Source organism: Microtus oregoni, unplaced genomic scaffold, assembly GCF_018167655.1.
Source record: "Microtus oregoni isolate MIOR12 unplaced genomic scaffold, Mior012 000012F_ref0000307, whole genome shotgun sequence".
NCBI lineage: Eukaryota > Metazoa > Chordata > Mammalia > Rodentia > Cricetidae > Microtus > Microtus oregoni.
In genome coordinates, this window is record NW_024543071.1 from 21759348 (window position 1) to 21831436 (window position 72089).

Here is a 72089-nt window from a genome sequence, read left to right on the forward strand (position 1 = left end):
TATTACCCTGTCACCTTTAGCAAAGTAAGCAGAATTTGTTTTCTAATTCGTATTGACATAAATCCCCCAAATAAACAAGAAAGAAACAATTACTGGACATAAGCTTGACTAGAAAGCACAGAAGTGTATGTTAAAACCTATGTTGAAAGTTGATAAGTCTTAACTGGGTGAGATGCTAATGGCCTCTCTGTCCTGAGTACTAGCTGAGGACAGAGCCTATGAAATAGAGACATATTTCTAAACTTATTGTTTTTCCCACTGAATTATTGTGGCTTACTGTTCAAATCTTGAGCTAGACATCGAAGTTAGAGATAACCGGTACACAAGAAGCATGGCCTTGGTCCTTCCCCAGTGCTGAGCTGGTCTCACAGGTGTTCTGAGCATTGGGTTCACAATAGGGTAGAACATCAGCACTGGTTTCCAACATGCTACCCACACGATCCATTCCCTAACTGTAGGAAGCACAATACAGAATAATTGTCTTTAGAGGAAAAAATTGGAAGTGTGTGCCAGGCTGTAACATAAAAGACTATTGTTTTAGGCTATCAACTAGAGATGACTGCTTAGACACGTGTTTGAGCTTATAGAAAGTCTTTATTAGCCAATTAGTGACTATACTGGGTGTTTGGGATCCCAGGGTAGCCCCAAAACTTTCTCAAGGAGCGCTTTTAAATCACAAAAGCAATATTCTGGGTTGACATACTTCAGTTAACAAAAGCAGGAAGAAACATAACTACAGAAGCCAAAAAACAAAGTTAATACATATACAGACTTACTCAGAACTGGGCTTTTTGGTGGATTAGGTCTTTGTTTGCATTTTTGGAGGTGCTACTTTCTATGTGCTGAGTTTTATGACCTGAATGGTATTTCCATTATAAATTCAGCTGTGCTATGATCTGGGACCTATTAGAGTTGCTGCTGGTACCATCATATTTACTATGTCTATCACCATGCAACATCACACACTGTCTGACCATAGTTTGGTGACTACTGCAACCCAGAGAACAGACTAACCTATTCTCAAAAAAATATTTTAAATTGGATGATGCTCATCCTTTTTGCTCATATTCTCCCATATCTGCTTTTTATTTCAAACAATCCAACTTTGTGTCTTCATTCACGTTGTTTGGTTTTTATAACCCTTACACTCCTATTATTGCTGTCTCTATATGCTTGGGTGTGTGACAGTCAACTGTGGTGTGAGGAGTGGGAGGACCTCCCGCAACAAACTGTAGTGTGTTACACTTACCAGTGGCAACACCTTTAGAAAAAGCTATCTCTCTTCCAGAAGTTACCAATTACCAATAGCTTCTCAGCTAGGTATGTGGTTTCCTGCCAATTGCCCACACCGTGTTGAGATTTTGACTGGCTTGAACTTGTGCAGGTCTAATTATGTTATTACTTGTAGTTGGGTTTTTTTTTTCACTCTAACCCCATGTTGCACACCAATATGTTGTTGTTGGTGTTGTTGTTGTTTGCTCTTTCCTCTTTATCGTTTTAGGGGGCCCACCACAGTTTCCAAATCATGACACAGAATTATACTTATAAATGCCTAGCCTTACCTTGGCTTAATTTTAAACAGTCTTTCTTAACTTAAATCTGCCATTTACCTTTTGTCTCTGGGCTTTTCCCTCTTCTTACTTACGAATAACTTACTTTCACTCTGTGGCTGCCTGGGGAGCTGGGTGGCTTGGTGACCAACCCCTAGCATCCTCATTCTTGTACTCTCTTGCTCCTCCTTCTCTTCCCATATTTCTCCATCTACTTATTCTCTCTGCCATTCAACTCTTTATTAGAACATCAGGTATTTTAGGCAGGGAAAGAATAATATCTTCATGGAGTTAAACAAATGAAACATAAAAGAATGCAACACATCTTTGCCATATAAAAACAAATATTCCACAGTGTAAACAAATGTAACACATCTCAAATTAATGTCCCAAAATAATTACCTCTCCTCTGAGTTTCTATCCGTGAGTCAGGACAACATTGTTTCACTGTGATAGTCTACTATCCCTGGCTCTTACACTATTTCTGCTCAGTCTTGCTCAATGATCTATGAGTCTTGGCAGGTGTGTGTGTGTGTGTGTGTGTGTGTGTGTGTGTGTGTGTGTGTGTGATATAGGTGTCTAATTTATAAATTAACAACCAGCAGTCACTTACTCTCTCTATTTTTAACAGTTATGGTTCTCTGTATTAACTGAAATCCACTGTTTAAAAAAGTGTTATCTATAATGAGGGTTGAGAGATTCACTAAACTGTGGTATAATGCTTATTTGTTAAGAATTAACTTAATTCTATTTCCCATTAGCAGAGTAATAGTAGTTGTCATCTATTAGGGACAATGAATATTTCACAGGTTCTTGGTAATAATAGCTGTACTGGGAAAAAGGCCTAAAATCCAATCGCAGAGCAGATATTTACATGATGTCTGTACCCCTGTTGAACCACTAGGCATACCTTGCAAGTAGTCTTTATTACAGCTCACAGCATACACAGGTGAAAAAGTCTAGTGATTACCTTCTCCTCTTGTAGCATGGATACCACCGTCAGCAATGGAGATGAAGTTTCTAGATCAATATTACATTGATTTCTCCATGTTTCATAGCTCATATATGTGATGTCTTTAGATCTTCAATGTTAGTCATACCTTACAGGATTCCCATCTTGCTATACTATTTCCAGATTAGCAATAATTTTTTCTCTAGTTCGTGATCCTCTACCTCTTTAAGTATCCCAGTTCATTCTGAAAAATACATGACCTGTGTATAAGACAAAACAGCTTTAGGTCCCCCTCTAGTGGTGATATAGAAACACTCCATTGCAGAGTTTGTCTTGCGACAAACTTAAACACAGTGTCATGTACTGTGAGATAATAATGTTAGACACATAGAGGAAGAACTAATCAAAACCACAATGAGGTATATTAACTCTTTATAGTAATTTTCCCAATTATAGAAAGGACAACGTGTAGTAGGAGGCCGCTTCTTCACTCCCAGCTGTCCAGACCATAAAATAATCACACAGAAACTATATTATTTAAAATCACTGCATGGACAATTAAGTATATTTCTTAAGTGTATTTCTAGCTCGCTCTTAAATGTTTGGTTAACCCACTTCCATTATTTTATGTTATATCACACCTATCGGCAAGGTTTTACTTGGTGGCTTGCATCTTTCCCTCTGGCAGCTACACGGCATCACTCAACAACAGGGTCTGCTCTACTGTGTTGCCAAGGAAAGGTACAGGGCCTGTTACACTGAGTACTGCAGCTGGCTAGGGACAGGGTCAACTGTCCCATTCTTATGACCTCAGGGCCAACTCTTCTACTGGTGCCAGTTATAAAAGGGTTGGAGGAGGGCATCTTTCCCTTGTCCCCATCACCACACTGCAGACTAAGAAATAGTATTAGCTTTCCTCCATTACACACTTAGGGCTAGTTCATACACTCTCCTGTCTACAGGGCCAGCTCTACTCTGCTGTCCAGATGAGACACAGGACCCATTCTCCCATGAGCTGCATCTGGTGGAGTATTGGTTCAGGTCTCCCAATTGCTGCTGGTGGCAAGGGATGAGGGGAGGAGGGCATCTTTTCCTCACCTACGTCACCACATGGCAGATGAGAAGGGTGCAGTCTGCTCTCCCATTCTCACACCCTCATAGCCAACTCTCCCATTCCCCTATCAACAGTTCTATTGTCCTGCTCAGGTGAGGTGTAGGACCCCCTCTCCTGAGTGTTTCAGCTGGTGAGGGGCAGGACCAGGTCTTCCTAGTGGTGCGACCAGTGAGGGATGTGTCCAACTCTGTACAGCCCTACCCTTTCAGCTTTCTGTGGTGTCAGGAGCCGCAGACATCAACACAGACCATGAATACATTAGGGCAATGAACCGAAACAGGGGCCCTGGTAGTAGCCCAGGCCCAGATATCACTGTGGCTCTGGGGTGCAGATAGGCCTCCCTTGAGAGACAGGGAAAGCCATGCCTGGCCTAAATGTGTGTCTCCTTGTTTTACTCAATCCATCATATAAACTGATTTCTTATATCAAAATTTATGGCATCCATGAATATTTATAATTTTTGTAATTTTATGATCATGATGTGTGAAGTCCTTCTGTATATGTGTTGCTTTTATTGGTTAACGAATAAGGAAGCTGTCTTGGGCCTGCAAATGGCCCAAGAGTAAAGACAGTCAGGGAAAACTAAACTCAGTTTTGAAAAAAGAAGGAGGAGTCAGGGAGATGCCATTTAGCCACCAGAGGGGAAAGATGTAAGCTGCCAGCTAAAATCTTGTTGGTAGCCCAAGAACATCGAGGTAAAATATAAAATAATAAATGGGTTAATTTAAATGATAAGAGTGAGTTTGAAAGATGTATAAGTTAATAGGCCACACGGTGTTGTAATTAATACAGTTTTTGTGTGATTAATTTCAGGAATCTGGGCAGCTGAGAACAAACCAGCAGCCTCTTAATACATGATCACTTAAAATAAACTCAAAGGGGCTGGAGAGATGGCTCAGTGGTTAAGAGCATTGCCTGATCTTCCAAAGGTCATGAGTTCAATTCCCAGCAACCACATGGTGGCTCACAACCATCTGCAATGAGGTTTGATGCCCTCTTCTGGCCTGCAGACACAAACACAGACAGAATATTGTATACATAATAAATAAATAAATAAATAAATATTAAAAAATAAATAAATAAAATAAACTCAAAGCTCTTAAGGTGAAACAAAAGTTTGGCTTAAAATTCTGTATTAAGGTTTATGTTGAGGTTAGAGCCAATAAACCTCTCAGGATTCAGAAGGATCACTATAGCAGGTGAAAACTGTCTAAGATATCTGAGGATAAATTTAAAAAATATATTTTATTTTCACTGGTGTGAGAAGTCCTACTGTATATGTGTTGCTTTTATTTGTTAATGAATAAAGATGGCACCTTGGCCTGTGATAGGGCAGAATAGAGCTAGACTGGGGAAAACTAAACTGAATGCTGGGCAAAAGAAGGAGGAGTCAAAGAGAAGTCATGTAGCCTTTGCCAGAGACAGGCATGCTGGAATCTTGCTGGTAAGCCACTGCCCCATGGCAATACACAGATAAATAGAAATGGGTTAATCAAAGATATAAGAGCTAGCTAGCAATACGCTTAAGTGATTGGTCAAGCAGTGATTTAAATAATATAGTTTCTGTGTGGTTATTTTAGATCTGAAAAGCTGGGAACGAATAAGCAGCCTCCTACTACAGCTCATATAAGTCTCTATCATATCTCACTGATTCTTCCTGTTAGTTCCCTAATTCGCTGTTCTTTACTTTTCTCTCACCATTCCTCTTCATTGTTCCACGTTGTTCTACCCATCCCAAGAGGTTTTCAGGATATATACCAACACACACAGTTAATACGCATGCATCTCATAGAATCACAAAAACCAGATGAATCCAGCAAGGAGGTGCCTTATGTCTCAGAAGGGACATGGCTGTGTAGCTCCCCAGCATACACTCAGAGGGTTGAATAAGGATAGGATTTTAAATTTAAATTATTTCAAAATTCTAAAAAGAAGTTTTTGTGCACTAGCTACATTTCTTAACTATAACCCATTAAGATAGAATTTAGTGATTAATTATTGTATAAAACTGCAGCAATGCTTTTACACTTTCTGAGCACTTCTACTTCCATCCCCACTGGCTGGGAACACAGTGTTGGTAGCCATAGTAACCCCCAAGCTTTGGCGGAAGATGAAAGTAATTAATTTGCATTAGCATCTAGCTAGCTGAGTTTAAAGTGAATTTCTTTGGAGACTTTGATTCCAATTCTAGCTGTGTGCCTGCCAGCACACAAGTGAGGAGGAATTTCTTTCTCTGGGGTTGGTTTAGTGACTCAAGCCTTTGTCCTGTATCTCTAGGGGTAAACACATAAGCAGTTAGTTTTCTGGGCTATGATCTTATGTTAAATAAAACCAAGATGAAGAGTAAACACAGAATATTAACAGTTTATTATGTTTGAGCTAAAGGCCAGTAGATTACACCTTCCTGAGCCTGCTGCTAGAGAATTCAAGGCCAACCAGACCCGTTTCTCAGGAAGAGTAGACATACTGTCTCTCGGCTCAGTGCCTTCTACTTGGGGCTCCTTTCTTATCAATGAATACTGTCAATAAGGATAGTTGTGAGGGCCTAACTTTATGTAGATTTGACCATGAAAACTAAGGGTTTGGCTGAGTGAATAGTTGCACACCAGGGATTTAGGGTGTGGGCAAAGGTATACAGTTGCCCATACAGGAAAAGTAAGGTTTAAAGAATGGTTTATACACTGCTGGGGAGCCAGTTTTTTCTGGAGACAGCAAACAAAAAGAGCAAGTACTCTTTATATAAGAAATTTTGCTTTTGCTTTTGTTTTTTTTTTTACTGGCCCTACACAATTTTAGTGCTTAATGACATATCAGATGGCTTTTAGATGAATGCATGGATGGCAGTACACATAGACAGACAAAAAGGCAAACGTGGCAAATTTCTTATTACCTTCTTATACATACAACAGCGAAGAGCAGTAGAATTACCAGCCTCACATTAACAATTTATTAATTATTCTCATATTAAAAATATTATTTTAAAATGTCAAGCTTGTATGTTATTCTAGAAATATTGATACATTTCTTGTGTTCTCTATTTCCAGCTCAAGTTTCCATAATCTTTTCTTCCTATTTTAGCATGCTATGTCCTGAGTTTTTCTAAGAATATTTTTAATTATTCTGCAATAGACTATGAAGGTTGGGGTATATCATGCTATTCCTTTTTGACTAATATACATCATTTAATGAAACACTAAAAAACAGGTTAAATATCCTTACCACCTTTTACTTTTTGTAAGTTCCTTATACAATAAAATCATCTCTCACTAGTTATCTGCTATATCATGTTCATATTTTTACTGAAGCTCAAATCATCTGGAAGAAACAATTTTCTGTTTATTTTCTGTCATGTAGAAATATGAGTTTCTAAAGAGAGATATTTGCCCTTTTTATCAGGGTCTCTACAGTGATGCAATGTGATATGAAGCAAATACTCAAAATCACAAAACAGAGGAAGGTGGCTCTAATACCAGACATTCAGCCAACACATTGTGTATTGGAGATCTGACATACAAGAATGGGTAAAGAGACAGATATTGCCTGCACCACTCTGACTAAGGGGTGAGTAGGTGGCCTCCCAGCTGGGCACCTCAGTCCCTAGGCACTAAGAAATGGGCTCACTGCATCCCCATCCCCCACCCATGACAACACCACTAGCCAGTCATCAGGCAAGGCTCCTCTAGACAGGCTGCTCCACCATACCCACATCAGACCCTGTAATCTACAAGTCCCACTCCATCTGCAAACCTCAGAGGTTTACTGAGACAGACATTGCCTGCACTGATCAAACCAATTGGTGGGCATAACTGGAGGTTTCTCTCCTGCCTTCTAGTTCCCAAATAACCGTTCTAAGGCTTAACATTAATTAGAAACTGTTTGCCCTATTAGCTCAGGGTTCTCATTATGTAGCTCTTACAACTTCATTTTACCATGAAGTTCACGATTTGTTTCCTCACATCATGTTTCTTCAGCAGTTGCTAATGTCTCACTGACTCTCCCTTCTTCCTTTCTGTAGCTGTTAGGATTTCCTACTATATTCTATAGTTTACCCTCCCATAGGCCAAAGCAGCTTCTTTATGAACCAACGGTAATAAAACATATTCACACCATACAGAAGGGGCTCACACATCAGGTGATTGGCTGACCTCCCAGATGGACAACCCAGTCTCTAATACTGAAGGCCCAGAGCACAACTCCTGCCCCTCCTCCAACCATCTCAGTCCCACCAGAAAGTAAGCAAGGAAGGATCCCCGAGAAGGCTTCTCCTCCACCAACTACCATTTGAACCTGCAAACTCCAGGCCCTACTCTGCTTCAAAACCTAACCATCCACTGTGGCATCAGCAGCTTTGGAAGAGATGGAAGAGATGGGTAGACACCAGTGCAAGAATATACAACACAAGAGACAGAAGACAGAATCACAGGCATTGAAGATTCAATAGAGAAAATAGATTCACTGATCAAATAAAACATTAAAGTCAACAAAGTCATAACAAAAATTACCCAGGAATTCTGGGACACTATGAACAAAAAGGCAACCCACTGACTGGGAGAAGATCTTCACCAACCCTGCAACAGACAAAGGTCTGATCTCCAAAATATAAAAAGAACTCAAGAAACTAGACTTTAAAATGCTAATTAACCCAATTAAAAAATGGGGCACTGAACTGAACAGAGAATTCTCAACAGAAGAAGTTCAAATGGCCAAAAGACACTTAAGGTCATGCTCAACCTCCTTAGCAATCAGGGAAATGCAAATCAAAACAACTTTGAGATATCATCTTACACCTGTCAGATTGGCTAAAATCAAAAACACCAATGGTAGCCTCTGCTGGAGAGGTTGTGGAGGAACGGGTTCCCTCATCCATTGCTGGTGGGAATGCAAACTTGTGCAGCCACTTTGGAAAGCAGTGTTTCGGTTTCTCAGGAAATTGGGGATCAACCTACCCATGGACCCAGCAATACCACTCTTGGGAATATACCCAAGAGATGCCCAATCATCTGACAAGGGCATTTGTTCAACTATGTTCATAGCAGTATTGTTTGAATAGCCAGAACCTGGAAACAACCTAGATGTCCTTCAATGGAAGAATGGATGAAGAAAGTGGGGAATATATACACATTAGAGTACTACTCAGTGGTAAAAAACAATGGCTTCTCTAATTTTGCATGCAAATGGATGGAAATAGAAAACACTGTTCTGAGTGAGGTAACCCAGACCCAAAAAGGTGAACATGGGATGTACTCACTCATAATTGGTTTCTAGCCTTAAATAAAGGTCAGTGAGTCTATAATTGGATATCCTAAAGAACCTAAATAAGAAGGTGAACCCAAAGAAAAACCTCTTGGGTAGGGGAAGTAGACAAGATTGCCAGGCAAAAATCGGGATCTTACGGGTGGGGGCGAGGGGGATAAGGGGAGATGGGGAGAGAAAAGTGAGAAGGGTAGGATGGGGAGAACTTGGGGAAACGGGATGATTGGGATAAAGGAAGGTTGGATAGGGGAGCAGGGAAGCACATAACTTAATTAAGGGAGCCATCTTAGGGTTGGGAAGAGACTTGGACATAGAGGGGCTTCCAGGTGCCCAAGGCGAGGTCCCCAGTTAGTTCCTGGGGCAGCTGAAGATAGAGAACCTGAAATGATCCTATCCTATAGCCATACTGATGAATATTTTGCATATCACCATAGAACCTTCATCTGGCGATGGATGGAGATAGAGACAGAGACCCACACTGGAGACTGGACTGATGAAGTAATAAAAGTGGCGGGGCTGCATTCCCAGCACCCCGGCCGCCTGCTCGGCTAGCTTATGCCCCGAAATAACAACACACAAACTGTATTCATTTAATCACTGCTTGGCCCTTTAGCCCTAGCCCTTACTGGCTAATTCTCACATCCCGATCAACCCATCTCTAATAATCTGTGAGAACCGGTCTTACCGGGAAGATTCTAGCCTAGTCCATCCTGGGTCGGAGCTTCATCCCGGGAGCGGGGCATGGCGTCTCTCTCTGAGGCATCTGCTCCCGAGAGAGCAGAGCTGTGGAGTCTCTGAGCTCACTTCCTCTTCCTACCAGCATTTTGTTCTGTTTACTCCTCCCAGCTATCCTCTAACCAATAAAATGGGCCAGGGCAGTGCCTTTATTAGCCAATGACCTTCCTCCATCAGACTGAGCTCCCAAAGTCCCAATGAGGAACAGAAGGAGGGAGAAGACAAGCAAGGAAGTCAGGACCAAGAGGGGTGCACCCACCCACGGAGACAGTGGGGCTGATCTATTGGGAGCTCACCAAGGCCAGCCGGACTGTGACTGAAAAAGCAGGGGATAAAACCGGACTCTCTGAATATGGTTGACAATGAGGGCTGCTGAGAAGCCAAGGACAATGGCACTGGGTTTTGATACTACTTCATGTTCTGGCTGTGTGGGAGCCTAGCCAGTTTGGATGTTCACCTTCCTAGACCAGGATGGGGGGAGGGAGGACTTTGGACTTTCCACAGGGCAAGGAACCCTGACTGCTCTTCAGACTTGAGAGGGAGGGGGAGAGGAGTGGGGAGAAAGGGAGAGGAGTGGGGGGACGGGGAGCTAAAGGGCCAAGCAGTGCTTAAAAGAATACAGTGTCTGTGTAATTATTTTGGGGCATAAGCTAGCCGAGCAGTCGGCCGGGGTGCTGGGAAGGCAGCCCCGCCACCCTTATTACTACATATGGCGCCCACGTGGACAACTGCTTCCACATAAAGCCTGAGACAGCTTGGGAAGTAATTCTAGAACAAAATGAAAGCATTGTGCCTGGTTTCTTGGTAGCAGCAATTTCTCGGGTCTACTCTGCTTGCTAGAGGCAAGCAAGCACCTCATCTAAGAGAGGCTTCCTGACTCAGCTTTAGCTGCAAAACCCTGCAGCTCATTAAGAGGTCCTGCCACGAAACACTTAAACGGTGTTGACGAAAAGCTGAACGCATGCTTTTCAGTTTTCAGCCATAGCAGGAAAAAAGCTGCGCCGTTTAAAAATGCCGGCTTTCTGGGCTGTCCTGCCAGGACAAACTCTGACTCTTTTACGCAGGCGGTTTGTTCGGTTTGCAAGCACAGGCTGCAGAAGCTCGCTTTCTGGCTACAGCCAGTACCTCAGCCATGAGGCTGGAAAGCTAAGGAATGGGCTGGATCCAGCTGGCAAAGCCACGCCTTTAATCCTACTGAGATTGCTTGGTAAATTAAAGACTCGTGTGGTCAGAAAAAGAGAGATATACAGTAAAGAGAGATTCAAAGACAAAGAAAATTTCTGAATGGTTTAAAGTGTGTTAAAAATATATGCAGACTAAAAGTTGAAGTTCTTAAAGTTAAAAACAAAAAAAGGAAGAGAGTTGTTGTGTGTGGTAGCACACGCCTTTAATCCCAGTGCCTAGAAGGCAGAGACAAACAGATCTCTGTGAGTTCAAGGTGTAGTAGTGTACACCTTTAATCCCGAATGCCTGGGAGGCAGAGACAGGCAGATCTCTGAGAGTTCAAAGACAGCCTGGTCTACAGAGTTACTTCAGGTCAAAGATACAGAGAACCTGTCTCAAAAAGCAAAAAGTTAAAAGTAAAAACAAACAAAATAGAGGTTAAAACAAAGCTGTACAAAGATGGAAAATACACAGAGAATCTTGATACTGTATGCTATTATGCTCTCTTTGAATTATTTGAATGCTGAGGAAGGAGCAACAGCTGCTAAAAGATATTTATTTATAAATACTGCTGAACTAATGCAACATAGATATTTTGAATTTGGATCTAAGGATATGATACTTTGGAAAGGAGTTTCTTATTTTGTTTTCACAGAGGATGAGACGCTGTTCATTTCTTCTATTCCGATTTGGTATGATGGACCACGTCCTCCTGAATGGTTCCTGTGCACGCCTTCAAAAAACTGCTTCGCTCAACTGCCAACTGAGATGAAACTAGCACACAGGTTATACCATGAAATACCTAATTAACGACACCCCCATTCAGCAGGAAGCAGTTTGGAGAGAAAAAGCTGCGCCCATGTTCCCAAATATGGTTTATAAACGTTCTTTTACTTTTAAAGGGGGAAATGATATAGGTATGAATAATTTGCATTAGTATAGATTTTGCTTTTAGTATAGATAGAGATTTAAGGTCAATTTTGTTATATGTATAAGTGTTTCTGATTTTGATTAAGGTATTGTGATTGTGTAGTTCATTTAAATATGTACTGTATAATTAAGAAATATAGGTTGTTAATGGATAATCATCGATAATAGTAAAGCTTGTAGTCATGTTAGTTAGATTTTCTAGATATATAGAGATATATTTTAGATAGACATTCTTCATGTCTTTCAAAAATTACAGAATAGAACATTTAATGTTTTAATAACTGAGGACTTTTCATGACAATGAGACACTCTGCTCCTGGCAGCACCAATGTACTTCAAGAGGAAGATGGGCATCAAAGAGGCACCTTATGGAGTTTGATAGCCATTTGGGCAAGAAACTGCTCTTGCCTGGACTATTGCATAAACTGGACACAGAGAACCCGCAGAGAGAGGACTACTGAACTTGCCTAAGGTGAGATGATCTTTAGGGGTTCCTGATTCATGAAAGAGTCTGCGAGACATTCTGCAGGACACAACAGATAGTGACTGAACTGACTTTGAATTTTCCTGCTTTATGGAAATGTCTGCTGGATAGCATGGGCCTGAAGGCTGAAGATGGATGCCCCAACGGTACAGAGGAACTTTGGGTGACTGTTCAAGCAGCGAGATGTCTCTGTCATTTCTAGAGTTTTAAAAGTTGCTTTTTTCTTGTTTGCTTAGGTAGTATTGTATCTTTCTGGAGTCTTTGATGGAGTTAAGAATAGTTAGTTATAGTTTTCCTTAGTTATGATAAAGATTATTGTAACTTTTACTTGATAACTGTTTTGTTATATGTAATTTTGCTATGTTAAAGTTAAAGCCTTTTTTTTTTGTTTAAGCCGAAAAAGGGGGAATGATGGAGGAAGGTCATTGGCTAATAAAGGAACTGTCTTGGCCCATTTTATTGGTTGAAAGATAGGTGGGAGGAGTAGGCAGAACAGAATGCCGGGAAGAGGAGGAAGTGAGGTCAGTCTCCACAGTGCTCCTCTCGGGAGCAGACGCCTGAGAGAAACACCATGCCCCGCTCCCGGGATGAAGCTCCGACCCAGGATGGACATAGGCTAGAATCTTCCTGGTAAGCGCACCTTGGGGTGCCATACACAGATGATTAGAAATGGGCTAAATTAATATGTGAGAATTAGCCTAGAAGAGAATGGGCCAAGCAGTGTTTAAAAGAATACAGTGTCCGTGTAATTATTTCGGGGCATAAGCTAGCCGAGCAGGCTGCCGGGGTGCTGGGGACGCAGCCCCGCCGCTCCTATTACTACAGGAGAGGAGTGGGGGGGGGGGGGAGTTGGAGGCTGGGAGGAGGCAGAAATTGTTTTTTTCTCAATAAAACAAAAAGAAAGTTAAAAAAAAAGAATTATAGGGTCAGAAGAAGGACAAAAACTCCAGCTCAGTCTCACAGAAAATGTATTCAACAAAATCATAGAAGAAAATGTTCCCCAAACTAAAGAAGGAAATGTCTATGATGGTACAAGAAGCTTACAGAACACCAAATAGACTGGATCCAAAAAGAAGTCCCCTCATTACATAATAACCAAAACACTAAATATATTGAATAAAGAAAGAATATTAAGAGACTCAAAGGGAAAATTCCAAATAATGTATAATGGCATGTAGCAATATTTTGTTTATGTTTTAATATACAAAGCTTGCCTGAAGATCAGAGTGCAGAGCTAAGTCACTAGAGGCCAGGGAATAGTGGCATGTATGTTTTATCCAAAGACTTGGGAGACAGAAGCAGAGGGAGCTCTGTAACTTCAAGGCTACACTGTGCTACACAAGACTGAATCTATATGAAAGCGAAAGAGATCACACAAAGGTGATCCCAACCTTTAATCCCAGCACTTGGGAGGTAGAAACAGGAGTCATAAGGCTAGATGGAAAAAGGAATATAAGGTGGAAGCAGACAGGAGCTATGTGCAGTCTGAGGCTTAGTAGAGACTGTTTCAGTCTGAGATTCAGTGGATGCAGTCTGAGGACAGAATTTCCCCATTTGACTGAGCATTGGTAGAGGTAAAAGAACTCTAGTGGCTGGCATCTCTGTTTCACTGTTCTTTCTCATTAACCCCTATTCCTATCTTTGGGATTTTATTATTAAGACCAACTAGAACTGGTGCTACATCTGATGCCCAACTTTTGGGGTACAAAGTCACAAAAAAGCCATTTGCCTGTGGCTTTGCAACCACTGGCAAAGCTGGAGCCACACGTGGTCAAAGGCAGCACCCTACCAGCTAGGTTTTCCTTTCTTCTCTCCCTTCTCAGGCTGCTGCTAAACTAGGAAGCTGCTTTAAAACATAGCCTAGATGACAAAGCAATCATTATCCTCACATCATCATCATCATCATCATCATTGGACCATTTGGAGAGAAAACTGGGAATTCTAAAGAGGAATTACTTAAAAGGGAGTTTTTTAAATAAAAACTGGGGCCCTGCCATCTTTGGGCACATAAGCCCTGCCATCTTTGGGCACATAACAGCACCAAGCTCAGCCTGTCTGGGTACTGGGATCGAATCCGGAGGGCAGCAAGGTGGGCAGGAATACCTTTGTTTCAATAGCCTGCCTGCAGCAAGCAAGGTAGGTGCTTTGTTTAAGAGCTACCCAACCAGCATGGAGATCTGATTTGGGCACGAGGAGAACCATCTCTGGGGTGAGTGAGTTTCTGACCCACGGCAGCAGCCCTGGTCAGGGAACTACTTCCTGCAGGGCCTATACTCCTGCATACTGCCTCTCTCTTCCTATCTCACCCAGCATGCATCCAGAACCCTCCACACTTCTGCCTCCCTGCCGTTTTGGGGCACATAATATCACCCAGCTCAGCCTGTCTGAATGCTGGGATTTAATCCAGAGGGCAGCCAGGCGGGCGGGAATTCCTTTGTTTCAATAGCCTGCCTGCAGCAAGCAAGGTAGTCTCTTTGTTTATGAGCTACCCAACCAGTACAGAGATCTGATCTCGGCACCAGGAGAGCCATCACTGAGGCGCCTAAAGAGCCATCACAGGAGAGTGCCATCACTGGGAAGGTACGTCAGTGGGCAAGGAGACCTGATCCTGTAAAAGAAGATCCTTAGGGGAGCATTCGGAGGAAGAGATGGGTAGGCGCCAATGCAAGAATTAACACAACAATCTGAAAAACAACATGAAACCACCAGAACCCAGCAACCTCACAACAGGAGGACATGAACACCTTAATCAAGAAGAAGTAGAAAAAATGGACTTTATGAAAGTGATTGCCACCCTTAAACAGCATGTAAAAAAATGCCCATATAGTAATGGATTAGAAGTATAACAGAAACTTTGAAGAACTGAATAAACCAGTGAATGACACCCTAGGAAACCAAGGAAAAACAATCAAACAGATAATGGAAACAGTTCAAGACTTGAACACTAATTGGAGACAAGGAAGAAAACACAAAAAGAGGGCTGGCTGGACACGGAAAATATAGGTAAACTCATAGAGACTACAGAAACAAGCATAACAAGCAGAATAAAAGAGATAGAGTAAAGAATCTCAGATTCTGAAGATAACATAGAGAAGATAATCGCACTTATCAAAGATAACAGCAAGTCCAACAAACTCTCATCACAAAACATTCAGAAAATATGGGACACAATAAAAAGACCAAACCTAAGAATAATAGGAGTAGAAGAAGGAGAAGTGCAGGTCAATGGTCCAGAAAATATATTTAATAAAATTATAGAAGAAAACTTTCCCAACATAAAGAAAGATATTCCTTTGAAGGTTCAAGAAGCATACAGAACACTGAATAGACTGGACCAAAAAAAAAACCCATCTCCTCGCCATATAATAATCAGAACACAAAACATACAGAATAAAGAAAGAATATTAAGAGCTGCAAAGGAAAAAGGTCAAGTTACTTATAAAGGTAAACCTATCAGACTTACACCTGACTTCTCTATGGAAGCCATGAAAGCCAGAAGGTCCTGGATAGATGTACTGCAGAAACTGGGAGATCATGGATGCAAGCCCAGACTACTATACCAAGCAAAGCTTTCATTCACTATAAATGGAGAAAACAAAATTTTCCAGGATAAAAACAAATTTAAACAATACCTAGCCACAAATCCAGACTTACAGAAAGTAATAGAAAGAAAATCACAAACCCAGGAGTCCAACAATGACCACAATAACTCAGATATCTAGAGACCCTTCACCAGCACAACTCAAAGAAAGGAAACACACAAACTCTACTACTGAAAAAGTGACCAGAGTTAACAACCACTGGTCATTAATATAACTCAACTCACCTATAAAAAGGCACAGGCTAAGAGATTGGATACGAAAACAGGATCCAACATTCTGCTGTCTACAAGAAACACACCTCAACCACAAAGACAGGCACCTACTCAGAGTAAAGGGATGGGAAAAGGTTTATCAAGCAAAGGGACCTAAGAAACAAGCAGGTGTGGCCATACTAATTTCTAACAAAGTTGATTTCAAACTCAAATCAATCAGAAGAGATGGAGAAGGACATTTTATACTCATAACAGGAACAATTCATCAGGATGAAGTCTCAATACTGAATATCTATGCCCCTAATATAAAAGCACCCACGTACGTAAAAGAAACATTACTAGAACTCAAGCCAGTCACCAAACTGCACACACTAATATTAGGAGACTTCAACACTCCTCTCTCACCAATGGACAGGTCAATCAGACAGAAACCTAACAGAGAAATTAGAGAATTAATGGAGGTAATGAATCAAATGGACTTAACAAACATCTATAAAACATTCCAACCAAATAGGAAAGAATACACCTTCTGCTCTGCAACTCATGGAACCTTCTCGAAAATCGACCACATACTCGGTAACAAAGCAAACTTCCACAGTTACAAAAAAATATTCGTAACCTCCTGTGTCTTATCAGATCACCATGGATTAAAGTTAGAATTCAACAACAATGCTACCCCAGAAAATCTGCAAAGTCACGGAAACTGAACAGTCAACTACTGAACCACACCTGGATCAAGGAAGAAATAAAGAAAGAAATTAAAGTCTTCCTGGAATTCAATGAAAATAAAGAAACAACATACTCAAACTTTGGGACACTATGAAAGCAGTCCTGAGAGGAAAGTTCATAGCACTAAGTGCCCACTAAAGGAAAAAGGAGAAAGCACACATTGAAGACTTAACAGCCCACCTGAAAGCTCTAGAAAAAAAAGAAGCAGACTCACCTAGGAGGACTAGAAGACTGGAAATAATCAAACTGAGGGCAGAAATCAACAAAATAGAAACACAGAAAACAATCCAAAGAATCAATGAAACAAAAAGCTGGTTCCTGGAGAAAATCAACAAAATTGGTTAACATCTATCCAAAGTAATCAAACGACAGAGAGAGAATATGCAAATTAATAAGATCAGAAATGAAAAGGGAACATAACCACAGACACAGAGGAAATTCAGAGAATCATTAGATCTTACTACAAAAGCCTATATGTCACAAAACTGGAAAATGCAAAAGAAATGGTCACTTTTTTAGATAAATACAATATGCCAAAGTTACACCAGGACCAGGTGAACAATCTAAATAGACCTGTTAGTCGCAAAGAATTAGAAACTGTTATCAAAAACCTCCCTACCAAAAAAAGCCCAGGACCAGATGGTTTCAATGCAGAATTCTACCAGAACTTCCAAGAAGACCTGATACCTCTACTCCTTAATGTATTTCACAATATAGAAACAGAAGAGGCATTGCCAAATTCCTTTTAAGAAGCTACAGTTACTCTGATACCAAAACCACACAAAGATTCAACCAAGAAAGAGAATTACAGGCCAATCTCACTCATGAACATCGGAGCAAAAATCCTCAATAAAATAGTGGCAAAACGAATCCAAGAACACATTAGAAAAATTACCCATTATGATCAAGTAGGCTTCATCCCAGAGATGCAGGGCTGGTTCAACATACGAAAATCTATCAATGTAATCCATCATATAAATAAACTGAGAGAAAAAAACCATATGATCATTTCATTAGATGCTGAAAAGGCATTTGACAAAATTCAACATCCCTTTATGATAAAAGTCTTGGAGAGATTAGGGATACAAGGGTCATACCTAAATATAATAAAAGCTATTTACAGCAAGCCGACAGCTAACATCAAATTAAATGGAGAGAAACTCAAAGCCATCCCACTAAAATCAGGAACACGACAAGGCTGTCCACTCTCTCCATACCTCTTCAATATAGTGCTTGAAGTTTTAGCAATAGCAATAAGACAACATAAGGGGATCAAGGGGATTCGAATTGGAAACGAAGAAGTTAAACTTTCATTAATTGCAGATGATATGATAGTGTACATAAGTGACTCCAAAAACTCCACCAAAGAACTCCTATAGCTGATAAACAGCTTTAGTAATGTGGCAGGATACAAGATCAACTCCAAAAAATCAGTCGCCCTCCTATACACAAAGGATATGGAAGCAGAGAGGGAAATCAGAGAAGCATCACCTTTTACGATAGCCACAAACAGCATAAAATATCTTGGGGTAACTCTAACCAAGGAAGTGAAAGATCTATTTGACAAGAACTTTAAGGCATTGAAGAAAGAAATTGAAGAGAATACTAGAAAATGGAAGGATCTCCCTTGCTCTTGGATTGGGAGGATCAACATAGTAAAAATGGCAATTCTACCAAAGGCAATTTATATTCAATGCAATCCCCATCAAGGTCCCATCAAAATTCCTCACAGTTCTTGAGGGGACAATAATCAACTTTATATGGGAAAACAAAAAACTGGATAGCCAAAACAATCTTATACAATAAAGAAACTTCTGGAGGCATTATCATCCCTGATTTCAAACTCTATTACAGAGCTACAGTAATGAAAACAGTGTGGTGTTGGCATAAAAACAGAGAAGTCGACCAATGGAATTGTATAGAAGACCCGGATTTTAACCCACAAACCTATGAACACCTCATTTTTGATAAAGGAGCTAAAAGCATACAATTGAAGAAAGAAAGCATCTTCAACTGTAGTGAGCCGGACAGGATCGCCATTACACGATGGCGCCGACATCCTGTCTTGTTGGTTATAAACAACTCCATATTTGGCTATGGCTTTGAGAGCTGCGCGTCCCCGCTTCCCGCATGCGCAGAGGATGAGGATCCTTGAGCCTATCCCGATGCGGTCTGGTGTCAGCTGTTGGTGGCAGCCAATCACAGGGCTACCCGTGTGCCAATTCCCTATTTAAGCGGCTGCCTTAGTGCACCCCGGTCCCTTCGCTTCCTGCTGCCTCTCCCGTCTGCTCCCTGTTCCTCGTTTTCCCGCCCCTCATTCCATGCTCCCCATCAATCAAGGGCACTCCAGTAAAAGCGTGATCTGAGTGGAATCCTGGTGTGGTGGTCATTCTTCATCGCCGGTTGAGAGGTCCGCCACATTCAACAAATGGTGCTGGCACAAATGGATGTTAACCTGTAGAAGAATGAAAATAGACCCATATCTATCACCATGCACAAAACTCAAGTCCAAATGGATTAAAGACCTCAATATCAATCTGAACACACTGAACCTGATGGAAGAGAAAATGGGAAGTACACTACAACAGATGGGCACAGGAGATTGCTTACTATGTATAACCCCAGCAGCACAGAAATTAAGGGGAACATTGATTAAATGGGACCTCCTGAAACTGAGAAGCTTCTGTAAAGCAAAGGACACTGTCACTAAGACAAAAAGGCAACCTACTGACTGGGAGAAGATCTTCACCAACCCCGCAACAGACAAAGGTCTGATCTCCAAAATATATAAAGAGCTCAAGAAACTAGACTTTAAAATGCTAATTAACTCAATTAAAAAAATAGGGCACTGAACTGAACAGAGAATTCTCAACAGAAGAAGTTCAAATGGCCAAAAGACACTTAAGATCATGCTCTACCTCCTTAGCAATCAGGGAAATGCAAATCAAAACAACGTTGAGATATCATCTTACACCTGTCACAATGGCTAAAATCAAAAACACCAATGATAGCCTTTGCTGGAGAGGCTGTGGAGGAAGGGGTACCCTCATCCATTGCTAGTGGGAATGCAAACTTGTGCAACCACTTTGGAAAGCAGTATTTCGGTTTCTCAGGAAATTGGGGATCAACCTACCCCTGGACCCAGCAATACCACTCTTGGGAATATACACAAGAGATGCCCTATCATATGACAAAAGCATTTGTTCAACTATGTTCATAGCAGCATTATTTGTTATAGCCAGAACCTGGAAACAACTTAGATGCCCTTCAATAGAAGAATGGATGAAGAAAGTGTGGGATATGTACACATTAGAGTACTACTCAGCGGTAAAAAGCAATGGCTTCTCGAAATTTGCATGCAAATGGATGGAAATAGAAAACACTATCCTGAGTGAGATATCCCAGACCCAAAAAGATGAACATGGGATGTACTCACTCATATTTGGTTTCTAGCCATAAATAAAGGACATTGAGCATATAATTTCTGATCCTAGAGAAACTAAATAAGAAGGTGAACCCAAAGAAAAACATATAGTCATCAGCCTGGATATGGGAAGTAGACAAGATTGTAGGGCAAAACCTTGGAACTTGGGGGTGAGGTGGAATGGGGCTAAGGGGAAATGGCGTTAGAAACGTGAGAAGGGGAGAAGGGGGAAGCTTGGGGGAATGGGATGGTTGGGATAAAGAAGGGTGGACACGGGAGCAGAGAAATATATATCCTTTTAAGGGAGCCATCTTAGGGTTGGCAAGAGACTTGACTCTAGATTGGCTCGCAGGTGTCCAGGGAGATGTCCCCAGCTAGTACCTTGAGCAACTGAGGAGAGGGAACCTGAAATGACCTATCCTATAGCCATACTGATAAAAATCTTGCATATCACCTTAGAACCTTCATCTGGCGATGGATCGAGATAGACAGAGATCCAAATTGGAGCACCAGACTGAGCTCTTAAGGTCCAAATGAGGAGCAGAAGGAGGGAGAACATGAGCAAGGAAGTCAGGACCACGAGGGGTCAACCCACCCACTGTGACAGTGGAACTGATCTATTGTGAGCTCACCAAGGCCAGCGGGACTGGGACTGAATAAGCATGGGATGAAACCGGACTTTCTGAACGTGGGGGACAATGAAGGCTGATGAGAAGCCAAGGACATGGCACTAGGTTTCGATCCTAATACAGGAACTGGCTTTGAGGGAGCCTAGCCTGTTTGGATGCTCACCTTCCTGGTACTGGATAGAAGTGGGAGGACCTTGTACTTCCCGCTGGACAGGGAATCTGGACTGCTCTTCATTCTCGAGAGGGAGGGGGAATGGAGTGGGGGGGGGGGGAGAGGGAGAGGGGTAGGGGAGTGGGGGAAGGGGACAATGTGTGTGAGGAAGGGGAGGGAAATGGGAAGCGGGAAGGAGGCAGAAATTTTTTTTACAACAACTAAAAAAAATAAAAAAATAAAATAAAATAAAATTTAAAAAAAATGGGAAACACAATGATGATAAAGAAAATTAGGTCTCTATATAATTATGTAATGAATTATTTAAAATGGAATGATTAAATGAGGGGATAATCAACTTAACCAAGATTAGCATACTGTTAATTATCATTTTGATAATCCTTCTCATTTTGATAGTTCTTGGTTTATCTCTTAAAAAGCTGTTCAGTATGAATGCAATGATATAGGACTTAGAAAAAACTTAATAAAACAGGGCACATAGATATTCAAATCCCAGTGGGAATTTAATGGAGATCCATTTTCAGCATTGCATTATAAGGCTATTCTAACTGTAATTCTTGCTTGATACCTGTTTTGTTGTATGTAATTTTACTACGCTAAAGTTAAAACCTTCCTTTTTATTTAAACAGAAAAAGGGAGGTAATGTGGGAGTCCCCCTGTGTGCTGAGATTACCATTAATGAATAAAGAAACTGCCTTGGCCTGTTGATAGGGCAGAACTTAGGTAGGCAAGGAGGGTTGTACTGAATGCTGGGAGAAAGTAAGGCAAAGTCAGAGAGATGCCATGGAGCTGCCGCCAGAGTCAGACATGCCAAATCTTTGCCACTAAACCACTGCCATGTTGCATTTACAGATTAATAGAAATGGGCTAAATTTTTTTCTTTTCTTTTTTCTTTTTTTTTTTTTTTTTTTTTTGAGACAAGGTTTCTCTGTAGCTTTGGTGCCTGTCCCAGATCTAGCTCTTGTAGACCAGGCTGGCCTCGAACTCACAGAAATCTGCCTACCTCTGCCTCCCGAGTGCGGGGATTAAAGGCATTCACCACCACCACTCAGTGAAATGGGTTAAATTAATATGAGAGTTAGCCAATAAGAAACGAGCTAATTGGTCAGGCAGTGATTTAAATAATATGGTTTCTGTGTGATTAAGTTGGTTCCAGGCCTCTGGGACAAAAAAGCTGACCCTCCTCCTACAAATGGGTTTAATTAAATCCTTATGTTTGACTCCAACAAGCACTGTCTGTACAGCTATGATAAAGGGAATGGCAAGTAGTTACCTCTTAGAAATAAACTTTAAAATCTGATGTCAGATTGAAAGAAAGGAAAATGTTGACAAGAATTTAGTGATAACTAGATATGCATTTTTGTATTTTCCAGTGATCAAATAAGGTCAATGATTTCACAATTATAACATCAAACTGATATCATACAATGTGTGGAAATTAAGAAAATAAACTGATGAGACTTTTCAAGAACTTTGGTGTTGTTTGGGAGAGAAGGATAATACATAGAGCACAGGATTTCCTGTGTAAAAGCATGAATTCATATTTGGTTCTAGGTAATAATCATGAGCTGGAATGACAAGAGTTTATGTTCAGAGTAACACCAATTCAGGGACAGGAATTACAACACTTAATGTGGAATCCTCCCTATGTCTAGTCCTTACTGCATTTCCTCTTGCAACAATATTTTTCGCATTCAGATCCAAACTTGAAGTCATTATTAGTGAGGCTCAGCTAAAGAGCCTTTCTAACACTCACTTTTACTTTCTTTGCAAATATTATGACAAAGAAACAAAAGCATCTTAGGACACTAATTTACTACTTCTTGCCATATAAACAAAAAATGACAATGGATCAGGTTATGCAGACATATACACGGAATCCCAGAACTTGGGAAGTAAGACAGAAAGATTTTAAGTTATATTCAGCTGTACAGTGAGTTTAGAGTTAGCCTGGAATATATGAGATCATATCAAAAAAAGAAATAAATAAAAGAAACTTTAAAAATAGACCAGAATTATAATGATTTTATTTAAAACACAGAGGGCTAGGTGATATTGAAGTGCCACATTTCTCAGTTTTATTATTACAGTAATAATAATATCATTAGATAACAATCAGCAATTCTGAAGTCAGTAAATCATTGAACAGCACAGGGATATGTAGATGTGTTTGTGCAGTGACTGAAAATTGCCCCAAGTAAAAGATGGGCATTTGCTGGACCTTGAGGAGATGAGGCAATGTGAGGTGGAAGGTGAGAGAGGCATGCCTAACAGAAGAAGTCAACTGTGACCAGGAAGAAGGGGCTTCAGAGGGAAATACATTTAGATGGGAATGAAGCAGATCTGGAACTCGGGTGGCAAAGAAACAAATCCATTGTTGACTGGAGTGACATCAAGGTCATTTGGATCAATTGGAGACCTCAGGTTAAAGCTTTGTAAAATGGTGGTCAGGAATAAAAATAACTCCATTCTGGCTAGGCCTTCTCCCACACAAATTCGTTTTCCTAGAAATAAAAATGTAAAAGGAGAATATAATTAACTCCTTGTGTTTGGCTGAAACATGCACTATGTTTGCAACTATAATGAAAGAGAATTTATATCATAGACTGACTGGATGAATGGATAGTAGATTAAATGGAAAAAAGATGGACACATTTTTTCTACTTGTCTAATATTAGGAAATACAGTATTAAAAATACTTGGAAACAAACGTTTCAGAGGGTGGAATAGCAATATTGAGTACTAGACTTCCCATCCACAGTATAAAAACAAAGGAACAGTGATTTAACCGCACATGGAGGTGAGAGGCCATGGTGAGCCCTGGGATTTAACAGAGCACAAAAGTTGTGTTAGTGTACTCCAGAGAATATGGAGAATGCAGCAGAAGAGAGAGAATACCACTGCTTTGGAACCAAACACCAGGATAAAGGAAGAAGTGCCTACTGAAAGAGAAAAATGAAAAAGTGACACAGCACAGACAGAAGGCTCCATCCTATAGAAAAGGAAATAGCTTAAAAAGCAGATAATGAGGATCCTTACTAGCTGAGAAGCTTTAAAGAAAACCTTTATTTATTTCTCAGCAAATATTCAGAGTACTAAAGCCAGCAGCCATCATGAGAATCATCCTAAATTGTAGAGATTAGACTACTCTTGGGGTTGGAAAACCTGACATCATCACAGAGTCCCCATGGGTAGTCCACAGCTATAACTGGGTAAGCAGTGGCCACCAGAGACAGTTGCTTAGAAAAAAATCTTTGATGTGTACTGATTATGAAAAGTTCTTCATTGGCCATATATTTAAATACATGGTTCTCAGTTGACAATGACTTTTTTTGACATTGTAAAAATTTTAGTAGGTAGGGTTGCAGAAGAGAAAGTCAGTCACTGAAGGTGGATCGTGTAGGTTTATAGTCTCCCCCACTTCCAACCTGCTGACTGTTTCATGTTCAACCAAGATGTGAGGATGTGCAGGGTCTCAGCTGCTCTCTCTAGCCACCACCAAGGCACCTACTTCCATGTCTCCTCCTCCACAATAAACTATACTCTATCGAACTTTAACCCAAAATAAACCCTTAAGTTGCTTCTTGCCAAGTATTTGTTCACAAGAACAAGAAAAGTAACGTGTACAAAAAAAAACGGTATCAAGGAGTGAGTTTTCATGAATCTAGCTGCCTTACTCATAGAGGTCTAGTTATTTATTGTCTAGAAAGACTTAAATAGGAGCGCAGTGATATATCTAGACACACAATACAACCACATTGTGATCCAGCTCTGTGGATTTGGATAGGGTGGGTCAACACTCTAACGTACCACTAAAACAGCTCAGAAGATATAATGCTTCATCTCAGAGAAAGTGTGTGGACATCAAGAATAGTAATAGTGCACATAATACTGCACATAATGCAATAGTGGCACACAAATCAATGGCTGTCTAATTGGTCTTAAAGCCTACTCAACAAGAAGGAAATATTGCCTATTACTAGAAAACCTCCCCCAACTTTCCTGGACAAGTGACATCATCAACTTACTTATCTTTATATTCACAGACAAGTGTAGCTCTTATATTCATCAAGGAAACTCTTTGCAACAAAGAAATAACATAGAAAACCACAACTGATCAAAATGTAGAGAACAATCTATCACCGGGTGCCTAGCTCCAGTAGATACATCTACAGCACAACCGTTGCAGCTAAGGCTCAGGGAACATTGAGGAAGAGTGGGGTGGACTGTAAGATTCAAAAGACCAGGAAATGATTTGATTACCTGTTGAGAAAGGAACAAAGTAGTCACTTTTCTTAAACTTGCCATTCTCATCCAAAAAGTGACCAGGATCAAACCTCTCTGGGTTGGGGAATTCTTTGTCATCATGTAGCACAGATGTCAGTGATGCTATGACAGTGGTTCCCTATAAACAAGAGCCATAGACAAATCAAGTTATATAAATGTTACAGAGGTAAGAGTAACAATAGACATGGCATAGATTAGCACTGGTGTCTATCACCACCTTCTGCTCTACTTTACCACTGCTGTGACTGCGACATGCATATGTGGGATGTGGTTTCAAATGTAAGTTTCTACGTATAACACCAGATGTATCTGCTCATCAGAATGTTGCGTGTACATATCTCATAAAATTAACAATGTCTTCTAGAATAACATGGCCAAAAACAAATAAAATATCATTCAGTATTTTCATGACTCACAGTTCATTTACCCTAATTTTAAAATATGAGTAAGGCATTTATTACACTTAGGAGTACTTAAAAAATTAAATTGACAAAATTAGAAATTTTCTGATTTTGTAAGAATTCCAGTCAGGGTCATCAGTTTACTTGAGGATAAATATTGAAACTGAGAAACTAATCAGATGATTCTCTAATCAGGATATTCATAACATGTCAATGGCCACACCATATATTTTATTGATTGCAAAAAGAACAGAACTTCTACAGTGTAGATATCTGAATATCATCTTAAGCAGAAGAAGTGGGCATATGCACATATCACTAAAAACATAGTTAATGTATGCCAACCTGCCTTACAATATATGAGTCCTATAGGCTATTCTTTGTCCATCATTTCTCCCAAAGTTATAACTAAAAACAAAGTACTAGAGAACAATGACACACAAACCAATCCAGAAATTGAGTACATAATTATATAAACTGAAAAATTTAATGGATCCATATATAAATTCTCTAAATGTGACTATATACTTCTTAGCATCCTGATAAAACCCTAGGAGAATAATTTCAAAGACTTACAATCTGAACTTTAAATTTTATTTGAAAGAGTAAACAGTCAAGAGTGGCTTTAAAATGAGAGTAAATTTGAAAGACTTACAGTTCCACAAACCAAGACTTGTTCTACAATTTTATTAGCTCTTAATGGAAATAGCATAAAGCCCATCCAGCTTCCAGATTTAAATTATTTCTATTTCTCTTATCTTCTTGGAGAAGCAAATTGGAATCAATCACACTATAAATTATTAAGAATTCGAGTATAGTCTACTTGTGAATATATCATGTTTGGCTTGATTTATTTAATCTCCCTAAAGGATTTCATAACTTTCTCTTCGACATTGATAATCTTTAATTTCAAGACACAACATCTTGGGCTTATGATTTAATTTCACTCATTCATTTAAGAACAAGAGCATTAAGGGACAGAGTAGACAAAGGAAACTTACCTTAGGAATGAAATAGTTTCTGAACTTAATGTCACAGGTCACTGCATGAGGCAGGTTGTTGGGAAGGAGATCAACAAATCTCTGAACCTCATGCAAAACAGCATCAGTATAGGGCATGTGACTCCGGTCCTCCATGCAGGGGCTTCTGTGTCTACCAATCACATGGTCAATCTCTTTCTGGACTTTGGCTGGTTCAACACAGTGAAAAATAACAGGTAAGAAAGTGGCAAATTGAACACAAGTCAGGGTTGCCTGTAGCAAGATGGATATGCCTGGCAACAGCATGAAAGCATAACATAAGCTAATGTAGTGATGGTTGCTATGATATAAATACTACTATCATATATACTACAATACATAGCCCTTATGTTTCAATTAGCATACTTAAAATCAACATTAATTATTGTTTTCAAATAATACACAGAATAACAGCAAGTCAAGAAAATCAGCTCTTACAGAAGAAAACTATTTAAAAGCATTATTAGTACCAAAACAATGCAGTACATTTAAGAATAAATTATAATGGTTTTGTATGCATGTTTGTATGTAGCTTCCGAAGGTATGTAGTACCATCTTACTTCCCCAATATGGCCACATATGAACAATTTCTCTTGAAGTTTATGTTTATATCTATATGTAATGACTATTTCTTTCTTATCCATCACTGGATAAATTAAATTCTTCTTCATGTGGAAAAAATTTTCATATTCTCTAGATGTATTAAATATAAATATCTTTCTCAATCCAATCCTCATAGGAAAACTTTGGTTGTATCCATTGTTTTTATCTTTGTGACTACATAAAATCTCTGCCCTAGTTAAAAAAAAAAAAACAATGACTATTGTCATTGCTGATGCTATCTAGGACTTAAATCTATTTCTCTTTATCAATTTATATTTTTTTCATTTTTGGAATTATTTTGAAATATTCACGTAGTTGTTTCAAAGTCCTACCAATACATGTCCAGATATGGAGAAGTATCAGACTATCAACCACTTATTTCCCTTTTGTTCTTGGTTCTCTCCTCACACCATCATCATCCATTGGTCCTTTCTGAACTGAATATTTTCTAGGTTTTATGCTAAGGAGCCTCCCTAATCATTTCATTCTTCACATTGAGATTTCTAGAGCTCAATACTTCTATGGCTGGAGGACTTGGGTTTATTCCCAGCATTGATAGGGTTGTTACTAACCATATTAAATCTCAATTCGAGGTATTCAATGCCCTCTTCTGGTCTCTGTGATATCTGTGAGCACCGGGCATGTACATGGTACACAAACATAAATGCAGTCAAAACACTCACATGCAAGCCCAGACTACTATACCAAGCCAAGCTTTCATTCACTATAAATGGGGAAAACAAAATTTTCCAGGATAAAAACAAATTTAAACAATATGTAGCTGATGGAGGAAGGTCATTGGCTAATAAAGGCACTGCCCTGGCCCATTTTATTGGTTAGAGGATAGGTGGGAGGAGTAAACAGAACAAAATGCTGGGAGGAAGAGGAAGTGAGCTCAGAGACTCCACAGCTCTCTCGGGGGCAGACGCCTCAGAGAGAGACGCCATGCCCCGCTCCCGGGATGAAGCTCCGACCCAGGATGGACTAGGCTAGAATCTCCCTGGTAAGCGCACCTTGGGGTGCTACACACAGATGATTATAAATGGGCTAAATTAATATGTGAGAATTAGCCTAGAAGAGAATGGGCCAGGCAGTGTTTAAATGAATACAGTTTGTGTGTTGTTATTTCGGGCATAAGCTAGCCGAGCGGGCGGCTGGGGTGCTGGGGTGCTCGGGAAGAGGCCCCGCCGCCCTTAATACTACATATGGCGCCCACGTGGACAACTGCTTCCACATAAAGCCTGAGACAGCTTGGGAAGTAATTCTTGAACAAAATGAAAGCATTGTGCCTGGTTTCTTGGTAGCAGCAATTTCTCAGTTCTACTCTGCTTGCTAGAGGCAAGCAAGCGCCTCATCTAAGAGAGGCTTCCTGACTCAGCTTTAGCTGCAAAGCCTGCAGCTCATTAAGAGGTCCTGCCACGTAACACTTAAACGGTGTTGACGAAAAGCTGATCACATGCTTTTCGGTTTTCAGCCATAGCAGGAAAAAAGCTGCGCCATTTAAAAATGCCGGCTTTCTGGGCTGTCCTGCCAGGACAAACTCTGACTCTTTTACGCAGGCGGTCCCTGCGGTTTGCAAACACAGGCTGCTGAAGCTCGCTTGCTGGCTACAGCCAGTACCTCAGCCATGAGGCTGGAAAGCTAAGGAATGGACTGGATCTAGCTGGCAAAGCCACGCCTTTAATCCTACCCATATTGCTCAGTAATTTAAAGGCTCGTGTGGTCAGAAAAAGAGAGATATATAGTAAAGAGAGATTCAAAGACAAAGAAAATTTCTAAATGGTTTGAAGTGTGTTAAAAATATATGCAGACTAAAATTTAAAGTTCTTAAAGTAACAAAAAAAAAGGAAGAAAGTTGTGTGTGTGGTAGCACACGCCTTTAATCCCAGTGCCTAGAAGGCAGAGACAAACAGATCTCTGTGAGTTCAAGGTGTAGTAGTGTACACCTTTAATCCCGAATGCCTGGGAGGCAGAGACAGGCGGATCTCTGAGAGTTCAAAGACAGCCTGGTTTACAGAGTTACTTCAGGTCAAAGATACAGAGAACCTTTCTCAAAAAGCAAAGAGTTAAAAGTAAAAATAAACAAAATAGAGGTTAAAACAAAGCTGCACAAAGATGGAAAATACACAGAGAATCTTGATACTGTATGCTATTATGCTTTCTTTGAATTGTTTGAATGCTGAGGAAGAAGCAACAGCTGCTAAAAGATATTTATTAATAAATGCTGCTGAACTAATCCGACATAGATATTTTGATGCCTTAACTTTGAAATTTGGATCTAAGGACATGATGCTTTGGAAAGGAGTTTCTTATTTTGTTTTCACAGAGGATGAGACGCTGTTCATTTCTTCTATTCCGATTTGGTATGATGGACCACGCCCTCCTGAAGGGTTGCAGTGAACATCTTCAGAAAATTGCTTCGCTCAACTGCCAACTGAGATGAAACTAGCACACAGGTTATACCATGAAAGACCTAATTAACGACGCCCCCATTCAGCAGGAAGCAGTTTGGAGAGAAAAAACTGCGCCCATGTTCCCAAATATGGTTTATAAACGTCCTTTTACATTTAAAGGGGGATATGATATAGATATGAATAATTTACATTAGTATAGATTTTGCTTTATTGATAGAAATTTAAGGTCAATTTTGTTATATGTATAAGTGTTTCTGATTTTGATTAAGGTATTGTGATTGTGTAGTTCATTTAAATATGTACTGTATAATTGAGAAATATAGGTTGTTAATGGATAATCATCAATAATAGTAAAGCTTGTAGTCATGTTAGATTTTCTAGATATATAGAGATATATTTTAGATAGACATTCTTCGTGTCTTTCAAAGATTACAGAATAGGACATTTAATGTTTTAATAACTGAGGACTTTTCATGACAATGAGACACTCTGCTCCTGGCAGCACCAATCTACTTCAAGAGGAAGATGGGCATCGAAGAGGCACCTTATGGAGTTTGATAGCCATTTGGGCAAGAAACTGCTCTTGCCTGGACTATTGCATAAACTGGAAACAGAGAACCCGCAGAGAGAGGACTACTGAACTTGCCTAAGGTGAGATGATCTTTCGGGGTTCCTGATTCATGAAAGAGTCTGCAAGACATTCTGCAGGACACAACAGATAGTGACTGAACTGACTTTGAATTTTCCTGCTTTATGGAAATGTCTGCTGGATACCATGGGCCTGAAGGCTGAAGATGGATGCCCCAACGGTACAGAGGAACTTTGGGTGACTGTCCAGGCAGCGAGATGTCTCTGTCATTTCTAGAGTTTTAAAAGTTTCTTAGTTCTTGTTTACTTAGGTAATATTATATCTTTCTGGAGTCTTTGATGGAGTTAAGAATAGTTAGTTATAGTTATAGTTTTCCTTAGTTATGATAAAGATTATTGTAACTTTTACTTGATAACTGTTTTGTTATATGTAATTTTGCTATGTTAAATCCTTTTTTTTTTGTTTAAACCGAAAAAGGGGAAATGATGGAGGAAGGTCATTGGCTAATAAAGGCACTGCCCTGGCCCATTTTATTGGTTAGAGGATAGGTGGGAGGAGTAAACAGAACAAAATGCTGGGAGGAAGAGGAAGTGAGCTCAGAGACTCCACAGCTCTCTCGGGGGCAGACGCCTCAGAGAGAGACACCATGCCCCGCTCCCGGGATGAAGCTCCGACCCAGGATGGACTAGGCTAGAATCTCCCTGGTAAGCGCACCTTGGGGTGCTACACACAGATGATTATAAATGGGCTAAATTAATATGTGAGAATTAGCCTAGAAGAGAATGGGCCAGGCAGTGTTTAAATGAATACAGTTTGTGTGTTGTTATTTCGGGCATAAGCTAGCCGAGCGGGCGGCTGGGGTGCTGGGGTGCTGGGGAAGAGGCCCCGCCGCCCTTAATACTACATGTAGCCACAAATCCAGCCTTACAGAAAGTAATAGAAGGAAAATCACAAACCAAGGAGTCCAACAATGACCACAATAACATAGACATCTAGAGACCCTTCACCAGCACAAATCAAAGAAAGGAAACACACAAAAACGCTACTACTGAAAAAGTGACCACAGTTAACAACCACTGGTCATTAATATCACTTAATGTCAATGGGCTCAACTCACCTATAAAAAGGCACAGGCTAAGAGATTGGATAAGAAAACAGGATCCAACATTCTGCTGTTTACAAGAAACACACCTCAACCACAAAGACAGGCACCTACTCAGAGTAAAGGGATGGGAAAAGGCTTATCAAGCAAATGGACCTAAGAAACAAGCAGGTGTGGCCATACTAATTTCTAACAAAGTTGACTTCAAACTCAAATCAATCAGAAGAGATGGAGAGGGACATTTTATACTCATAACAGGAACAATTCATCAGGATGAAGTCTCAATACTGAATATCTATGCCCCTAATATAAAAGCACCCACGTACATAAAAGAAACATAAATAGAACTCAAGCCAGCCATCACACCGCACACACTAATATTAGGAGACTTCAACACTCCTCTCTCACCAATGGACAGGTCAATCAGACAGAAACCTAACAGAGAAATTAGAGAATTAATGAAGGTAATGAATCAATTGGATTTAACAGACATCTATAAAATATTCCACCCAAATAGGAAAGAATATACCTTCTGCTCTGCAACTCATGGAACCTTCTCGAAAATCGACCACATACTCGGTAACAAAGCAAACTTCCACAGTTACAAAAAAATATTAGTAATCACCTGTGTCTTATCAGATCACCATGGATTAAAGTTAGAATTCAACAACAATGCTACCCCCAGAAAGCCTACAAACTCATGAAAACTGAAAAGTCAACTACTGAACCATACCTGGATTAAGGAAGAAATAAAGAAAGAAATTAAAATCTTCCTGGAATTCAATGAAAATAAAGAAACAACATACTTAAACTTATGGGACACTATGAAAGCAGTCCTGAGAGGAAAGTTCATAGCACTAAATGCCCACTTAAGAAAAGAGAGAAAGCTCACAATGGAGACTTAACAGCCCACCTGAAAGCTCTAGAAAAAAAAGAAGCAGACTCACCTAGGAGGAGTAGAAGACTGGAAATAATCAAACTGAGGGCTGAAATCAACAAAATAGAAACACAGAAAACAATCCAAAGAATCAAAAAAGCTGATTCATGGAGAAAATCAACAAGATTGATGAACCCCTATCCAAACTAATCAAACGGCAGAGAGAGAATATGCAAATTAAGAAGATCAGAAATGAAAAGGGGGACAAAACCACAGACACAGAGGAAATTCAGAGAATCATTAGATCTTACTACAAAAGCCTATGTGTCACAAAACTGGAAAATGCAAAAGAAATGGACACTTTTTTAGATAAATACCATATACCAAACTTAAACCAGGAAAAGGTGAACAATCTAAATACACCTGTTAGTCGCAAAGAATTAGAAGCTGTTATCAAAAACCTCCCTACCAAAAAAAGCCCAGGACCAGATGGTTTCAATGCGGAATTCTACCAGAACTTCCAAAAAGACCTGATACCTCTACTCCTTAATGTACATCACAATATAGAAACAGAAGAGTCATTGCCAAAATCCTTTTAAGAAGCTACAGTCACTCTGATACCAAAACCACACAAAGATTCAACCAAGAAAGAAAATTACAGGCCAATCTCACTCATGAACATCAACGCAAAAATCCTCAATAAAATACTGGCAAAACGAATCCAAGATCACATCAGAAAAATTACCCATTATGATCAAGTAGGCTTCATCCCAGAGATGCAGGGCTGGTTCAACATACGAAAATCTATCAATGTAATCCATCATATAAATAAACTGAGAGAAAAAAACCATATGATCATTTCATTAGGTGCTGAAAAAGTATTTGACAAAATTCAACATCCCTTTATGATAAAAGTCTTGGAGAGATTAGGGATACAAGGGTCATAGCTAAATATAATAAAAGCTGTTTACAGCAAGCCGACAGCTAACATCAAATTAAACGGAGAGAAACTCAAAGCCATCCCACTAAAATCAGGAACACGACAAGGCTGTCCACTCTCTCCATACCTCTTCAATATAGTGCTTGAAGTTCTAGCAATAGCAATAAGACAACATAAGGGGATCAAGGAGATTTGAATTGGAAAGGAAGAAGTTAAACTTTCATTATTTGCAGATGATATGATAGTGTACATTAGCGACCCCAAAAACTCCACCAAGAACTCCTACAGCTGATAAACACCTTTAGTAATGTGGCAGGATACAAGATCAACTCCAAAAAATCAGTCGCCCTCTTATACACAAAGGATATGGAAGCAGAGAGGGAAATCAGAGAAGCTTCACCTTTCACGATAGCCACAAACAGCATAAAATATCTTGGGGTAACTCTAACCAAGGAAGTGAAAGATCTATTTGACAAGAACTTTAAGGCATTGAAGAAAGAAATTGAAGAGGATACCAGGAAATGGAAGGACCTCCCCTGCTCTTGGATTGGGAGGATCAACATAGTAAAAATGGCAATTCTACCAAAGGCAATTTATAGATTCAATGCAATCCCCATCAAGGTCCACAAAAATTCTTCACAGATCTTGAGAGGACAATAATCAACTTTATATGGAAAAACAAAAAACCCAGGATAGCCAAGACAATCCGATACAATAAAGATCATCTAGAGGCATTACCATCCCTGACTTCAAACTCCATTACAGAGCTACAGTCATGAAAACAGCTTGATATTGGCATAAAAACAGAGAAGTCGACCAATGGAATTGTATAGAAGACCCGGATTTTAACCCACAAAACTATGAACACCTCATTTTTGATAAAGGAGCTAAAAGTTTCCAATGGAAGAGAGAAAACATCTTCAACAAATGGTGCTGGCACAACTGGATGTCAACCTGTAGAACAATGAAAATAGACCCATATCTATCACCATGCACAAAACTCAAGTCCAAACGGATTAAAGACCTCAATATCAGTCTGAACACACTGAACAGGATAGAAGAGAAAGTGGGAAGTACCCTACAACAAAATGGCACAGAGATCGCTTCCTTGTATAACTCCAGCAGCACAGACATTAAGGGAAACATTGAATAAATGGGACTTACTAAAACTGAGAAGCTTCTGTAAAGCAAAGGACACTGTCACTAAGACAAAAAGGCAACCTACTGACTGGGAGGAGATCTTCACCAACCCCGCAACAGACAAAGGTCTGATCTCCAAAATTTATAGAGAACTCAGGAAACTAGACTTTAAAATGCTAATTAACCCAATTAAAAAATGGGGCACTGAACTGAACAGAGATTCTCAACAGAAGAAGTTCAAATGGCCAAAAGACACTTAAGGTCATGCTCAACCTCCTTAGGGATCAGGGAAAATACAAATCAAAACAACTTTGAGATATCATCTTACACCTGTCAGAATGGCTAAAATCAAAAACACCAATGATAGCCTTTGCTGGAGGGGTTGTGAAGGAAGGGGTACCCTCATCCATTGCTGGTGGGAATGCAATCTTGTGCAACCACCTTGGAAAGCAGTGTGGCGCTTTCTCAGGATTCGGGATCAACCTACCCCTGGACCCAGCAATACCACTCTTGGGAATATACCCAAGAGATGCCCTATCTTATGAAAAAAGCATTTGTTCAACTATGTTCATAGCAGTATTATTTGTAATAGCCAGAACCTGGAAACAACCTAGATGCCCTTCAATGGAAGATTGGATGTAGAAAGTGTGGAATATATACACATTAGAGTACTACGCTTCGGAAAAAAAAAAAAAAACAATGACTTCTCGAATTTTGCATGCAAATGGATGGAAATAGAAAACACTATCCTGAGTGAGGTAACTCAGACCCAAAAAGATGAACATGGGATGTACTCACTCATAAGTGGTTTCTAGCCATAAATGAAGGGCACGGAGTCTATAATTGGTGATCCTAAAGAAGCTAAATAAGAAGGTGAACCCAAAGAAAAACATATAGTTATCCTCCTGGCTATGGGAAGTAGACAAAATTGCCTGGGAAAAAAATTGGGATCTTGTGGTTGGGGTGGATAGGGGTAAGTGGAGATGGGGAGAGAAAAGTGAGAAGGGGAAGATGGGGGGAACTTGGGGAAACAGGATGATTGGGATATAGGAAGGTTGGATAGGGGAGCAGGAAAGCACAAATCTTAGTTAAGGGAGCCACCTTAGGGTTGGCAAGAGACTTGAACCTAGAGTGGCTCTCAGGGACCCAAGGCAATGTCCCCAGTTAGTTTCTTGGGTAGCTGATATAGGGAACCTGAAATGACCCTATCCTATAGCAATACTGACGAATATCTTGCATATCACCATAGAACCTTCATCTGGTGATGGATGGAGATAGAGACAGAGACCCACACTGGAGCACTGGACTGAGCTCCCAAGGTCCCAATGAGGAGCAGGAGGGAGAACATGAGCAAAGAAGTCAGGACCACCAGGGGTGCACCCACCCACGGAGACAGTGGGACTGATCTATTGGGAGCTCACCAAGGTCAGCTGGACTGTGACTGAAAAATCATGGGATAAAACCAGACTCTCTGAACATGGCGAACAATGAGGGCTGCTGAGAAGCCAAGGACAATGGCACGGGGTTTTGATCCTACTTCATGTTCTGGCTTTGTGGGAGCCTAGTCAGTTTGGATGTTCACCTTCCTAGAAATGGATGGAGAGGGGAGGACCTTGGACTTTCCACAGTGCAAGGAACCCTGACTGCTCTTTGGACTGGAGAGGGAAGGGAAAAGGAGTGGGGGAGGGGGAGAAGGGTGGGAGGAAGGGGGAGGGAAATGGGAGGCTGGGAGGAGGCGGAAACTTTTTTTTTCTCTTTTTCTCAATAAAAAATTTAAAAAAAAAAACAGAGTGCACACTCGCGCGCGTGTGCTCACACACACACACACATACTTAACTATGAAAAGGTTGTGTTACGAACCAAAGAATCATCATAAGAAATCTATTTCTTCCCTTTTATGCTATTCTGAAAAAAACAGGGTACAGGTGGAGGAAATTTTAAAGGGGACATCTCATGCAATTGCCATGAGCCAAAGAAACTTTGTTAGACAAATAAATAGTAGGAGCTTATTTCTTATGAGTGGGTATGCATGTATGTGTGCATATGTATATGTGTATGTTCATGTTTAAGAGTTTGCAGCTGTGGGTGTGTGTGCATTTTCATGTGTGTGCAGATGTGCATGAATGTGAAGTCCATAGTAAAATCAGCCACAGGAATATTGTTTGCCTTCTTTGAGACAGTCATTTTGGTCTGCAGTGCACCAGTTAGGCCAGGCTAGCTGACTAGCAAGTCCACAGGGTTCTTCATGTTTCTGCCTCCCCAGAGTGGGATTTTAAACCTGTGCTGCCACAATTGGCATCCATTCTGTCTGATGAAACTGTAGTACGCATGCTTGTGATCAACTGCACAGATAAAGCATCTCTCTCTCTCTCTCTCTCTCTCTCTCTCTCTCTCTCTCTCTGACTCTTGATAGAAGTTATTCAGAGACATTCTCAGAAAGAAAAATTCCAAGGCCAGAAACCATCAAGTGTTTTCATTTCTGCTTCAAGACCAGCACAATCACTTATACAGATTTGAAACGAAAAAGAAACTGTTTAAAAAAAAAAAAAAAGACGAGAGAGATGAGATGTTACATGAACAAAAGGGATCAAGAGCGTGGCTGGGAAATCCACAGACAACTGACCCAAAGTCAGTTAGGTCCTCTGCATGTGGGAGACACTTGTGTAGCCTGAACGGTTTGTGGGACCCCTGGCAGCGGGACCAGGATCTATCCATCTATCCAGATGGTGGGATATCTTGCTTAGCCTTGATGCAGTGGGGAGGGTCTTGGTCCTGTCTCACCTGACTATGCCAGGCCATACCCTTTCTGAGGAGTGGATGAGGAGTGATTTGGGGGGAGTTGTGGGAGGAGAGGGAGGAGGAAGAGGAGGAGGAACTGTGGTTGATATGTAAAATGAACAAATTTTTTTTTAAAAATGTATAAAGTTGAAAAAAAGAATGATATCTCAATCGTAGATATAGCTGGATTTGGATTTGATTGAAAACAAATAAAGGCATTTTTCAAAACAAAAAAACATTCACATACATAGAATGTTTTTTTAATTTAAGATACAATTATAGGTCTTTAATCCATAATAAATAAATAAATTTAAAAAAAGAAATTAAAAAAGATACAATTATAGGATAGTCCCCCAATAATCTGTGCTATGCTGTATATTTTTATGAAAACTTACTTCTAGAATAATAAATGAAATCCCTTTAGAAATTCTGGCAAAATGGCAAAGCCTTTTTAATGGACCTAAACTTTTAGAATAATTTCCAGGATTATGTCTCATTAAAAATCTAGAATTGGTATATCTTCTTCTGTGAGGAGAGTTTCTATTCCAACAAAAGAATTGTCAGAATAAGTAAAAAAAATGTCCTCAGGCTCTGGAACAATATTTTATTAGTCTTTCTTCCTGCCTTCCAACCTCACTTTTATGAAATATGAGCTCTGCTAAGAGCTGAGACACCTTACTTCAGTCCTCTTGATAGATGTAGCAGATTGCAATGGCACACACAGTTAATTTCTGAGGCTTCCCTGAGAAAAACAAAACACAGGACTCCATGTGTTTCTTCCAGTTCCTTTCTGAATTTCTTGCTTCCCACCTGTGTCCTTACCTGTGACTTCTGGGTGCTTGAGCAGGAGCAGCAGAGAGTACCTCAGTGTTGTACTTGTTGTCTCAGTCCCAGCAGAAAACAGGTCAGCTGCTGAGAAGAACAAGTTTTCGTGGGTAAACTCTGTCTTTGGGTTGTTCTTTTCCTAGGAATGATTTTACAGTGTTAGCCAGCAAAATTTTGTCAATGTACAGAGTGAATAAAATGACTTGCATATGCTGAGTTTAACATGACAGACCTTACAGCGTGCCATAGAAGAAGAAACTGGCATGTGTTCAAGAAATATGTAAACCCACTGACCCATCTTTACCTCCTACACCCAGTGTCTTGTCTGGAAAATTTTTTTCATGAGACTCTTCAATCATGTGAACCATACAGTGTACCATCTTCCCAAAGAGACAAAAATGAAAGAATTAAAGCCTCGTTTCATTTTTTGATGTCTTACTCAAAATACATGTTGAATGGAGCGGCTTGTTTATCCTGGCTGCCCAGAACCCAAAATACCACACAGAAACTATATTAACTAAATCACTGCTTGGCCCATTAGCTATAAATTTTTATAGGCTAACTCTTACATATTAAATTAACACATTTCTAGTAATCTCTGTATCACCAAGTGACAATGGCTAACCAGCTTAAGTTTCTTCGGCATGTCTGACTCTGGGGGCGGCTCCATGGCATCTCTCTGACTCCACCCTTCTTTCTCCCAGCATTCAGTCTAGTCCTCCCCGCCTACCTAAATTCTGCCCTATCAATAGGCCAAAGCACTTTCTTCATTCATTAGTGGTAATCACAGAACACAAAGGGGACTCCCACATCAAATACACATAAAAAGAAAAGGAGGAGAAAAGTCAAATAGTACATTGTGTTAGGGATATTCCCAAAGATGAACCTCCCAATTGTAAATGTAGTAAAGAAAGATGGGAAGTCCCTGAGTCTCATGGGAGAAGTATACTGCTTGAATAAGAATACTAAATCCAGGACACAACTAGCATAAGGGTACGGTTCAGTGGAACAGAATAGAGAGATCACAAAGCAAACAAACAAACACCTTACTTTTAAGATAAGTTCCAATAGTGTTCAATGAGAATAGTGGCTTTACAACAAACGGAGCCATGACAGAAGGAGCATTTATTCATATAGGTACCTAATACACATCAATCTTTAATTTCACGTCCACGTGAATCCACTTGAAGTTATACTCAGTTAAGTCACCTTTACTCTTCTGCACTAATCATTCCCTTCTCACACGACATGCTACAATTAATAATTCATCTGAAATTCACTCAGCTATCCATACCTAATATTTTAAACTTTAGTTCAATATGCAGATGCTGTAGAAAGTCTGGCTAGCTTGAGCTGCTTTTTTTAAGTTTTCATACATTGTCTGCAAAGACAACTTTCATTTTTCTATTATGTCATGACATTTTTTTCTGAGAGGTTTAGAAATGTTTTGATTCCATGGCCTATTGCATTATAAGATTATTTTGGTCTAAAACTTGGGCTCAATATATTCAAATTACTTAACTTTATGCTATCTGGGATACGTACAACTAATTCATTTATATGTTATGAACACAAAGTGCTTGTCAAACATTACTGGCCTTTACCATTTGAATATCACTGTAAAACATGAATATTTTATTCATGGAACAAAATATACTCAAGCAAACAAATAACTAAATTGAAGGTCTGTTATCATTTTACCTGCTCCATTTTGATCAGAAAGCAATCAATAAAGTCCCGAGGATTGTTAATATCCAGTGATTCTTGGTGCTCTGTTATTTTTGATGAAAAATAATGTTTTGTAAAAGTGAAATTTTTAAATAATTGTCTGTGTCTTCCTGGTAGATAATCAATAATAGCAGGAAAATTGTTGCAAATCTACAAAAGAAAATGATGAAAGTTTAAAACATGAGATGTATATAAGTGTGCCTTATAGTGGACCTTGGCCAGAAAGTATCAATACAAAATAAATAAAATATATTATCCATTTAGATGAAGTATTTTTATGGTGCATGCAAAAATTCTCTTTGCTTGTGAAGATGTTGATAGAAGAGCGTAATGAACCAGCTCACACATGATAACCACTGCACAAAATCTCACACAATCTTTATTCCATACATAAATGTTACACCAGCTCCTTCATTTTCTCCACAACTTCTTCACTACAACCTTGAATACAAAACACCATGAAATGATGTGATTTACATTTTTTAGACTGCAACAGAGATAAAGGAACTTGGGATATCCTGAATAGATGCATTGATCTCATACTTGCTACTTAATTTCCATCAGTCACTCTCAGACACAGAATAAGAATTTTAGCAGTGAGAGTCTTTTTTTTTTTAATTTATTTATTTATTAAGGATTTCTGCCTCGTCCCCACAACCGCTTCCCATTTCCCTCCCCCTCCCCCCGATCAAGTCCCCCCCCCCCTCATCTGCTCGAAGAGCAATCAGGGTTCCCTGACCTGTGGGAAGCCCAAGGACTGCCCACCTCTATCCAGGTCTCGTAAGGTGAGCAAACTGCCTAGGCTCCCACAAAGCCAGTACGTGCAGTAGGATCAAAAACCCACTGCAATTGTTCTTGAATTCTCAGTATTCCTCATTGTCCGCTATGTTCAGCTAGTCCGGATTTATCCCATGCTTTTTCAGACCTCGGCCAGCTGGCCTTGGTGAGATCCCAATAGAACATCCCCATTGTCTTAGTGTGTGGGTGCACCCCTCGTGGTCCTGAGTTCCTTGCTCGTGCTCCGTCTCCTTCTGCTCCTGATTTGGACCTTGAGATTTCTGTCCGGTGCTCCCGTGTGGGTCACTGTCTCCTTTCATCGCCTGATGAAGGTTAATATTCCTGAGGATGCCTATGTGTTTGTCTTTGGATTCGCCTTATTTAGCTTCTCTAGGAACATGAATTATAAGCTCAATGTCCTTTATTTATGGCTAGCAACCAAATATGAGTGAGTACATCCCATGTTCCTCTTTTTGGGTCTGGCTTACCTCACTCAGGATAGTGTTTTCTATTTCCATCCATTTGTATGCAAAATGCAAGAAGTCCTTGTTTTTTACTGCTGAGTAATACTCTAATATGTATATATTCCATACTTTCTTCATCCATTCTTCCGTTGAAGGGCATCTAGGTTGTTTCCAGGTTCTGGCTATTACAAACAATGCTGCCATGAACATAGTTGAGCATATACTTTTGTTGTATGATAGGGCCTCTCTTGGGTATATTCCCAAGAGTGGTATTGCTGGATCCAGGGGTAGGTTGATCCTGAATTTCCTGAGAAACCGAAACACTGCTTTCCAGAGTGGTTGCACAAGTTTGCATTCCCACCAGCAATGGGTGAGTGTACCCCTTTCTCCACAACCTCTCCAGCAAAGGCTATCATTGGTGTTTTTAATTTTAGCCATTCTGACAGGTGTAAGGTGGTATCTTAAAGTTGTCTTGATTTGCATTTCCCTGATCGCTAAGGAAGTTGAGCATGACCTTAAGTATCTTTTGGCCATTTGAAGTTCTTCTGTTGAGAATTCTCTGTTCAGCTCAGTGCCCCATTTTATAATTGGGTTGATTAGCCTTTTACGGTCTAGTTTCTTGAGTTCTTTATATATTTTGGAGATCAAGCCTTTGTCCGTTGCAGGGTTGGTGAAGATCTTCTCCCAGTCAGTGGGTTGTCTTTTTGTCTTAGTGACAGTGTCCTTTGCTTTACAGAAGCTTCTCAGCCTCAGGAAGTCCCATTTATTCAATGATGCCCTTAGTGTCTGTGCTGCTGGGGTTATACATAGGAAGTGGTCTCCTGTGCCCATGTGCTGTAGAGTACTTCCCACTTTCTCTTCTATCAGGTTCAGTGTGTTCGGACTGATATTGAGGTCTTTAATCCATTTGGATTTGAGTTTTGTGCATGGTGATAGATATGGATCTATTTTCATTCTTCTACAGATTGACATCCAGTTTTGCCAGCACCATTTGTTGAAGATGCTCTCTTTTTTCCATTGTATACTTTTAGCTCCTTTATCGAAGATCAGGTGTTCATAGGTTTGTGGGTTAATGTCAGGGTCTTCTATTCGATTCCATTGGTCGACTTCTCTGTTTTTATGCCAATACCAAGCTGTTTTCAATACTGTAGCTCTGTAATAGAGTTTGAAGTCAGGGATGGTAATGCCTCCAGACAATCCTTTATTGTACAAGATTGTTTTGGCTATCCTGGGTTTTTTGTTTTTCCATATAAAGTTAATTATTGTCTTCTCCAGATCTGTGAAGAATTTTGATGGGATTTTGATGGGGATTGCATTGAATCTATAGATTGCTTTTGGTAAAATTGCCATTTTTACTATGTTGATCCTCCCTATCCAAGAGCAAGGGAGGTCTTTCCATTTTCTGGTGTCTTCTTCAATTTCTTTCTTCAAAGACTTATAGTTCTTGTCAAGTAGATCTTTCACTTCCTTGGTCAGGAATTTTAGCAGTGAGAGTCTTAAGAATTTTTTAAGTATAATTGTGAACCTGCGCAGACCAGCCGGATGTATACTTCAAAATTGTTTAGACAAATTATTAACGCAGTTCAACACAGGAATAAATGTGATGGGATCCAAACACCATTTAAACATTTTATCATTCCTATGCAGACATATTGCTACTTAGGATGTCAGCTGCTTACTATTTAATATTTAATAAACACTGCCATACTTCAGGGGTACTGGCAGTTTCAATGATTCCATACACTGTCCCAACTTGAAGAAAATATTCTCACTATGAAATTCCTCCAAAGTGTTTTTGACAAGATCTCTAAAGTATTAAATGAAACATAAGCCTTGTTGCTAACAGATTTCAAAACTAAAACAGATGTCCACTGAGTTATGTCGGGATCTTCTGAGCATTGATTTTTAGAGAAAGTGATTTGAGATTTAATGAAACAACCTACAGTTAGGCTTTCATTTGTCTAAAAATATATTTGGAATTTCAAAAAACATATATCTAGAAGAGGTTTGGGGGTTTTATTGGTTTTTGTTTTGTTTTATTTTTAAAGAAAGAAGCTTGAGCTCACCTGCATCCAAGGGGAACTTAGAATCTCTATATTTTCATTTAGGACATTCATGAAGTTGAGAAATTCCTGATCTTTATAATCAAAACGATTCTGGAAAATAATGGAACAGATGACATTGCAAGGAGCACAGGCCAGGATGAAGGTAGGGTCACAGGGTGAACCTGAAGAGTTGGGAAAAATTGCAAAATGTCACATAAGCGGAGATTAACTTTTGTTTCCCAGTCACCCAGACCCAAATAATCACACAGTAACAATATTAATTACAACACTGCTTAGCTGATGACTCAGGCATATTTCTATGTAGCTCTTATGTGTTAAATTAACCCATGTTTGTGCTAATCTATGAATCACCATGAGGCTGTGCCTACCAGTAAGTTTTGGCATCTTTTATCTTTTTTTTTTGGCAGGTACATGGCGTCTCTCTGACTCCACACCCCTCTCTCTCTCTCTCTCTCTCTCTCTCTCTCTCTCCATATATGTATAAACATATATGTTCGCATTTCCCACCCGGTTTTATTCTGCCCTGCCATAGGCTGAGGCAGTTTCTTTATTAAGGAATGATAATAAAACATTCACAGCATACAGAAGGAAATCAAACATCAATGCCACTGAAATAAATGTGTGTAAAACACTCTATCACCTAATAGGTAAAAGAACTTATGACAAGTCTTACCCACAGATGGCTGGTAGACATAACAATATGCATTACATCTGTACATCATTTTTATATTTTTTTTTTGATTTTTCGAGACAGGGTTTCTCCGTAGCTTTTGGTTCCTGTCCTGGAACTAGCTCTTGTAGACCAGGCTGGCCTCGAACCGTTTATATTTTATATGGTTTCATTGATCTGACCATCTATCCAAATCATGACATTGAGTATACTGTCTTTATTTCACCCCTTTATTGACTAGCCTATCTCCACAGAGGTTTGGAAAAGAGACTTTTTAAACCCTCAGCAATTCAAGACTTTTGGGGAGATCCAAGTCTCTTTGTAATGCCTCTGGATAACATGATACAAAGATGCATGGGAATGAAAGGCAGGGGGATCTGGGAAGAGGTGGAGTGTGAATATGATCAAAATGCACTGTACACACTTCTTGAAGAACAAACAAAAGTAAAGGGGGAAAAGCATCTGCGCCCAAAAAAGAAGAAAGGGAAAGAATGATAGGAACTTAGGAAAATTTATATATAGGATTAAAGGCTCGTGTCCTTAGCAAGTAGAGTATAATAAATAAATAGAGAGAACGTGTTGACTTCATATATTCAGAAAGCTAATATGTAAAAGAAACACATCTATGTTATATGAACTGAAATTTGTATTAATAAACATTAAACATAAAATGGATTTCTTGTGGTAAAGTTAAGATGAGAACCTTTGCTTGAAATATGCCCTCAAAAGAAAGAAAACAAAAGTAGAAAAAGATGGTTTTTAATTCTCACTTCAATGTCTAAAATCCCTCTGATTTTCTCCCTTTCATAGGAAATAAATGTCTGTAATGATTAATACTGATTGCCAACTTGACAGGATTTAGCATCACCAGGCATAGTGGCTTCTGGACATGCTAGGGAGCTGGGAAGATCGATCCTATATGAGGAGGTCACCATTCCTTAGTCTTTGGTGCTAGGCTGCATAAATGGAAGGAACCTGGCCAATTAGGAGAATTCTTATCTCTGCTTTCACCAAACTTATGGGGTGACCAAGACACAATTCCATCACAATAGACTAAAACTAAAACTATAAGCCCAAGTAATTTCTTCATTTCTTCAGTTGCTTTAATCAGGTATTTTATTACAGCAGCAGGTGAAATAACTAACATTGTTCATCATCCCCTAAATTCCTTACATTTTAACATTTGTGTATTCTTTGTGGATGTCTCCATAATCAAATTCAAACGGTTACACTTTTATATAAAGCACTTACAAAACTCAAACTCATAGACCCTAAAAGAAAAATATCTTGAATCAAAAGTACCTCAGATAAGTAATAGAACATTTGACAATAATAAATTGAGTCAGTTGTTTGAATGCCATATGCTTTTAAACACTATAGCATTCATGAAAGTGCTATTTCAATACATATCTTATTATGTCAAAGGAGTGAGAAGTTTATTTTTAAAATGTATTACACTCATGGATAAGGGTAAGCGGCTAAGAGTATATGTGAGTGTGGGTATATGTGACTCACAAAAGAAATATCACTCTTTTTTCCTTTCACTTAATTTAAAAGATAGCATTTAAAAACCAGGTCATGTTTCATTGTGACAAGTATGTCAAGCAATTGTAATCTTGAGAGCAAAAAAAAATACAATTATTTTCATAAACATATAACTGTAAATACAGCAAACAGAGGGAGATGAGATGAATAAATGAAGATGGAACCAATAGTGGAGCCTAGCTGCATACATTACTGAAAACTGAACATTAATTTTACAGAATCATGCAATGATATATTTGTTCAAAACTATGAATCAAAACCATAAAATATTAGAAATAGTACATTCTGTCTTGTACAAATTATGCTATGGTTTTAGAAGAGAATGAACCAATAGGCCTTTATTAAGATATTGTCACGTAAAAAAAAAAAAATGTGTTACAAAGCAATATCCACCAGAACTTTATGCCTGGGCATGACATGTGTCAGCTATACAACACAGTCCAGTTAAGAACAATTTTACCACTAGGTTTCTGCTCTATACAACTGTGATGCATATTCACATACCAAGTATTTGCTACTGAAATTAATGTTTATGCTGAGGAAAATTATTCTTCCTTAAAACATCAGAAAGTAAGTTCAAAACCAAAAATTTATATAGACATTTTGGATTTTAAAAACAAAACAGGTGAAAAATATCTAAAGAAAATGATGACTTAGATCCTCTACAACTGGCAGAATCCCTTCATAAAACAAAAATCACAGATATAAAAGCTCTCCTAAATTTTTTACTGCAAGTCACACTTTCCATATGAAAACAGAGCCAGAACACAGAATGAAAGCTCTAGCCACCCTCAAAACTATTCAAAGACATAAAAACAAGACAGAAGTCTATGATGAGTAACCCTCACCATTGGATTTCCTCAGTTCCTCCACAAGACAGCGAGCTTCCTCTTGAACACGGTCCTCAATGCTCCTCTTCCCCATTCCAAAGTTCCGTAGAGTCATTAGTGAGAAGCGCCTCATCTCCTTCCAGGTTCTCCCACTACTAAAAACTATGCCTAAAAGAAAAAACAGATATGAGTAGGAAGATTCCCAAATAAGGAAGTGGGGCTGATGGGTGGCTGCCAAACAGAAAGCCAAGTTGGGTCTGAACAAGTTTTCAAGATTACATTCCATTCTCAAATTCCCTGTGACCACAGCCCAACATACATGCATGAACACATAGGTGTATGGAGAGATAGATGCATGAACTTGTAGGCACATGGGCACTTACCATGACCTTTACCAATCTTTTCAGCCATTGGAAAGTTTCCTCTTCCAGCAAACTCATCTCCATGATCAATGAAGGCTTCTTTTAAAGCTTTATATCCATGCAACACCACAGTAGGCTTCCTGCCCAAGTATAGAGTGAACACGGAACCATAGACTTTTGAAAACTGGAAAATAAAAAACTAATTAAAAATGGAGCAAAAAGATGTTAGTATTTGACTACCAAAAGGCTACCTGGAGGCTGCACACAGACCTTCCTCACTCTTTCTGCAATTCCAGAAACAGTTCTTTTTTTTTTCCTTGTTATTTAAAGATTTTCTCCTTTTTTTCTCTTTTTTTTTTAATTTAGTTATTTATTAAAGATTTCTGTCTCTTCCCCGCCACCGCCTCCCAATTCCCTCTCCCTCCCCCAATTAAGTCCCCCCCCCAGCCAGAAAAGCAATCAGGGTTCCCTGTCCTGTGGAAAGTCCAAGGAACCCCCACCTCCATCCAGGTCTAGTAAGTTGAGCATCCAAATTGCCTAGGCTCCCACAAAGCCAGTGCGTGCAGTAGGATCAAAAACCCATTGCCATTGTTCTTGAGTTCTCAGTAGTCCTCATTGTCCGCTATGTTCAGAGAGTCTGGTTTTATCCCAGGCTTCTCACCAGGCCAGCTGGTCTTGGTGAGTTCCCAGTAGAACATCCCCATTGTCTCAGTGTGTGGGTGCACCCCTCGCGGTCCTGAGTTCCTTGCTCGTGCTCTCTCTCCTTCTGCTCCTGATTTGGACCTTGAGATTTCAGTCCTGTGCTCCAATGTGGGTTTCTGTCTCTGTCTCCTTTCATCGCTTGCTGAAGGTTAATATTCAGGAGGATGCCTATATGTTTTTCTTTGGGTTCTCCTTATTTAGCTTCTCTAGGATCACTAATTATAGGCTCAATGTCCTTGGTTTATGGCTAGAAACCAAATATGAGTGAGTACATCCCATGTTCCTCTTTTTGGGTCTGGCTTACCTCACTCAGGATAGTGTTTTCTATTTCCATCCATTTGTATGCAAAATTCAAGAAGTCCTTGTTTCTTACTGCTGAGTAATACTCTAATATGTATATATTCCATACTTTCTTCATCCATTCTTCCATTGAAGGGCATCTAGGTTGTTTCCAAGTTCTGGCTATCACAAACAATACTGCTATGAACATCGTAGAGCATATACTTTTGTTGTATGATAAGGCCTCTCTTGGGTATATTCCCAAGAGTGGTATTGCTGGGTCCAGGGGTAAGTTGATCCCGAATTTCCTGAGAAACCGCCATACTGCTTTCCAAAGTGGTTGCACAAGTTTGCATTCCCACCAGCAATGGATGAGTGTACCCCTTTCTCCACAACCTCTCCAACAAAGGCTATCATTGGTGTTTTTTATTTTAGCCATTCTGACAGGTGTAAGATGGTATCTTAAAGTTGTCTTGATTTGCATTTCCCTGATCTCTAAGGAGGTTGAGCATGACCTTAAGTGTCTTTTGGCCATTTGAACTTCTTCTGTTGAGAATTCTCTGTTCAGCTCAATGCCCCATTTTATAATTGGGTTGGTTAGCCTTTTACGGTCTAGTTTCTTGAGATCTTTATATATTTTGGAGATCAGACCTTTGTCAGTTGCAGGGTTGGTGAAGATCTTCTCCCAGTTAGTGGGTTGCCTTTGTGTCTTAGTGACAGTGTCCTTTGCTTTACAGAAGCTTCTCAGTCTCAGGAGGTCCCATTTATTCAATGAGGTCCTTAATGTCTGTGCTGCTGGGATTGTACGTAAGAAGTGGTCTCCTGTGCCCATGTGTTGTAGAGTACTTCCCACTTTCTCTTCTATCAGGTTCAGTGTGTTCGTACTGATATTGAGGTCTTTAATCCATTTGGACTTGAGTTTTGTGCATGGTGATAGATATGGATCTATTTTCATTCTTCTACAGGTTGACATCCAGTTTTGCCAGCACAATTTGTTGAAGATGCTCTCTTTTTTCCATTGTATACTTTTAGCTCCTTTATCGAAAACCAGGTGTTCATAGGTTTGTGGGTTAATGTCAGGGTCTTCTATTCGATTCCATTGGTCGACTTCTCTGTTCTTATAGTTGCCCTTAGCACTGAAACAGCATATCAGCTGCTGTTCATTTTCCCTCATCCATGCCTCCTGTGGATCCCACAGACCATCCTACCTTATCCTTCTCTCCCTTCCTCTTTGCTATAGCTCACAGCCTAACTTATCCACAGACAACACCTGGTTTCCGTGCAGAATTCTACCAGACTTTTACATAAGAGTTAACACCAACATTCCTCAAATTATTCTATACAATGTAGAAACAAAAAGCATATTGCCAAATTCATTTTATGAGGTCATAGTTACCCTGGTGCCCAAAACAAATAAACTCAACAAAAAAAAGAGAGAATTACAAACCAACTTCCCTTATCCACACAAATGAAAAATACTCAATAAATTACTGGTAAACTGAATCCAAGAATAGATCAAAAAGATCATTCATCATGACCAAGTAGGTTTCATCCCAGAGAAGCAAGGATGGTTAAACATACAAAAATCTGTCAATATAATCTCTACCATATGAATAAAACTTAAAGAAAAAACACATGATTCTCTCTATAGATTGCAATAAAAAAGGCCTTTACTAAATCCAACACCTCCTCAAGATAAAAAAAAAAACCACTGGAGAGGTTATGGATATAAAGACCATACTTTAGCATAATAAAGACACTTTACAGCAAGCCTGTATCCAACATCAAATTAAATGGAGAGAATCTCAAAGCAATTTTACCAATATCAGAAACAAGATAAGACTGCACACTCTCTCCATATCTATTCAGTAAAGTATTTGAGTTCTAGCTAAAGCAATAAGACAACTAAAGGACATCAAGGGGATATAAACTGGAAAGGAATATGTCAAAATACCATTATTTACAGATGATATAATAGCATACATACATTACTTTAAGAATTCCACTAGGGAAAACCTAGAGCTAATAAACACCTTCAGCAAAGTGACTGGATACAATATTAACTCAAAAGTATCAGTGATCCTCCTATATACAAATGATGAGGAAAAATAGCTGAGAAAAATTCAGGGAAACAACACCTTTCACAATAACCTCAAATAATATAAAATATCTTGCTGAACCTTCAACCAAGCAACTGGAAAATTTGTATGATAAAACTACCATGTCTTTGAAGAAAGAAATTGAAGAAATCAGAAGACAAAAGATGTCCCATGCTCATGGATCAGTAATATTAACAGTAAAAACTGCCGTCCTAACAAAAGCAATCTACAGATATAATGCAAATCCATCAAAATCCCAATACAATTCTATACAGACCTTGACAATACAATTCTTCATTTCATAAGGAAAAAAAAGAAAGACTACATGGTCAATAGCTAATCAGGAGGTATGGGTGAGACTTCAAGACAGAGAGAGCTCTGGGAAGAAGAAAGGAGTCACCAGCTAGACAAAGAAGAAACAGGATATTCAGAAGTAGAGGTAAAAGCTACAAGCCATGCAGCAGCACGTAGATTAATAGAGATGGGTTAATTCAAGTTACAAGAGCAAGCTAAAAAAAAAAAAAGCCTAAGCTACAATTGAGCTATTGTAATTAATAATAAGTCTCTGTTTCATGATTTGGGGTCTGGCAATATAGAGAAATGTTTGCTACAGCATGTGGCCTGCATGAATTGTTCCAGGTCTTCTGTGTATAACTGTTAGCTTGGTAATGTTTTGGCAATTATAACAGTGGTAGCAGGTGTGTACCTGACTCTTTTGACTGTTCTTGGGACTCTTTACCTGCTACTAAATTTACTTGTGAGGCCTGCATATTAGGGCTTTTGCCTTGTCTTATTATATCTTGTTTTGGCATCTTTGGTTGTCTCCAGGAGACCTTCTGTTTTCTGAAGACAAATGAAAAGGAAGTGGATATGGGGAAGAGCTACAGTGGGGAAGAAGTGTGAGAAGTAAAGGGGGGGGGACTGTGTTCAAGATGTATTGTATAAGAGAGGAATAAGGTTTTTTTTTTAATAATTCTATATGATTAGTAGTTAGGTATCTTGTTGAAAGTAAGTCCATATTTGCCTTTAATAGGAATACAAATATTATGATGTTCTTTGTAAATAGGAAACAATTTAATTCACAAGGAAAAAATTGAATGTGAACTCTTCTTCAGATGACAGAGAGGGAAGAGGGAAGAATGGAGGGATGGAGGGAGGAAGAAATGAAGGGAAAGCTTTCAGTGTTTCTCTCTACAGTATGCTCAATTATTTTGATTTTGTTTTCCAAGACAGGGTTTTCCTGTGTAGCTCTGGCTCTCCAGGAACTCACTTTGTAGACCAGTATGGTCTCAAACTCAGATATCTGCCTGCCTCTGCCTCCCAGGTGCTGGAATTAAAGACATGTACCATCAGCATTCAGCAATTTACTCAATTATTACCGATATTATCATGATAATTTTATAGTTTCTACCACACATTGGTTTAATATTTGAATATTATAGGTAAATATTGGGAAAATAGTAATAATTTATATTTATGAATGTTCTTTAATTGCCCACCCAATTGATAAACAGGTTTCAGTTAACTACTAAATCTATATATTTGATGTGAGGTTCCCCTCTGTATCCTGTGAATATGTTTTATTATCATTAATTAATAAATAGGCTGCTTCTGCCAATGGCAGGGTAGAATAAAGCCAGGTAGAAAGTCAGAACAGCTATAGAGAGTGTAGTCAGAGAGATGCCATGTAATAGACAAAGGAGGAAGATGCCAGAACCTTACCTGGTAAGCCACAGCATTGTGGCAATACACAGATTAATAAAAATGGGTTAATTACGGGAACCAACAGGTAACCTCCTACTACAAATTAGCACCAATGTAGACAACTAAAATCTACTTAAAACATGAAAGGGTTTGTAAAGGAATTCTAGACACAGAAAAACAAAACTCAGCAGCATTTTTTTGACTGGTGGCATGATGTAGCTCCCTTAAGAGAGGTTTTCCTAATTCAGCAATAGAAGAAAAACAGCCACATGGTTTTGAAATACCGGCTTCCTGGGCTGTCCTGTGAGCACAAACTCTGGCTCTTTCAGAAGACCAAGTATTTAAATGGGGTTTGTGGGCAGCATGCTGCATGTTACTTGGTGGCAGCATGGGCCAACTGGTTATCAGAACTGAGGTGGTGAGTGTAGCTCCCACTCAGTAGTCTCAGACTTCCACCATGACCGACTGGATGGAGCAAACAGGCACTGCCATATTTGCCCTAGCAATGCTGCAGCTTAGGTTTTTAAGAAGCGCTTAGCATTTTAAGAAGAGCTCCTGAGTAGAAAATAACTACAGATACACAATAAAGACAGATTCAGATTTAAAAAAAAAAAACGCCTCAAAATGGGCCACAGTGTTGGATAAATGTATATAGGCTTGGAAGAGAAAAGAAAAAGAATGTAGATAGTTATAAAAAGAAGAAAATGGTTTTAAAAATAAAATGTAAAGTCTTTAAAGAGACAGGGTACAGACAGCAATAGATTAAAAGTGTAAAGAAAAATAAGCCACATAAAGATAGAAAACACACAGAGTCTGGATTGTGTATATTATTGTGTTTTCTTTTAATTTTTTGACTATGAGGTAGCTAAGTGACCAACATATATACCTTAAAGGTATCTTATCTTCAAAATTTGGGTCAAACGTGTAGTTATGTTACTTAGGTTTTCCAAATATATAGATATATATATTTCAGTTAGATAAGTATTCTTCAAATCTTTCAGAGACCTTCAAAATATGACATCTAAACTGTTTTAAGAACTTTTCATGACAATGAGACACATATACTTCTGGCAGCATGAATCTATTTCAAGAGCCCATCTCTACGGGCTCAGAGGCTCCTTATAGAGTTTGCTAGACATTTGGGCAAGAAACTGTTCTTGCCTGTACTACTTAATGTATAAACTGGATATGCAGAACCAACAGAGAAATGACTGCTGAACTTGCATAAAAGTGAGACAGTCCTTCAGGGTTCCTGCTTCATGTAAGAGTCTGCCAGACATTCTGCAGGACATAGAAGAAAGTGACTGAGAAGTGCTAATATAAGCAGAACTGTCTTTGAAATTTCCTGCTTTGTGGAAAAGTCTGCTAGATATTATGGGCCGGTAGGCTGAAGATGGGTGTCCCAACAATACAAAAGAATTTTGGGTGACTGTCCAGGCAATGAGATGTCTCTGTCAATTCTAGAGTTTTGAAAGTTGCTTACAATGCACTTCATGTTCACTTAGGTAATATTATATCCTTCTGGAGTCTTTGATGGATTGAAGAATGTATAATTATAATTATAGTTTTCCTTAGTTATGATAAAAGATGAAGTAGATATAAATATTGTAACTATAATTTTTACTTGATACCTGATTTGTTATATGTAATTTTACTATGCTAAATTTAAGACCTTCCTTTTTTATTTAAACAGAAAAAGGAAAGTGATGCAGAATTCCCCTGCTGTATGTTGTGAGTACCATTGATGAATAAAGAAAACTGACTTGGCCTGATTGGGTGGAACAGAGATGGGTGGGGAAAACTGAACTGGAATGCTGGGAAGAAAAAAGTGGAGTTAGAGAGAAGCCGTGTAGCCCTGCCAGAGACAGATGCTGGAACTTTACCTGGTAAGCCACAACCTTATGGTCATACACAGATTAATGGATATGGGTTAGTTTAGGATATAAGAGTTAGCAAGATATGTGCTTAAGCTATTGGCCAAACAGTATTGCAAAGAATATGGTTTCTGTGTTATTATTTTGGTACTGAGCTGCTAGACAGCTGTAAAACAAACAAGCAGCCTTCCTTACAACAATGTCCCAAATATCAAATTGTAGAAGTCACAAATTCAAACACTTGTCTATTCTGTATTTCATATTTGAGCATTAAAAAATTAATTAATAACACTTAATTTATTATCTGCTTTTGCTCACCTTGAAACTAATGCCCAGGTGACTGCCTCAACATAATCTAAAAGTTCTCTTTATAGAGGATCTAAATCAGGACCTCCAGCCTTAGCTATAATATTCTGTATTTTAAAGTGAGGTGAATATGTGTTCATCACACAGGTTACATTGCCATCTGCGTGCATTACAAGGAAAAGACCTCTAGAAGGTGTAGCATTTCTCAGAAACAAGTTCTGACATCATGCCACATTTTTGTTTTCAAAAAAAAAAAACAACAGTGTTTTCAGACTCAAAAGAATTCTAATAGTAAATACTTGGCCCTGGATGACTACCAGTTCCTATCACTTTTTTATGTAGTTCAGATCCATAATTTCCTGGAGACAAAACAGAAGTTAAATTCTTTGCAAAAGTTTTATTTGTTTTCCAGTTCTACGTGCAATGCATGGCTAAGATATGTGAAGGAAATCTCTGTCTAATTGCTTCCTTTGTTTCTCCTTCAGCCAGCAGCCAAAAGTTTTAAGGAAGGAAAAAATATTTACGACTTTTGCCACGCTGTGATTTCTATTCTACTAGGCACCCACTAATGTTTGGCCAGCGTATCACATTTCCTCATTCTATGACTCTGACAATGATGTGATGAAAACGCAGCTGGAACATCAAGCTTAGGTGACAAATTTACAATTGTGTACCACATAGAACATCCACAGTCATATACTTCACTTAAACAATGGGACATTTACTTCCCTTGAAATGCTACTCAGAAAACAAAACATGTACTTACATTCTTCAATGATTTGCTGATGTCCTTAAGGTCTACCTGAAGAATATTTCCGATGATCGGGAGAGGAGTGGGGCCAGGAGGAAGCTTTCTTCTCTCAGAGCTCTGCCTCCATAGTGAAAGGAGAAACAGACAGGAGAGAACAAGCCCCAGAAGCACACCTAGAGTCATCGTTGCCTTCTCTGCTTGCTGACATGAGTGTGTGCTTACAACACAAAGCTTATGTAATGAAGCCTGCTATTCCACCCATGAATCTCTCATACAAAACAGACCAACCAGGGACAAGACTTAATCTCTCCTCCAAGTGGACCTTGTTCCAACATAGTAATTAAAGTAAAATATTGACTCCGTTGCTGTCATTTATACCAAAGCAGATCTTGTAGATTGTGGCTAAATTGTCATGGGCTGGGATCCAAGAACTTGGGGGAAAAGCTTTTCTTATATGTAGCTGCAATTGAAAAACTTAAGCTATTTCATGATAAAAAAAATTTGACTACATTTTTTTATCTTTAATTCTTAATGCTTAGGTTTGTTGAATGACAATGGACACATAGAATTCACTAAAAAGCATAATTCATATTCTATTAGCCAAAGAATAAGGGAAAACAACGGATTTCTAAAGGATGTCTTAGCTTCAAATTTGCATTACGCTAACCCTGGGAGCACAAGCTGCTGAAATAAGGTCTTTAACATATCAGATAAAACACCATGGCAGAAAGATCAATCGAGCAAACCACTCATTAGTAGCAGGAAAGTCCTTGGGTAAACAGCTTTTTTTTTTTCTATTGAGAAAAGGAGAAAAAAAAAAAAAACAAGTTTCCACTTCCTCCCAGCCTCCCATTTCCCTCCCCCTCCTCCCACCCTTCTCCCTCTCCTCCCACCCTTCTCCCCCTCCTCCCACTCCTTTCCCCCTCCCTCTCCAGTCCAAAGAGCAGTTAGGGTTTTCTGCCCTGTGGTAAGTCCTAGGTCCTCCCCCCTCCGTCCATATCTAGGAAGGTGAACATCCAAACTGGCTAGGCTCCCACCAAGCCAGCACATTAAGCAGGATCAAAACCCCGTGCCATTGTCCTTTGCGTCTCATCAGCCCTCAGTTATATAATAATTATGGAGAAATAAAATCAATAGCACAAATGTATATGTATATCACTCTACTCTCTATAACTAAAAGTGTTTTATAGATATTTAAGTTTTTAATATATTTTAATGGGTTATTCAATGCTTGAATGGAAACTTTGCTTCAGTGCCAACCAGAAAACAATGTAATATATCTGTTGCTAACCTATGCAGTGAAATACTCATTAAAATAAATATCTTAAAAGACAATTTCAAAATAACCCCGATGGCTGCTAACTTTCAATATCCTTTGTTCATTTCATATAATCAGTAGAAACATTCACCTCAGTGAGCAGATATCCACGTCTACACACCCATGTATGTGCACACAAACACAGAATTTTAATAATAGAAAATTCAAAATAGAATCTTTCCAAAAATGTCAGTGTACGAGTTAGATTTTTGTTTTGATTTTGATTTTGGTTTTTTGGTTTGTTTATTAAATAAGCATAAGCTTGGGTCAAATGAGAAAAAGGGAACTTCAGCTGAGAAAATGACCTGCAGGCTGGACAGTGGCTCATTTTCTTGATTAATCTTTGATGTGGGAGGGCCCAGGCCACTGTGGTTGGTGCCACTCCTGGGCAGCTGGTCATGAATTGTATAAGAAAGCAAGGTGAGGAAGTAATTTGTAGAAAGTCAATAAGAAGTGTTCCTCTACAGTTTCTGTGTCAGTTTCTGCATACAGGTCCCAGTCTGCTTAAGTTTCTGCCTTGATTTACCTTAATGGTGCACTATGATCTGTGACCTGGATATGTAAGGTAAATAAATCTTTTCCCTGTAAGTTACTTATGATTATGTTCTTTATTACATCAGTAGAAACAAAATAGGACAGAAATAGGTACCAAAGCATGGGACCATTGCTGTGATGGGCTTTTATACCTTGGAAATTTTTGTAAGAGAAAGGTGAAGAATTTTCAAGGTTTGAGGCTGGAAAAGTTGGAGCTTTAAAAGCTCTTGTAGGAACTTAATGATAACTCTGAGAATGACTTGAGAGTGAAGCCCTGCCTTGTGGCCTTTCAAAGAAAAGTTTGAGAGCATCCAAGAACTCTATAGAGACTGTTTTTTTGTCACAAACTGAAGTAAGAATCTGTAGGTTCTAGTCATCAAGATCTGAAGATTCAGCCATGATCATCAGGAGACCAGAACAACTGAAGCCAATGTCTTCCATTACTAGGGCAATTGACGCAGATTAGTTGGTACTGAAAACTCAGCCATGACCATCAAGAAACCAGCAGTGCTGAGGCAAAATCTTATGGGAAGCATTTCTTTAGTGCCCATAGGCAGTCAAAGCTGCATCACAAACTGGTATCTAAAGTTCATAATGTATGAGAGATTCCCACATGGTGTTAGTTTTGAAGGCATGAAGGCGTCATAGAGAGCAGCATTATATTTGATAAAAATGTGAAGAGTAGATGTCTTGTAATTTTAGTAAAAACATTTGAGTATTTCCTCCCTTGATATATTTGTCATGTATAACATTTATTGTATTTTTATGTATTCCCTCAATTCCTAGATTTTTAGGATTTATACCATGAATAAATCTTGGGATTTTTGTGGAGTAATACAAGAGTCTTAATTCGTTGCATATCTTGAGATGACCATCTGATTTCTACCAGTGAATCCATTTATGAGATATATTGTAATTATTGATTTATATATGTTGAACTCCTTTGTATACCAAGAATAAACTAAGTTTATCATGATAAAAAAAATTTGAAAGTTGTACAAAATTATGGATTCTCAAGTTAATGACCCCTTGAGAACTTATATTTTAGAAATTTAATATTTTATATAACCTGCAAATAAATAGAAATGTTATATGATAAAAACACTGAATATTCTTCCTCAATACTAAAATAAAATAAGTTTTCAAATAATATACTAATTTTTCAAAGTCACAAACATAATCTATCACATATAACCTATACTGTTAATGACAATACATCATTTTTAATTAAACTGATGGGCATAATTTTTACCATAAATAAATTTTAAGATAGAAAAATTGATGATAACATTTTCTATTTTTTTTATAAATTTATTTATTTATTTTTTTTTATTGAGAAAAGGAAAAAAAGTTTCAGCCTCCCATTTCCCTCCCCCTCCTCCCACCCTTCTTTCCCTCCCCCCACTCCTCTCCCCCTCCCTCTCCAGTCCAAAGAGCAGTCAGGGTTCCCTGCCCTGTGGAAAGTCCAAGGTCCTCCCCCTTCCGTCCATGTCTAGGAAGGTGAACATCCAAACTGGGTAGGCTCCCACAAAGCCAGAACATGAAGTAGGATCAAAACTCACCAAGGCCAGCTGGCCTGGGTCTGAAAAAGCATGGGATAAATTTGAACTAGCTGAACATAGCGGACAATGAGGAAGAATGGGAACTCAAGAACAATCGCAGTGGGTTTTTGAACCTAATGCACGTACTGGCTTTGGGGGAGCCTAGGCAGTTTGGATGCTCACCTTGGGAGACCTGGATAGAGGTGGGCGGTCCTTGGGCTTCCCACAGGTCAGGGAACCCTGATTGCTCTTTGAGCAGATGAGGGAGGGGGACTTGATCGGGGGAGGGGGAGGGAAATGGGAGGCAGTGGCAGAGAGGAGGCAGAAATCCTTAATAAATAAATAAATTAAAAAAACATATTCCACGAAAAAAAAATAAAATAAAATAAATAAAAATACAAAGGAAAAAAAAAACCTATGCCATTGTCCTTGGCGTCTCATCAGCCCTCATTGTCCGCCATGTTCAAAGAGTCCGGCTTTATCCCATGCTTTTTCAGTCACAGTCCAGCTGGCCTTGGTGAGCTCCCAATAGATCAGCCCCACTGTCTCAGTGGGTGGGTGCACCCCTCGTGGTCCTGACTTCCTTGCTTATCTTCTCCCTCCTTCCGCTCCTCATTGGGACCTTGGGAGCTCAGTCCAGTGCTCCAGTGTGGGTCTCTGTCTCTATCTCCATCCATCACCAGATGAAGGTTCTATGGTGATATGCAAGATATTCGTCAGTATTGCTATATGTTAGGGTCATTTCAGGTTCCCTATCCTCAGCTGCCCAAGGAACTAACTGGGGACATTGCCTTGGGCTCCTGGGAGCCACTCTAGGTTCAAGTCTCTTGCCAACCCTAAGGTGGCTCCCTTAACTAAGAATTGTGCTTCCGTGCTCCCCTATCCAACTTTCCTTTATCCCAATCCTCCTTTTCCCCCAAGATCCCCCCTTCCTCCCCTTCTCACTTTTCTCTCCCCATCTCCCCTTACCCCCATCCCACCCCACCCCCAAGATCCCAATTTTCTCCCCGGCAATTTTGTCTACTTCCCATAGCCAAGAGGATAACTATATGTTTTTCCTTTGGTTCACCTTCTTATTTATCTTCTTTAGGTTCGCCAATTGTAGACTCCGTGACCCTTATTTATGGCTAGAAACCAATTATGAGTGAGTACATCCCATGTTCATCTTTTTGGGTCTGGGTTACCTCACTCAGGATAGTGTTTTCTATTTCCATCCATTTGCATGCAAAATTCGAGAAGTCATTGTTTTTTACCGCAGCGTAGTAGTACTCTAATGTGTATATATATTCCACACTTTCTTAAACTGCTAATTAACCCAATTAAAAAATGGGGCACTGAACTGAACAGAGAATTCTCAACAGAAGAAGTTCAAATAGCCAAAAGACACCTAAGGTCATGCTCAACCTCCTTAGCAATCAGGGAAATGCAAATCAAAACAACTTTGAGATATCATCTTAAACCTGTCAGAATGGCTAAAATCAAAAACACCAATGATAGCCTTTGCTGGAGAGGCTGTGGAGGAACGGGTACCCTCATCCATTGCTGGTGGGAATGCAATCTTGTGCAACCACTTTGAAAATCAGTGTTTCGGTTTCTCAGGAAATTCGGGATCAACCTACCCCTAGACCCAGCAATACCACTCTTGGGAATATACCCAAGAGATGCCCTATCATATGACAAAAACATTTCTTCAACTATGTTCCTAGCTGTATTATTTGTAATAGCCAGAACCTGGAAACAACCTAGATGTCCTTCAATGGAAGAATGGATGAACATTTTTTATTTTAAATGTGGCACAGAACTGTCAGGAAACCTGTCATTCTAACACAGCTCCTACATGTCAAGTGTATTAAAAATCCGAACTGATAACCACTGTTATTCGCCATTGCTTACAGCTCAAAATAATTCCATCAAACAAAACGTTTATCACACAGTAGGAATTACCTTATTGTACTTCCTCTACTCTTCCTAAAAGTCAGAAATTTCACATTAAATAGAAGCATCCAATTTGACTTCAAGGATATTTACAGTGGGATATTATCACTGGCAGAAAAGAAAAACAAATCTTGTTCTCCATAACTAAGAAAGACTGAATTTAAATAACTTATTGATGACAACATGGGAAATGGTCAACTTCAAAATATTATAAAGATATTTTCATTCTGCCATTTCAAAAATAAAATAAAATTTAAAAGTAAACTTTTTCTTTCTACTTTTTATTGATTTTGTTGAGCTATACATTTTTCTCTGCTACCGTTTCTTTCTCTTCCCCTCCACTTCAACCCTCTCCCATGGACGCCATGAACCCAATTTACTCAAGTTATTTTGTCTTTAAGAAAATAAACTTGTAAGCAGAACAATTGGGTGCAATACAATATAAGTGTTGTACTCCAAATATGAAATGAATCCCTTTGATTCATGTGCTTGAACACTTGGAGGCATGATTTTGACAGAATATGGATTCTTTAGGAGACAGAACTTTGTCCAAGGGAGAGGGTAATTTCTTCAGAGTACTTTTGGGGTGATGAGGTTTTACAGCCTGAATCCACCTCTTATTGCTCTCTGCAACAAAATATGAAACATAGATGTCTCCCAGTTAAACACTACTACTGTCAGAAGCCACTTTTTTCACTTCCTCTCCCCTACATAGTTAACTGTAACACCTCATACAATAAGGCAAACTAAATTCTTCCACCCACAAATTGCTTCCTGTCAGAAACTTGATCGCATCAACTAGGAAAGTTACCAATACAGAAAATTCATATATAAAAGTGAGACCATTTGGATACACCTAACTATGAAATTATAGAGCTTTGGAACTGGTCTGCTAAAAGTTTGCAGAAGAGTTTGGAGATAAAAGTACAAGGGAGTGACCACCAAGGGAGCAGGCCCCAACTGGAGATCTCTATAGGACTGGGTACAAGAAAGGGACCACCACAGAAACAGGCCAAAGCCAGAGACAACTGTGGGAACAGGCCTGAGCCAGCAACCTCCACCAGAGCATGTTTGAGCCAGTGACCTTCACAAGAGCAGGCTTGATCCAGTGATCTCCACTGGAGCAGGCCCAAGGAAGTGACCTCCACAGAAGCACGTGCAAGGGAGCCCCTGCTGAGGGACCAAGCCCAAGCCAGAGCTTTTTACAGGACCCAGCACAATTAGTGATTTCTGGGGGAGTAGGCACAAGTCAGCAACCTGTGCCAGAGCAGGCTCTAGCCAGTAACCTCCAAGAGAGTAGACCTGAGCCAGTGAATTCCACCAGAGCAGGCTTGAGGCAAGGTAAAAACACACTCAACACCACAAAGAGCAACACAACACCAATAAAACTAATGGCCCTACAACAGCAAGACTTAAACAACCCAATATAGATGAAGCAGAAGAAAATTATTACAAAAGTAGCTTTAATAGAATGTTTAAGGCCCTTAAAGAAGAAACAAAATATTGCCTAAAAGAAATGAATGAAAAGACAAACAAAAAAATTGGAAGAAATTATCAAATCCCTTAAAGAAAACCACAAAAAAAGCGAACAGATGAAAGAAATTATTCAAGACTGGAAAACTGAAAGAGAGACAATAAAGAAAACACAAACTGAGGAAATTATAGAAATCAAAATTATGGGAAAACTACCTGGAAGCACAAATGCAAGCACAAACAGCAGAATATAAGACATGGAAGACAGAATCTCAAGCACTGAAGATACAATAGAAGAAATAAATTAATTGGTCAAAGAAAACATTAAATCTAGCAAAAGCTTAACACCAAATATCTAGGAAATGTGGGACACCATGAAAAGACCAAACCTAAGAATAATAGGAATAAAAGAAGGAAAAGATGTTCAAATCGAAAGCACAGAAAATACATTTAATATAATCATAGAAGAAAAGTTTCCTGACCTAAAGAAAGATATGCATATATGGATGGATACAAGAAGCTTAGAGAACACCAAAGAGACTGGATCAAAAAAGTCCTCTAGACACATAATAATCAAAACACTAAACATACAGAATAATGAAAGAATATTAAGAGCAGCAAAGAAAAAAAGCCCAAGTAACATGTAAAGGCAAACCTATCAGAATTACAACTGATTTCTCAATGGAAACAATGAAAGTCAGGAGATCCTAGTTAAGTGTTATACAAGCATTAAGTGACCACAGATGCCAGCCCAGACTAGTCTCCCCAGCAAAACTTTAAATCACCATAGACAGGGGGGAAAAAAGATATAACATGACAGAACCAATGACAGCTTTAACCAATACCAAGCCACAACTCCAGCCCTACACAAAGTACTAGAAGGAAAACTCCAACCCAAGGAAGTTGGCTACACCCACAAAAACACAAACAATAGATGATCTTACAGCAGCCATTCCCAAAGAAGGGAAAAACACACACAATACATCACCACTAACCAAAACTAAAATAACAGGAACTAGCGATCACTGGTCATTAATATCCATTAATATAAGTGGACTCAACTCACCTATAAAAAGACATAGGCTAACAGATTGGATACAAAAACATAATTCATCCTTCTGCTGCATACCAGAAACAAACCTCAACCTCAAAGATAGATATCGCCTCAGAGTAAAGGGTTGGGGAAATTTTTTCTAATCAAATGGACCTAAGAAACAAGCTGATATAGCCATCCTAATAGCTAACAAAATAGACTTCAAACTATAATCAATCAAAAGAGACAAAGAAGAATATTTCATATAAGGCAAAGAAAAAACCATAAAGAGTAAATCTCAGTGTTGAACATCAATGCCCCAAATACAAGGGCACCCTCATATACAAAAGAAACACTTCTAAAGCTTAAATCACACATTAAATTCGACACACTAATAGTGGGAGATTTCAACACCCCACTCTGACCACTAGACAGGTGTGTTAAACAGAAAATTAACAGCGAAATAAGGGAACTAACAGAAGTTATGACTCAAATGAACTTAATAGAAAATTATAGAGCATTCCATGCAAACTTAAAAGAATATACCTTCTTCTCAGAAATTCACGAAACTATCTGAAAAATTGACCACATTATAGGTAACAAAGTAAACCTTAACATATACAAAGAAGATAGAATAAATTCATGTATCTTATTGGATAATCATGATTTAAAATTAGAATTCAGTCCCAGTCCAGCTGGCCTTGGTGAGCTCCCAATAGATCAGCCCCACTGTCTCAGTGGGTGGGTGCACCCCTCGTGGTCCTGACTTCCTTGCTCATGTTCTCCCTCCTTCTGCTCCTCATTTGGACCTTGGGAGCTCAGTCCGGTGCTCCAGTGTGGGTCTCTGTCTCTATCTCCATCCATCGCCAGATGAAGGTTCTAAGGTGATATGCAAGATATTCATCAGTAGCTTTTCGTCAAGATGGCACCGAAAGGGAAGAAGGAAGCTCCTGCCCCTCCCAAAGCCGAAGCTAAAGTGAAGGCCTTGAAAGCCAAGAAGGCAGTGCTGAAAGGCGTCCACAGCCACAAAAAGAAGATCCGCACATCGCCCACTACCCTGCGGCTATGAAGGCAGCCTAAATACCCCGGAAGAGCACGCCCAGGAGGAACAAGCTTGACCACTATGCCATCATCAAGTTCCCCCTGACCACCGAGTCAGCCATGAAGAAGATAGAAGGCAACAACACACTTGTGTTCATTGTGGACGTTAAGGCCAACAAGCACCAGATCAAACAGGCTGTGAAGAAACTCTATGACATCGATGTGACCAAAGTCAACACCCTCATAAGGCCCGACAGAGAGAAGAAGGCGTATGTTCGGTTGGCTCCTGATTATGATGCTCTGGATGTTGCCAACAAGATTGGAATCATCTAAACTGAGCCCACCTGGCTAATTCTAAATATACACTTTTTCACCATAAAAAAAAAATAAGATATTCATCAGTATGGCTATAGGTTTCGATCCTACTGTATGAACTGGCATTGTGGGAATCTAGCCTGTTTGGATGCTCACCTTCCTGGACCTGGATGGGGGCGGGGGGGGGGGGGGGGGGGGGGGGGATTTGGACTTCCCACAGGGCAGGGAATCTGTACTGCTCTTCAGACTCAAGAGGGAGGGGGAATGGAGTGGGGGGAGGGGGAGAGGAGTAGGGAGAGGGGAAGAGGAGGGGAAAGAGGGGAAAAGGAGGGGGGAAGGGAAAGAGTCGGAAATCTTTTCAACAAAAAAATTAATAAAAAATTAAAATAAAAATGGAATTCAACAGCAACACTAATTTCAGAAAGGCCAAAACCACATAGAAATTGAACAATGCTTGATGGGTCAAGGAAGAAATAAAGGAAGAAATTAAAGACTTTCTAAAATTCAAAGAAAATAGCCACACAACATACCCAAACTTATGGCACACAGTGAAAGCATGTTTAAATGAAAGTTCATAGCACTAAATGCCTGCATAGAGAATCTGAAAAAAATCCTGCATTTGTGAGTTGACAGAACACCTAAAACTCTAGAACAAAAAGAAGAAAAGTCACCCAGGGAGACAGGACACCAGGAAATAATCAAATAGAGAACTAAAATCAACAAAATAGATACAAAAAAAATACAAAGAATCAATAAGACAAAGAGTTGGTGCCTTGAGAAAATCAACAAAATAGACAACACTTATCCAAACTAACCCAAAGACAGGGAAAGAATATCCAAATTAACAAAATAAGAAATGAAAGGGGGACATAAAAACAGGCATAGAGTAAATCCAAAGAATCATTATGTCATATTTCAAAAGCCTATACCCCCAAAAATTGGAAAACATAAAGGAAATGGACAATTTTTTTTTTTTGGTTTTTCGAGACAGGGTTTCTCTGTGGCTTTGGAGCCTGTCCTGGAACTAGCTCTGTAGACCAGGCTGGTCTCGAACTCGCAGAGATCCGCCTGCCTCTGCCTCCCGAGTGCTGGGATTAAAGGTGTGTGCCACCATCGCCCGGCTGGACAATTTTATATACAAATATCACTTACCAAAATTAAATCAATACCAAATGAGCAAATTAAATAGACCTATACTGCTAAAGAAATAGAAACAGTCATCAAAAGTCTCCCAATCAAAAAAAAGTACAAGACCAGATAGTTTCGTGCAGTATTCTTCAATATTTGCAAAGAAGAAAATAAATACTTTTTAAGTTGTTCTACACAAGATAAACAGAAGGAATATTGTCAAACTCTTTTTACGAGTCTACAATTACCCTGATACCAAAACCACATGAAGACATTATTAAAAAAGAGAATTACAGTCCAGTCTCACTCATAAACATTGATGCAAAAGATTTCAATAAAATATGGGCAAACCGAATCTAAGAACACATCAGAAAAATAATTCACCATGATCAAGTTGGCTTTATCCCAGAGATGCAGGGATGGTTCAACATATGAAAATCTGTCAGTGTAATCCACCATATAAACAAACTGAAAATCTTATCTTATTAGACACTTATTAGACACATGATATCTTATTAGACACTGAAAAAGCCTTTGACAAAATACACCATCCCTTCAATATCTTCCATCTTGGAGAGAGCAGGGATACAAGAACATACCTAAACACAATAAAAATAATATACAACAAGACAAAAGTCAACATCAAACTAAATGGAGAGAAACTCAAAGCAACTCCACCGAAATCAGGAACAAGACAAAGTTGTCCACTCTCTCCATATCTATTCAAGAAAATACTTGAGGGTATACCTAGAGCAATAAAACAACAAAAAGTGATCAAGGGGATACAAATTAAAAAAGAAGTCAAACTCTCACTATTAGCTAATGATATGATAGTTTACATAAGTGACCCCAAAAATTCTACCAAGGAACTTCTACAATGTATAAACACCTTCAATAATGTATCAGTATACACAATGTCTGGACAGGATAAGCAGGATACAAGACAAAAGACAGGGTAAGAGATTTTTGAAAAATTTCCTGCCTCTGAAAATGGTCTGTCAGTTACTCTAGGCCTTAGCCAAAGTTGCTTACTCCAACATTGTAAATGAGACTTTGGGTAATTGAATTGTCTAGGTAACCAGTTGTCTCTGTCATTTGTTGTACATTTTGGAAGTTGCTTGACTCACTTTCTGCTTACTCAAGTAATTTTATTTCCCTTATCGGGTATTCAATATGGTTGAAGACTAGATAGTTGCAGTTACTTTCTTCTCATGACTTGGTCAAGTTATTTATAATACAAGACTTAACTCCTTAGGATAGGATAATTATTGAAACATTTATCACATGTTTCTTGCTTGATATTGTTTATGCTGGTTGTAATTCTAACTTTTATACCTGATATTTGTTTTTTTTTTCCATTTTTTATTGAGAAAAGGAGAAAAAAAAACAAGTTTCCACCTCCTCCCAGCCTCCCATTTCCCTCCCCTTCCTTCCACCCTTCTCCCCCTCCTCCCACCCTTCTCCCCCTCCTCCCACCCTTCTCCCCCTCCCCCCACTCCTCTCCCCATCCCTCTCCAGTCCAAAGAGCAGTCAGGGTTCCCTGCCCTGTGGTAAGTCCTAGGTCCTCCCCTCTCCATTCATTTCTAGGAAGGTGAACATGCAAACTGGCTAGGCTACCACAAAGCCAGCACATTACGTAGGTTCAAAACCCCGTGCCATTGTCCTTGGCTTCTCATCAGCCCTCATTGTTCGCCATGCTCAGAGAGTCCAGTTTTATCCCATGCTTTTTCAGTCACAGTCCAGCTGGCCTTGGTGAGCTCCCAATAGATCAGCTCCACTGTCTCAGTGGGTGGGTGCACCCCTGGTGGTCCCGACTTCTTTGCTCATGTTCTCCCTCCTTCTGCTCCTCATTGGGACCTTGGGAGTTCAGTCCAGTGCTCCAGTGTGGGTCTCTGTCTCTATCTCCATCCATCACCAGATGAAGGTTCTATGATTATATGCAAGACATTCGTCAGTATTGCTCTAGGATAGGGTCATTTCAGGTTCCCTATCCTCAGCTGCCCAAGGAACTAACTGGGGACCTTGGCTTGGGCACCTGGGAGCCACTCTATGTTCAAGTCTCTTTCCAACCCTAAGGTGGCTCCCTCAACTAAGAATTGTGCTTCCGTGCTCCCCTATCCAACCTTCCTTTATCCCAATCCTCCTTTTTCCCCAAATACCCCCATTCTCCCCTTCTCCCTTAACTCTCCCCATCTCCCCTTACCACCATCCCACCCCACCCCCAAGATCTCAATTTTCTCCCCGGCCATTTTGTCTACTTCCCATAGCCAAGAGGACAACTATATGTTTTTCCCTTGGTTCACCTTCTTACTTAGCTTCTTTGGGATCACCAATTGTAGACTCCGTGACCCTTGTTTATGGCTAGAAAAAAATTATGAGTGAGTACATCCCATATTCATCTTTTTGGGTCTGGGTTACCTCACTCAGGATAGTGTTTTCTATTTCCATCCATTTTCAAGCAAAATTTGAGAAGTCAATGTTTTTTACCGCAGCGTAGTACTCTAGTGTGTATATATTCCATACTTTCTTCATCCATTCTTCCTTTGAAGGGCATCTAGGTTGTTTCCAGATTCTGGCTATTACAAATAATACTGCTATGAACATAGTTGAACAAAGGCTCTTGTCCTATGATCGGGCATCTCTTGGGTATATTCCCAGGAGTGGTATTGCTGGGTCCAGGGGAAGGTTGATCCCGAATTTCCTGAGAAACCGAAACACCGATTTCCAAAGTGGTTGCACAAGATTGCATTCCCACCAGCAATGGATGAGGGTACCCGTTCCTCCACAGCCTCTCCAGCAAAGGCTATCATTGGAGTTTTTGATTTTAGCCATTCTGACAGGTGTAAGATGATATCTCAAAGTTGTTTTGATTTGCATTTCCCTGATCGCTAAGGAGGTTGAGCATGACCTTAGGTGTCTTTTGGCCATTTGAACTTCCTCTGCTGAGAATTCTCTGTTCAGTTCAGTGCCCCAATTTTTAATTGGGTTAATTAGCATTTTAAAGTCTAGTTTCCTGAGTTCTCTATATATTTTGGAGATCAGACCTTTGTCTGTTGCGGGGTTGGTGAAGACCTTCTCCCAGTCAGTAGGTTCCCCTTTTGTCTTGGTGACAGTGTCCTTTGCTTTACAGAAGCTTCTCAGTTTTAGTAGGTCCCATTTATTCAATGTTGCCCTTAATATCTGTGCTGTTGGGGTTACACATAGGAAGCGATCTCCTGTGCCCATCTCCTGTAGGGTACTTCCCACTTTCTCTTCTATCAGGTTCAATGTGTTCTGACTGATAGTGAGGTCTTTAATCCATTTGGACTTGAGTTATGTGCATGGTGATAGATATGGGTCTATTTTCATTCTTCTACAGGTTGACATCCAGTTATGCCAGCACCATTTGTTAAAGATGCTTTCTTTCTTCCATTGTATACTTTTGGCTCCTTTTTCAAAAATGAGGTGTTCATAGGTTTGTAGGTTAAAATTCGGGTCTTCTACACGATTTCATTGGTCAGCTTCTCTGTTTTTATGCCAGTACCACACTGTTTTCATCACTATAGCTCTGTAATAGAGTTTGAAGTCAGGGATGGTAATGCCTCCAGACTATCCTTTATTGTATAGGAATGTTTTGGCTATTCTGGGTTTTTTGTTTTTCCATATAAAGTTGATTATTGTCCTCTCAAGATCTGTGAAGAATTTTGATGGGACCCTGATGGGGATTGCATTGAATCTATAAATTGCCTTTGGTAGAATTGCCATTTTTACTATGTTGATCTGCCCAATCCAAGAGCAAGGGAGGTCCTTCCATTTTCTGGTATACTCCTCAGTTTCTTTCTTCAATGCCTTAAAGTTCTTGTCAAATAGATCTTTCACTTCCTTGGTTAGAGTTACCCCAAGATATTTTATGCTGTTTGTGGCTATCATGAAAGGTGATGCTTCTCTGATTTCCCTCTCTGCTTCCATATCTTTTGTTTATAAGAGGGCAACTGATTTTTTGGAGTTGATCTTGTATCCTGCCACATTACTAAAGGTGTTTATCAGCTGTAAAAGTTCTTTGGTGGAGTTTTGGGGGTCGCTTATGTACACTATCATATCATCTGCAAATAACGAAAGATTAACTTCTTCCTTTCCAATTCGAATCCCGTTGATCCCCTTATGTTGTCTTATTGCTATTACTAGAACTTCAAGCACTATATTGAAGAGGTATGGCGAGAGTGGACAGCCTTGTCGTGTTCCTGAGTTTAGTGGGATGACTTTAAGTTTCTCTCCATTTAATTTGATGTTAGCTGTCGGCTTGCTGTATATAGCTTTTATTATATTTAGGTATGACCCTTGTATCCCTAATCTCTCCAAGACTTTTATCATAAAGGGATGTTGAATTTTGTCAAATGCTTTTTCAGCATCTAATGAAATGATCATATGGTTTTTTTTCTTTCATTTTATTTATATGCTGGATTACATTGATAGATTTTCGTATGTTGAACCAGCCCTGCATCCCTGGGATGAAGCCTACTTGATCATAATGGATAATTTTTCTAATGTGTTCTTGGATACAGTTTGCCAGTATTTTGTTGAGGATTTTTGCGTCGATGTTCATGAGTGAGATTGGCCTGTAATTCTCTTTCTTGGTTGAGTCTTTGTGTAGTTTTGGTATCAGAGTGACTGTAGCTTCATAAAAGGAACTTGGCAATGACTCTTCTGTTTCTATATTGTGAAATACATTAAGGAGTATCGGTATTAGGTCTTCTTGGAAGTTCTGGTAGAATTCTGCATTGAAACCATCTGGTCCTGGGCTTTTTTTGGTAGGGAGGTTTTTGATAACCTCTTCTAATTATTCGCGACTAACCGGTCTGTTTAGATTGTTCACCTGGTCCTGGTTTAACTTTGGTATATGGTATTTATCTAAAAAAGTGTCCATTTCCTTTACATATTCCAGTTTTGTGGCATATAGGCTTTTGTAGTAAGATCTAATGATTCTCTGAATTTCCTCTGTGTCTGTGGTTATGTTCCCCTTTTCATTTCTGATCTTCTTAATTTGCAAATTCTCTCTCTGCTGTTTGATTAGTTTGGATAGGGGTTTGTCAATCTTGTTGATTTTCTCCAGGAACCAGCTTTTTGTTTCATTGATTCTTTGGATTGTTTTCTGTGTTTCTATTTTGTTGATTTCAGCCCTCAGTTTGATTATTTCCAGTCTTCTACTCCTCCTAGGTGAGTCTGCTTCTTTTTTTTTTCTAGAGCTTTCAGGTGGGCTGTTAAGTCTCCAATGTGAGCTTTCTCTGTTTTCTTTAAGTGGGCACTTAGTGCTATGAACTTTCCTCTTCGGATTGCTTTCATAGTGTCCCGTAAGTTTAAGTATGTTGTTTCTTTATTTTCATTGAATTCCAGGAAGACTTTAATTTCTTTCTTTATTTCTTCCCTAATCCAGGTATGGTTCAGTAGTTGACTGTTCAGTTTCCATGAGTTTGTAGGCTTTCTGGGGGTAGCATTGTTGTTGAATTCTAACTTTAATCCATGGTGATCTGATAAGACACAGGTGGTTACTAATATTTTTTTGTAACTGTGGATGTTTGCTTTGTTACCGACTATGTGGTCGATTTTTGAGAAGGTTTTATGAGCAGCAGAGAAGAAGGTATATTCTTTCCTATTTGGGTGGAAAGTTCTATAGATGTCTGTTAAGTCCATTTTAATCATTACCTCCATTAATTCTCTTATTTCTCTGTTAGGTTTCTGTCTGATTGACCTGTTCATTGGTGAGAGAGGAGTGTTGAAGTCTCCTACTATTAGTGTGAGAGGTTTGATGGCTGCCTTGAGTTTTAGCAATGTTTCTTTTATGTACGTGGGTGCTTTTATATTAGGGGCATAGATGTTCAGGATTGAGACTTCATCCTAATGAACTGTTCCTGTTATGAGTATAAAATGCCCCTCTCCATCTCTTCTGATTGATTTAAGTTTCAAGTCTACTTTGTTAAAGATTAGTATGGCCACACCTGCTTGTTTCTTAGGTCCATTTGCTTGATAAGCCTTTTCCCAGCCCTTTACTCTGAGTAGGTGCCTGTCTTTGTGGTTAAGGTGTGTTTCTTGTAAACAGCAGAATGTTGAATCCTCTTTTCACATCCAATCTCTTAGCCTGTGCCTTTTAATAGGTGAGTTAAGTCCATTGACATTAAGTGATATTAATGACCAGTGGTTGTTAACGCCGGTCATTTTTTTAGTAGTAGAGTTTGTGTGTTTCCCTTCTTTGATTTGTGTTTGGGAAGGGTCTCTAGACGTCTGAGTTATTGTGGTCATTGTTAGACTCCTTGGTTAGTGATTTTCCTTCTATTACTTTCTGTAAGGCTGGATTTGTGGCTGCGTATTGTTTAAATTTGTTTTTATCGTGGAAAATTTTATTTTCTCCATTTATACTGAATGAAAGCTTGGCTGGGTATAGTAATCTGGGCTTGCATCCATGGTGTCTTAGTTTCTGCAGTACGTCTATCCAGGACCTTCTGGCTTTCATGGTTTCCATGGAGAAGTCAGGTGTAAGTCTGATAGGTTTACCTTTATCAGTAATTTGGCCTTTTTCCTTTGCAGCTCTTAATATTCTTTCCTTATTCTGTATGCTTTGTGTTTTGATAATTATATGGTGAGGAGATGTTTTTTTTTTTGATCCAGCCTATTCGGTGTTCTGTATGCTTCTTGCACCTTCATAGGCATATCTTTCAATAGGTTGGGAAAGTTTTCTTCTATAATTTTATTAAATATATTTTCTGGACCATTGAGCTGCACTTCTTCTCCTTCTTCTACTCCTATTATTCTTAGGTTTGGTCTTTTTTTGTGTGTCCCATATTTCCTGAATGTTTTGTGATGAGAGTTTGTTGGACTTGCTGTTTTCTTTGATCAGTGTATTTATTTTCTCTATGGTATCTTCAGAATCTGAGATTCTTTCTTCTAACTCTTGTATTCTGTTGGTTATGCTTGTTTCTGTAGACTCTGTTTGTTTACTTAAATTTTCCATGTCCAGCCGGCCCTCTGTTTGTGTTTTCTTCTTTGCCTCCAGTTCAGTTTTCAAGTCTTGAACTGTTTCCATTATCTGTTTGATTGTTTTTCCTGGGTTTCTAGGGTATCATTCACTGATTTATTCAATTCTTCAAACTTTCTGTTATATTTCTCATCCATTTCTATAAGGGCGTTTTTTACATGCTGTTTAAGGGCATCAATCACTTTCATGAAGTCAATCTTTTCTACTTCTTCTTGATTAAGGTGTTCATGTCCTCTCGTTGTGAGGTCGCTGGTTTCTGGTGGCTTCATGTTGCTTTTCAGCTTGTTCGGCAAATTCTTGCCTTGGTGTCTGCCCATCTCTTCTTCCAAATGCTCCCTTATGAATCTTCTTTTATCAGATCAGGTCTCCTTGCCTACCCAACGCTGGCTCTCCCCAACGTTGGCTCTCCTGGCGCCAAGAGATCAGGTCTCCTTGCTGGTTGGGCAGCTTGCAAACAAAGTGCCTACCCCCAACGCTGTCTCTCCTGGCTCAGAGAGATCAGGCCTCCATGCTGGTGGGCAGGTAGCAAACAAAGCTCCTACCCTGCTTGGTGCAGGCAGGCAATAAAAACAAAGGGAGTCCCGCCCGCTTGAGTGCCCCGAGGATTCGGACCCAGTGCCCAGACAGGCTGGGCTGGGTGATGTTATTTGCAGAAAGAGGACAGTGGGGCCGAAGTGGGGAGG

The 72089-nt window shown here is 39.4% G+C and overlaps 1 protein-coding gene across 3 annotated transcripts; it reads right to left on the reverse strand.

Moving 5' to 3' along the window:
* Positions 1–22960: 22960 nt before the first annotated feature.
* On the reverse strand, positions 22961–54353 carry LOC121454787 (cytochrome P450 2C42-like). Of its 3 annotated transcripts, none has more exons than XM_041662196.1 (9): positions 54098–54352; positions 46389–46551; positions 46024–46173; positions 42961–43121; positions 39627–39803; positions 37923–38064; positions 26640–26827; positions 25214–25355; positions 22961–23454 (listed from the first exon to the last, which is right to left on the reverse strand). In XM_041662196.1, exons 1-9 carry the CDS (start codon positions 54263–54265, stop codon positions 23273–23275), a joined length of 1473 nt encoding a protein of 490 aa, XP_041518130.1. In that variant the 5' UTR covers positions 54266–54352; the 3' UTR covers positions 22961–23272. The 3 variants fall into 3 exon arrangements, with proteins under 3 accessions (XP_041518130.1, XP_041518132.1, XP_041518131.1); XM_041662198.1 differs by having other exon boundaries at positions 46389–46507; positions 54098–54231; XM_041662197.1 differs by lacking the exon at positions 39627–39803 and having other exon boundaries at positions 54098–54353.
* Between the last annotated feature and the right edge of the window lie 17736 nt (positions 54354–72089).

Coding starts and splice junctions, on each gene's coding strand:
- LOC121454787 (XM_041662196.1), bottom strand. CDS start 54,265: ATGACTCTAGGTGTGCTTCTGGGGCTTGTTCTCTCCTGTCTGTTTCTC. Junction 26,828..37,922: donor CAAGCACCCAGAAGTCACAG/GTAAGGACACAG, acceptor GTGTTGAACCAG/CCAAAGTCCAGAAAGAGATT. Junction 23,455..25,213: donor CTTTGTTCCTTTCTCAACAG/GTAATCAAATCA, acceptor TTTTATTTCTAG/GAAAACGAATTTGTGTGGGA.